This window comes from Lycium ferocissimum, chromosome 2 (genome assembly GCF_029784015.1).
Source record: "Lycium ferocissimum isolate CSIRO_LF1 chromosome 2, AGI_CSIRO_Lferr_CH_V1, whole genome shotgun sequence".
Classification (NCBI taxonomy): Eukaryota; Viridiplantae; Streptophyta; class Magnoliopsida; order Solanales; family Solanaceae; genus Lycium; species Lycium ferocissimum.
In genome coordinates, this window is record NC_081343.1 from 38,827,329 (window position 1) to 38,899,417 (window position 72,089).

At 35.5% G+C, this 72,089-nt stretch overlaps 4 protein-coding genes across 9 annotated transcripts in view; 1 reads left to right on the forward strand and 3 right to left on the reverse strand.

The window, feature by feature from the left end:
• The window catches only part of LOC132036608 (glycine-rich domain-containing protein 1-like), a 7,220-nt gene extending 3,248 nt beyond the window's left edge, over positions 1 to 3,972 (reverse strand). For 3 of the 6 annotated variants that reach the window (XM_059427010.1, XM_059427018.1, XM_059426981.1), the window contains exons 1-5: positions 3,807 to 3,972; positions 2,562 to 2,741; positions 1,738 to 1,855; positions 1,388 to 1,642; positions 495 to 950 (exon numbers count right to left, since the gene is read on the reverse strand). In XM_059427010.1, the coding sequence (XP_059282993.1) occupies positions 495 to 950; positions 1,388 to 1,642; positions 1,738 to 1,855; positions 2,562 to 2,719 (987 nt within the window). In that variant the 5' untranslated portion in view covers positions 2,720 to 2,741; positions 3,807 to 3,972. Of the gene's footprint in view, positions 1 to 494; positions 951 to 1,387; positions 1,643 to 1,737; positions 1,856 to 2,561; positions 2,742 to 3,497; positions 3,541 to 3,806 lie in introns of all 6 variants that reach the window. The other 3 variants (XM_059426994.1, XM_059426989.1, XM_059427005.1) reach the window with 3 other exon arrangements.
• A 28,158-nt stretch (positions 3,973 to 32,130) lies between these two features.
• LOC132047567 (cytochrome b561 and DOMON domain-containing protein At5g47530-like) lies at positions 32,131 to 33,294 on the forward strand. Its single transcript, XM_059438595.1, has one exon. The coding sequence runs from the start codon at positions 32,131 to 32,133 to the stop codon at positions 33,292 to 33,294; it is 1,164 nt and encodes a 387-aa protein (XP_059294578.1).
• An 863-nt stretch (positions 33,295 to 34,157) lies between these two features.
• Positions 34,158 to 37,581, reverse strand: LOC132036645 (uncharacterized protein C594.04c). The gene is made up of 3 exons (XM_059427028.1): positions 37,285 to 37,581; positions 36,104 to 36,367; positions 34,158 to 34,805 (listed from the first exon to the last, which is right to left on the reverse strand). The coding sequence occupies exons 1-3, from the start codon at positions 37,504 to 37,506 to the stop codon at positions 34,329 to 34,331; spliced, it is 963 nt and encodes a 320-aa protein (XP_059283011.1). The 5' UTR covers positions 37,507 to 37,581; the 3' UTR covers positions 34,158 to 34,328.
• A 6,164-nt stretch (positions 37,582 to 43,745) lies between these two features.
• LOC132036654 (serine hydroxymethyltransferase, mitochondrial-like) lies at positions 43,746 to 50,952 on the reverse strand. Its single transcript, XM_059427038.1, has 16 exons — positions 50,769 to 50,952; positions 50,221 to 50,271; positions 50,047 to 50,133; positions 49,366 to 49,487; positions 49,181 to 49,257; positions 48,936 to 49,060; positions 48,131 to 48,223; positions 46,977 to 47,069; positions 46,668 to 46,865; positions 46,438 to 46,542; positions 45,762 to 45,827; positions 45,540 to 45,617; positions 45,243 to 45,354; positions 45,053 to 45,163; positions 44,643 to 44,814; positions 43,746 to 43,911 (listed from the first exon to the last, which is right to left on the reverse strand). Exons 1-15 carry the CDS (start codon positions 50,856 to 50,858, stop codon positions 44,666 to 44,668), a joined length of 1,557 nt encoding a protein of 518 aa, XP_059283021.1. The 5' UTR covers positions 50,859 to 50,952; the 3' UTR covers positions 43,746 to 43,911; positions 44,643 to 44,665.
• Between the last annotated feature and the right edge of the window lie 21,137 nt (positions 50,953 to 72,089).

A 72,089-nucleotide genomic window follows, 5' to 3' on the forward strand; every position in this document is an offset into this window, starting at 1 on the left:
AATTTTTCATAGGTTGACTAATTTGAATATAAAACTACTTAATAAGAAACTTTGAAGCCTTGTCTTCATAAACAATTAAGACAAGTAGATTACGTTGAGTGAAGTGATCCAGAAATCTAGGTTACACATTAAAGTTCTTTATATCAGAGAGCAGCAATGTTCAAGATAGGCCCTGAAGGATACAGTTAAATACATTGACATCATAACCGGCATAGCAAGACCAGACAGATCATGATTGTCTTAAATGTCATTGTAGATTAAAGTTGTAATATAATTTTCTACACTGGATTTAAATTAATATATTAAATGATATGGCACCCCTATGACCTCTAGCATTGACATTCTCCGGATCTCTCATCCTTGCACTTATTACTTCAAATATAAAAATGAAAATGGACTTCATTATATGTTAGTATCCCAAATATATAAGTGGTATTGAATCTCAAATATGTAAACAATATTGAGAAGACAAAGTAAAAAGTTGCAGAAATTACTTCTACTGCTTCCATCTCAGGATAATGCAGTATCTTTTGGTGCTCATGGAAACTATCTGCCTTCTTGCTTACAGGGTTGGAGCGGTAATGAGAAGTGCTAATAGGAGATGGTGAACTGCCTCTATACATTGCACCTGCCCTCCAATATCTTGAACCATATGTTTCCTCCCACTGCTTTGTAGTTCGAGAAAAGCCAGTATCCAACTTTTTCCCTTTTGTTCGGTCTGAGTCGGTGTCATCATGTTCTAACACCTTACCCATAATGTCAACGAGGTCTTTGCAATAAGAAGCAGGATGTAACTGGTGAGTGTGCCAGATAAGGTCTATGTCATAAGTTGGAACAGTGAAACTCTTAATCGATCTTTCTTTGTTTCTCCGGATTATATGTAAGAAACCCTTGTATCGAGCCACAGAACCTTCAAGATACAGATCGTTGTTCATGTGTGGTCTAGACACCTGGAAGAAAGACATAACATTAGATCATAAATAACATATCCTACCTGCATAGATCTGTTTATCAAATTCCAGATCACAGGAAATCATGCTTGAAGCACTTGATATAAAGAAAAAGAACTTTCACATCACTGCTTAATGGAGTAGATAACAAAATGAACGCCAGTAGAATCACGAAGGGATAACATGTCAACAACAATTGGCAGGATAACAGCTGAAGTTTTTTCTCTGACACCCTATGCATATTATCCATATGGATGGGATGGCAGGCAAAAGGAATGCCCCCTACACCTTCCAGATCTGAATTTTCCTCACTAATCACTTTCAGAATGTGTGTTAAGCCACTTTGTTTATACTGTTCGGCATACAGCATTGATTCTCAAGCTTGGCATTCAAATAAACAAAACTGAAAACAGAAGTCTTAGCATCCTCTTTCTCACCTGGTAGAAGAAAGGGCTTTGCCGTTTAACAGCAGAGACTATATCATAATCACTCCACTTTTCAGCTTGTACAGGTTTTGCATGGACATCTTCTGAAAGAGCTCCTGCTGAGTCCAAATCATAAGGTTCGTTGGGATACAATTGCTTCCACAGCTCTTCAGTATCCTGTTTTGATGTCGCAATCACAGAAGATGCAACATCACGGTTGCCAAGAATTCTCCCATATAATTTCTCACAGTCAGTCTTGTATCTAACCTGGAATAGAAGGAAGAAGGGACATTTAAGTATCTAATTAAAAGCTTTTAGTCAAAGAAGTTTATAACAAATGCTTCACTAGTTTAAACACCTACAGGATTAAGCCTGTGACAATGCCAAATCCATTCACAATCCAGAGGAACAACCAAAGGTCCTTCAAAGAAGGGGGACTCAGAGTGTTTTGCCAACAGCGGTAGCCAACATGAGTAGTACCTGAAATTGGGATTTTAATTTGCATGTTCTCTGAATATAAAAAGGAAAAAAGTGAGCCACGTCAAGTTCCCTAGATAGCAAAAATAATCTCAAATCCATTTTGAAATTTACTTAACATGACAAATTGATAATAGGCAAATATAAGACAAGCAACCCCACAGAACAACTTCAAATGATGATAACTATCATTTACCATAATACTCCAAAGAAACTACACATTAACTTGCAATATTATCTCAAACCAGAAGAAAATATAGTTGATTTCTGAGATGGTCACTCCATTAATGGTTATTATCTCAGAAAGTCACATTTCTTTTTTATTCCAATTTCCTTCTACAAAGAAAGTTGACTTTCTCCCTCCGTCCCACTTTGTATGACACCATTTGACTAGGCACGAAATGTAAGAAAGAAAGGAAGACTTTTGAAATTTGTGGTCCAAAATGAGTCTTAGATATTTGTCTGGCGGTAAATCATCTCATAAAGTTAATTATTTCTAAATATAGAAATGTGACATTCTTATTGGGACAAACTAAAAAGGTCAGTGTGCCACATAAATTGGGACAGAGGGAGTATTTGTTGAGTGATCATCTGAGAAATCAACACCAAGAAAATAAATCGACTTACAAAGTAAACATTCCAAATAATCAGTAATAATAGTAAGGAAACAAATAACCGACACAACCACTCAGAAATTACGTATTATTACCTATGAATGGCCTTATCCAGACCACGACCTTCATACAGCCAACGGTTCCGATCAACTGTAGCAAGAAACTTGAGCTGCTCTTTAGCTGCAGCAACAAGGTCCACGTTAATCACAGTCTTCTGTGCTTCATTCCACTCTAACTGCTGCTCCATCTCCATTCTTTCTTCACTAATATCCGTTCTATTTCCAAATTAAATCATTAGACTTATCAAAACCAACAACATTAAGTATAGCAAATACAAATCACAGTTTTTGAGGGAATTCATCAAAGTATTCAAATTCTAACACATCAATTCAGAAACTAACAATTTATCTTACATCAGCATCGTGAGAAAACAGAGATATACAAATGAAATTACAGAAGTAGATATCTTTTTCCCTTTCGGTATGCTATCCAAGGATTTGTCAATGATCACTGAGCCAGTGCAGAAAAGAACAAAGTACTCCCTCCGTCCCAATTTAAGTGTCGTAATTTCCCTTTTGGTCTTTCCCAAAAAGTGTGTCTCTTTCTATATGTAGTAAGTTCTCTCATTCCAATATTCTATATGGCTAGTTTAAGACCACAATGGAAAAATGGTTGGAAGTTGTGCCAAGCTCTAAAATGGAAACAGTACGGACAATCTTAAACTCCGTGTCTGGTCAAACTAAGACACTTAATATGGAATGAAGGGAGTAAAAGTTAATGGAAAATCCGTTACTTCTCCTAGTGTTTATCTGTTCATTTTAAGGATACCTACAAACAATTCTCCGAGATAGAAAGATTACTAGTATATTACATTGATCTCTATTTTACACAGCACTAAAATTTGATTTCACATCTATTGAACATCCAACGTTCAGTAACAAACTAACGAAATTGAAAATAGGAGGCCAAATAACAGAACAAAAAAGAGAGATTAATTTGAACAAATAAGCAAATAAAAGGAAAAAGCTTACAATCTATAAATGTACGGTGAAGAGAACCTCTAGTAGCAAATAGTCAAATCAAACTAAGGACTCTAACTAAAAAAGACGAATTATATGTTCAAACAATGTACTAAATAGTCAATGGAATTCCTAAGGCAAAGGAATTTATGTGATTCAGTTTGAATTTTCAGAATCAAACTTGTTTATTTTGACCTGATTTCAGACATACAATCGTTAAGTTTCTTGAAAACTAATCAGACATACTTACAAACTACGTGAAAAAGTTATTAAAGAGTCTTTTTGACTCTCGAAAAATGAAAAAGTAAAGTGGAAATATACGATGATCGCCGGGGAACTTCACCGGAGATGGCGAGTTCTTAATTTATGCTGACAAGCTATTAAAGTTTCAACGTCCTTTGTGATGCGGATTTGGGAAATGCAAAATATTTCATGGAATAATTTGGTGGAATTGGTTTTGAAGTTTGACTATTTATAGTATACGAGGAGAGTACGATATCAGTTGATTGTTAAGACTGACGTGAAACAAGTACAATATATTCTGTTCGGACACAAATCCCCTTTACAAACCAAACAATACCGTATATCCACCACGAGCCAATACGCATGTATTACTCAAATCTTTTCAGTTGATATCTCTCTTTGATTTCTTTTTCGTTCCAACCATGATTTGTTAAGCATTGAACTGTCCATTACTTGTTTTCTTTACTCCATTTATGTGATATTTTTCATTTTTTTAGAATCAAACAAGAAAATCTTTGACCGCAACTTATTTATATGTCATTTGAACATTTTAATTTATTAATTATTGTGACTTGTAGTACTTTTTCTTCACTATTAATTTTTCTTTAGTTTCACACTCAGTATTCGGTACCTGCTTTGTGACTCAATTAATCCAATAATTACCTTTAATGCAAATGACAAAGCAAAAAAAAAAAACTGAATCATTAAACTAAAACCACTAAAAGAAAAGTCAGACCTAAGCCATAAAATAACTTTTTGAATTATTTGAGATTACCTTTACAGATAACTTTTTAAATTGTTTGATGTTAGCTCTTAAACTAACTTAACTAGATCTAAAATACATGTCAATTGCAAATTATTACTTATTATTATATTCCAGCCCAATGTGGGTAGGTAATCTGATTATCCAAAAGGAACTGCATCGAGCTTGCAGGATCATTTAATTAACCTTGAGAAACTCTATTAACTTGTAAATTTTAGTGGATAAGCTCGTTGGTGGACCATGTGATTGCTTTCTTGAAGTAGGAAGGACGAAAAGGCGAGTATTCATTTCAAAAAGAGAAAAGTAGTTTAACTATTAATAAGTATTCCAACTTTCCTACTCTATGCTGATTCAAGAAAATTGAACATGACCCACGTGAAAAGGATACATATCATTATCTATTATATAATAATTTGTTTTATTTCATATGCCTTCACCAAACACGCAAGCCAGGCCCACACCTAACATCATCCAAATAATGTATTATTAGTACTACACTCTCAGAGAGAGTACTACCAAGTTAGAAAGTATAAGAAAGAAGCACAAGGGCATTTTGTATGTGTGTATGTACTACAATAATATTCCAGCTTTCCTACTCTATGCTGATTCAGGATAAATTGAGCATGATCCACGCGAAAAGGGATGCATACAACTATTTATTGTTTGTTTTATTTCACATGCCTTCACCTAACACGCAAGCCATGGCCCACACTCAACATCATCCAAGTAATTAATGTATTCTTAGTACTGCAATCTCGGTGAGAGTACTCCCAAGTTAGTGAAAGTATAAGAAAGAAGCAAATTAAATACGAAAAGTAAAGCACAAGGGCTCATTTTGTACGTGTGTATGTACTACTATAATGTAGTACAACTACAACACTCACGTACTCAAGAGGACTTCAGTTGTGGGGAATATTAGGAGAGTAAAAGAGAATTAAGGCTTTGAGGCGTGAAAGATCACTATATTTCAAGAGTTATTGCCGGGAGTGTTTTTAAATGCGTTTTCGGAGCTAGTCTCAGGGCTGGGCGTACCAAAAACTCTCTCAAAGATAAATGAAAGGCGTAGATCCATAAGGCACACGCCCTAAAATTTGGAGCGTAAGTCTCGCGGGCAAAAATGTAAGCCCCTGGCGTAAAAGTCGTACGCCCTGAACGTGAATTTAATTTTTTATTATTTTAAAATTATTTTCGCCATAGATTATGATTTTTATTATTGATGTAATGATATTTATACCTTTTGTTTTCATGTTGTAGTGATTTTTTCTAAAATATATAAATAAATAAAGTAACTCTCATAGAAAACAACACTGTCATAAATAGTTTTTTTGGATGGTTATGTCTGAAACTGATAGGATAGAGATTTCATAGCAATAAATTCTTGACGAAACTTTATCCATTTTTTGTTATTGATCTTACACTTTTAACCCTTCTCCTTCTTTGAAATATTTAAATAAAAATCACTGCAAATATTAGTTGAAAATAGGAAGGACTAATAGATGTGGAGATTAATGATGAAGTGAGGGAAGATTCATTTTAAAGATTATCTAGCTATTATTATTTTTTGTATTGTTACCTTTCTGTAAAACAACCTCCCTACCTCCCAAGGTGGGGGTAAGGTCTGCGTACACTCTACCCTCCACAGACCCCACTTGTGAGATTACACTGGGTATGTTGTTGTTTTTGTTGTTGTTATTACCTTTCTCAAATAATAATTGTAATAATTTATTATTATTATTGGTGATTTATTTGCAGAATTTTCATGAAAATTTTACTTTTACTTATTTTTTAGTAATAAAATTATAAAATTGAAGATACATGAGACATATGCCCCGTAGATCCATGTGACTTACGCCCTGTGCCTCGAGACTTATGCCTCGCCCCATGCTAAAACGCCTCTCCTTCCCCCCCCCCCACCAAAAAAAGCTGATTGACAGTATATTCTTTAGGGGTTACAAGCATTTCTCTATCAGGATACAACAAAGCTTGAAACATACGTGCAAATTGAATATGCTATTTCTGGGATGTCTTCGTATTTATAGAGGTTGAAAAGGAGCTTAGTTGTCCCTTTTACAAACACTCACAACTTTTCTGTTTAATCTAAAATTTAAATACTAAATTCAAATTTCAAATAAACAAAAGCTGTTCAAAATTAAAATACGAAATAAGACTCCCACAAGTTGACAAACTATTCTAATAATCCCCCACTAGTTTGTAATATGTATCACAACCTAGCCATCAAATTGGTAGTTTCATCAACTAATCATCACCAAAATTGAGAGGTTGTAAATTCACTAACTGCCATATCAAATATACATCAAAGATATATTTTGCGGGAGTGGAAGAGATAATTCTATATCTTAAACGTCTTCAAATATTATGGCTATCAATCATTAGCCAAGCACCCCCACACTTTGAATATAGGCAAAAGACATAGATTGCACCCTAAACGATGCTTGAAAAGTTGAGTTAACACTTTAACTAATCGGGCGACCTATTATCCCCTTGACCATCTAAAAAGTGTATTTAATGCCTCCCTAAGAGCTGATGTGGTACAAAATATAAAAATAATTAAAAAAGAAGCGCGTTTTAATTAAAATTTATTCATTTTTACTTTTTTTTTAATTGCAAAATTCATATTATTGTAATCCCACTCCTACCGCCACCCCCACCTCTCCCTTTCTCCTTCATTTTCCCCCATGTCATGAGCTCATCCTGTCCACCACTGCCGGAGCTCCGACGAGCTCGTCTCCGACAACGACACCCACTTTCCCTCTTCCTTTCATCATCACATTTTATTTTTCGCGACTTTTCCTCTCTCTACAACTTCTCTCTACTGCAACTCCATTTCTCTTTCTCTTCTTTTGCTTTTGACGTTTCTATAGATTTCCCTCCACAAAAAATAATAGAGGAGCAGCTTCCAACTCCAATGGCGGAGCCATCTTGCTCGTCAAGGCTTATATGGATGAGACAACAAATCCAATTTTCAGTTTCGTTAATAAAGTCATTGGTGTTGAAGTTAATGCAAGATCTTTAATTGGTTGAGTAATGTAACTTCTTTGAATGAATGAATAGATGAATAATCCTGATCTTTCAATGCGTTTTCTTTGAAACTCCTGATCTTTCAATGCGTTTTCTTTGAATGGATGAATAATCCATTCATGATATCTCATGTTGTTAAACATCAATAACTAATGTATTGATTTTTATAATAACGTATTGTATGTAAATGCTACACATTAGCATTTCCCTATAAATTGAAGACTTTTGAGAACATATCGACACACCAAGAAAACACATTCCCCTCTCTTCTTCTCAAGTTAGTTCCTGGGCAATTATTTTGGGCAAACTCCAAACTTCCAGCCATGAATGCACGTGTTTGAAAGAGCTGTGGTACCACGGGGAGTGATCGACGTTAATGATTTGCACCGGAGTCGGGTCAAAATTGCTTTCAACACGCCTGGCTTGCCACGACACAGTGTTTGTGATAATTCAGTTACTATTTTTAATTCCAAATTCAATATCAATATTGTGGTATTTTTCCTAAAAAAAAATTTTACATACAATATTGAACAAATGGCTATTTTCTTGAGCAAAACTATTCTTGATCTGTCAAAGCTCGAGTCTTTGGACGGAAACAATTTTAAACGTTTGTTATAAAACTTCTGATTTTCTTTGAACAATTCGAAGTTGACAATGTTTTGTTTAATGAACCTCCTACTGTTGCCTCTAACATTGTTGTTGATGTTGCTAACACTACTACTGGTTCTAGCACTGCTATGGATGTTGATGATGCTACTAAAAAGAAGTTTGAAAAAGATAACAAAACTGTTAGAGGGCATTTTCCGAACCATATGACTAATCCTTTATTTAATTTATATGTTACCAATAAATCTGCCAAGGAAATATGGAACAGTTTGGAAAAGAAATATGGTGCTGATGATGCAGGGAAGAAAAAGTATGTTGTTGGGCAGTGGATTAAGTTTAGATGGTTGACAATAAGCCAATCATGGAACAGGTTCACGAGTATGAGAACTTGACTACTGATGTTCTCAAAGGCCAATGTTCTAACTGAAAAATTCCCACCATCTTGGAGTGATTATAGAAACCAATTGAAGCATAAGAAAAAGAATACAATTTAACTCTTCGTAAACCGATCCTACACGAGGACCGCGAGGCAAACCGTCTCAAAGATAAGATGGAAGCCCTTTCTTTTAATTCTTCTAAAGCTAACCTTGTGGAATCTTCTGGTACTATTGTGAAAGACAGGCTCAAAGGAAAACAGAAGAAAGTCTTGAAAAAGGAACACGTGAAGAAGAAGCATCACTTCAACAAGTCGGGGAGCCAAATCCAAAAATCAAAGGGACCTTGTTTTGTCTGTGGGAAACTTGGTCAGAGGGCTGCCTAGTGTCATCTAAGACAAGGGCAAAACTCGAAGCAGGGAGGACAAGGTGATGTCCAAGCTCATCTTGCGGAGAGTAATGAAGTGATTACTGTTGTAGTTGTCGAGGCGAATCTAGTGGCTAATAAAACTGACTGGGTGCTGACACAGGTGCTTCAAGACATTTTTGTGCCAAAAGGAGTTATTCTATGACTTTGAGGAGTCCACTGATGGTGAGTGTGTCTACATGGGTAACTCTACTACTGCTGGATTTATAGGTAAAGGAAAAACAATTCTTCTTAAGTTAACTTCTGGAAAACCATTAGCCTTAAACAATGTTCTGTATGTTCCCTCCCTCCGTGGAAACTTAATTTCTGGAGAACTTTCAACAAAGCAGGACTTAAACTTGTTTTTGAAGCTATTAAAATTCTTCTTAAGTTAACTTCTGGAAAACCATTAGCCTTGAACAATGTTCTGTATGTTCCCTCCCTCCGTGGAAACTTAATTTCTGGAGAACTTTCAACAAAGCAGACCTTAAACTTAATTGTTGTTAATTATGATCAATTGAAAGACATATTTGAAGTTGTACCTTGACAAGAGGCCTTATAATCGGTTTTGATAATTCTTATCGAGATACACAAACCGAATAATTCTTACATTGGTTTCACATGATTTTCGGTGGATCGATTTCTTTATGTATTATTTTACTTTATTTTCATATTACTTGTTATCCCCGAGGCACTCACTGAGTACGAAGTACTCAAGCATACCATTGTTATTTTTTATGGTATGTTAGGTAACGGTGAAAAGGTGTTCTTGATACTCCAGGCGTTTAGGAAGGACTTACTATTGCTGCTAATTTTGTGAGCCCACACATTCATTCATGGGACACCCTATTTATTTATTCATTCATTATATCAGTTTTTCGGGCTGCGTCCCGATGAGTCAGACTATTATTCCTTTATCTTAGAAGCTCCCTAGTATACATTTGTGGGTAGTTGTTGAGTTATTAATTAACTCTTGGGCACGTTGTTATGTTTGACTAAGTATTTGATTAATAAAGACTTCCGTTGATTTAATACTTATATTCATGATCTGTTTGCATTTATTTTATTAAACTGTTAGAGGCGAATGTTGAACCTGGTAGGTTCAAGTGTTATTATTGCATCATTTAGGTTCTTCCGATGTTGTTCATGACATCTGATGCCGGCTACGTCTAGGGTGGATTTTGGGGCGTGATAAGCTTGGTATCAAAGCCTAGGTTTAAATACGTCCTGGAATTATTATCGGTGTCTGTGGAGCTGTGTCTAGTGGAGTTTTCCTTATGCATCCTGATCACCTGGAGGACCGAGAAACTCCCAGGACATTTATAGGTGTTTCCTATTCTTCTTGATTCTAAATTGTGCTATAGAACTTCAAAACCTTTTAGGATCGTTCTAATTCGCTCGTTAATTCGTGCCTTGCAGAAATGGCTCTGACGCGATCCAAAAACAGTAACCCAGTACAACCCGTGAGAACTAACAGAAATCTTGGGGGCGCGAATGTTGGTAATGGAAATAATGCTGGAAATCAAGCACCACCCCCAGCACCGCCTGCTTCTGTTGTTCCTGTTGCAGGTGTGCCTGAGATTGGTACTATGCAAATTTCTATTCAAATGTTGATCGCATTAGTTGCGTCACAGTTAGCGCGGGAGGTGGGACCTCATGGGGCGGGCGTACTTAAGCAATTCCTCGACTTGAAGTCACTAGAGTTCTTTGGGTCACGAGGCGGGACGACCCCCCAACACTTTTTAGACGAGACCTTCAAGGCACGAGGGCAATGGATGCCTCGGATTCGAAGCCGCGAGGCTTGCTTCTTATCGCTAAAGGATGTTGCTCACGCATGGTTTGAGATGTGGGAGTTCGAGTAGGGGTGACGTCGCTTTAGCCTCCGACGTGGGTTGAATTCGAAGAGGCGTTCGCTGGAAAGGTTTTCGTCCGATAGAAGATATTTGCTATGGCTATGAAGTTTGAAAAGCTAGAACAGTGGTGTAACAGGTTCGTGAGTATAGTATGGAGTTTCAATTGTCTGTCAAAGTATGCTTTTATCTATGATTCGACCCGAAAAGCATAAGTTGACTTGTTTTCAGGAAAGGCTTGGTACTGTGTATCAAGTCCACGCAAAGGCCGCCGTGGCTATATCTCCTACTTGCACTTTGTCATTTTCGGGGTTGGGTTTGCTGAGCAACAAGAGTGTTGGAAAAATAAGGAGAGGGTGGATCGAGATCAGAACAAGAAGGCCCGATCGGCGAGTGGTTTAGTGGTAATAATTATAAGGAGGCGTAGTAAAGTGGTATTCTACACTCGCTCGCCCGACGCTTATTCCTACGCTAGTGTGCTCTCAGCGGCAAGGCGTCGTAAAAATAATAATAATAATAATAATAATAATAATAATAATAATAATAATAATAATAATAATATAATACTAGTAGTAGTAGTAAAGAAAGAATGATAAGGTAGTAGCCACGAATTCGTAACAAGTATAAAGGATAAAAGTTGCTAATTGGTGGAGGGACAACTCGACTTTAAGGGCCGACTCGTAGGAGGCTTCACGCCGTAGAAGAGTGTATCTTTACCATCCGTTCTGGCGATACTTACTCATTGATTGATCCGGGTTCAAATTTATCCTACGTGACTCTTTATTTTGCTCTTGATATGGGTATCAAACCCGAACCTTTGTTGGAACCTTTTTGTTGCCGATACACCTTCTCGGTGTTCCCGTTATTACTTTAGAGTGTATAGAAATTGTTTTGTTGTGATTAAGGGACGGAGACCGTGGTTGATTTGTATGAACTTGAGATGGTGGATTTTGATGTAATTATAGGGATGGACTGGTTGTCTGCGTGTTATGCTAATGTGGATTGTCATCATAAGTTAGTTCATTTCACCTTTACCGATGAGCCTGTTATCATGTGAGAGGGTGAAATCGCTACGCCAAGGGGTAGATTTATTTCTTATCTTAAGGCTCATAAGATGATTACTAAGGGGTGTATTTACCATTTGGTTGTTGTTAATGATACAAAAGCCATAGTACCCGAATTTGCATCTGTTCCCATAGTTAGTGATTATCGCAAAGTGTTTCCCGAAGATCTCCCTGGCATCCCTCCTGATAGGGTTATTGATTTTGGGATTGATGTTATTCCCGACACCCAACGTATTTCTTTTCCACCTTATTGTATGGCTCCAGTAGAACTAAGGGATTTAAAGGATCAGTTGAAGGACTTGTTGGATAAACGTTTCATCCGACCAAGTTCCTCACCTTAGGGTACTCCAGTCTTGTTTGTTAGAAAGAAAGATGGTTCCCGTAGGATGTGCGTTGATTACCGTCAGCTTAATAAGGTGACCATTAAGAATAAATATCCTTTGCCTAGGATAGATGATTTATTTGACCAACTGCAGGGTGCTAAGTTCTTTTCAAAGATTGACCTGAGGTCGGGGTATCACCAATTGAGATAAAGGAGAAGGATATCCCGAAAACTGCTTTCCGTACTCGTTATGGGCACTTTGAATTTCTAGTCATATCCTTTGGCTTGACTAATTCGCCTGCTGCATTCATGGATTTGTTGAACTGTGTGTTTAAGTCGTATCTAGACTGCTTCATTATTTTGTTTATTGATGACATTTTGAAATACTCTAAGAATCGTGAGGATCATGCAAATTATTTGAGGATAACTTTGACAACACTTGAGGAGAACGAGCTTTATGCAAAATTCTCTAAATGTGAATTCTAGCTTGAGTTTGTGTCTTTGTTGGGTCATGTGGTGACTAGTGACGGCATTAAGGTAGATCCTCAGAAAATTTCGGTTAAGATCGGCAGACCAACTGAAGCGCGACGGAAATTCGTAGTTTCTTGGGTTTGGCAAATTATTACAGAAAGTTTGTGGAAGGTTTTTCGTCCATAGCCTCACCATTGACTAAATTGACATAGAAGACTGCTAAGTTTCAGTGGTCCGGCTTGTGAAAAGAGTTTCCAAGAGCTTAAGACAAGGTTGACTTCGACTCCTATTTTGACTTTACTTCCGGGTCCGGGGTGGATACGTGGTGTATTATGATGTTTCTAGAATTGGTTTGGGTTGTGTATTGAGCGTAACGGTAAGGTGATTGCTTATGCTTTGCGTGGTTGAAGAAGCATGAGAAGAACTATCCGACTCATGACTTGGAGTGGGGTCGCCGTGGTATTTTCTTTGAAAATTTGGCGTCATTATCCGTATGGTGAGCATTGTGATGTTTTTATCGATCACAAGAGTCCGCAATATATCTTCAAGCAACGAGAGTTGAACCTCGAGCGGAGGAGGTGGTTGGAGTTGTTGAAAGATTACGACTTGAATATCTTGTATCATCTAGTAAAACGTGTGGTTGCCGATGCTTTGAGTAGAAAATCTATGGGCACGTTGGCGTATTTGCGTATACGACATGCCCGTAGGGAAGGAAATTCGAAGACTTGCTAGTCTTGGGGTCAGACTTGATGAAACCAAAGATGGAGAGTTAGTGGGAATCACCCCATCACGGTCTGACATTATGGAAAGGATTAAATCCAAGCAATATGATGATGAGCTTCTAGCAAAGCTAAGAGATGGAGTGGAAAGGGGTGAGTACACTTCATTTACTATTGGGACTGGCGATAGTGTTATACGGTTACAGGGATGCTTGTGTGTTCCTGATGTTGATGGCCTTCGACAAGAATTGATGATGGAAGCTCATAGTTCCAAGTATTCGGTGCATCCGGGATCCACCAAAATGTATAACGATTTGAAACAACACTACTGGTGGAAGAGCATGAAGGTTGATATTTCTAACTTTGTGGCTAAGTGTTTGAACTCGCCAACATGGGTGAAGGCTAAACATCAAAGGCTCCCGGAGGCCGGCTCGAATATTGAGATTCCGCAGTGGAAGTGGGAGGAGATCAACATGGATTTCGTTGTGGGTTTACCCCGCACTAAGACCAAGTTTGATTCGATTTGGGTGATAGTGGATAAACTCACAAAGTCTGCCCACTTTCTCCTTGTGAAGACGTCGTATGTCGCGGGGCAGTACACCAAGCTATATCTAAAGGAGATAGTTAGATTGCTTGGGATTCCGACATCCATCATATCGGACAGAGGTATGCAATTCACTGCTCGTTTTTGGACATCCTTTCAGGAAAGTTTAGGAACTAGAGTGAAATTGAGCACTGCCTTTCATCCTCAAACTGATGGGCAGGCGGAGAGAACTATTCAGACTTTGAAAGAAATGCTACGAGCTTATGCAATCGATTTTGGAGGAAGTTGGGATGAACACCTACCTCTGGTGGAATTCGCTTACAACAATAGCTATCAAGTGAGTATTCAAATGGCTCCTTATGAGGCTCTTTATGGGAGGCGTTGTCGATCTTCAATTGGTTGGTTTGAACCAACTAAAGTGGAGTTGTTGGGTCCGAATTCAGTTCATGAAGCAATTGATAAGGTTAATCTTATTGTGTAATGACTCAAGATAGCTCAGAGTCGACAGAAGTCCTATACCAATATGAGGCGGCGTGAGCGAGAGTTTTCTATCGGTGACATGGTGTTCTTGAAAGTGTCGCCGATGAAGGGAGTAATGCAGTTTGGTAAAAAGGGGAAACTTAGTCCCCATTTCATTGGCCCTTACGGGATTGTATGGAAAATTGAGACGGTGGCTTATGAATTGAAGTTACCATCTGATATGGCCGTGGTGCATCCTGTGTTTCACGTTTCGATGTTGAGACTGTACAAACCTGATCCTTCCCATGTGTTGAACCATGAAGAGAATGAAATTAATAAAGGGTTAACCTATGAAGAAAAACCGATTCAGATTCTAGATTGTCAAGTTAGAAGGTTGAGAACAAAGGATGTTGCATCGGTTAAATTTTTGTGGCGAAACCATAATACTGAGGAAGCTACTTGGGAAGCAAAGGAGGACATGAAGAAGAGATATCCTCACTTGTTCCCTATTGCAGGTATGAGCTAGCGTTTTAAATTACTCATGGATGAATCGTTATGTTTCTTCGAAGTAACTTGTGGTTTAGTGAATTCTTTTCTAGACTATTATTCTCATTCGAGGACGAATGAATCTTAAGGGGGGGGGGGGGGATAATGTAACATCTCATAAATCTATATAGAGTGTGAAAGCATTTTATGAGTCCTTTGGAACCCTATATGTTGGGTTACGTGCATGACTTTAGGCTAAAGACCCAAAAGGGGATGGTCAAAATGAAAATTCACTGCAATTTCACGAAAAGGAGGTTCGACTTGCCGTCCTTTGTAATTGGACCGTTCGATGCTCCGTCTTTGCACCGTAGAAAGTAAGGAAGAGAAAGTTGCTCACTGAAAATTTCATGACTTTGACGGAGCAGATCGATGCTCCGTCGATCTGTTCGACGCTCCGTCGTTTGTACCGTCGAATTGACCTAGCATAAAGACCATTCGACGAAGCCGATCGACGCTTTGTCGATCTGTTCGATGCTTCGTCGTTTGTATCGTCGATTGTGCCTGACAGGCTGAAATTATATAAATTGCAAAATCTTAGTTTTTCTTCCATTCCTTTCACTCTCAAAAAACCCTAAGGACGAAAATACCTCTCTAGGCTCCAACACTAAGGTAAAAATATCTTAATCATTGATTATCAATCCTAACATCAAACCCATGATTCTTAACATGATTCTTGCGACTAAAACCTAGGGTTTGCAACTTAATTCTTCCTAAAGTGATTCAAGCTAGGATTTGGGTGTTCTTCATTAGAAAAGTGAATTGTTAAACTTTGTTTAACATACTAAGGTATGTCTCTCTTTTAAAAACTTTATTGTGGATATATGTCTTCTTCTCAAAAGTTCTTTATTGAATAAAAAGGTGAACTTCTCATACAAAACCCTAATTCATGTTTTGATGGTGGTTGGTGTGCGTAAGGGGACAAGCCCACATTAAACCTTGATTGTATTATCCTCTATATACGTACATGAAATCATAATCGTTTTCTTCTATAAGAGATGATCAGTGATGATGGTTAATTGTTGGTATTGATGACTTTACAAAGAAACTAAGACAATGGAGTCCTCTTTAAAGAAGTGGAAACATTTTCAAGATTATCTATGAAATTATGGATCTTTGTAATGGCACATTGAGCTTTAATGTTAATTGATGGTGTGACTACTATGAGACAAATTGTGAATCGGCTTCTATGCTATGAATTTTGTTGTTGTGTTTGGCCTAGCTACTCGGGAGGAAGGGTAGCCACTATGGATCCTAGTGTGATAATGCCTAGCCATTTGGGAGAAAGAGTGGCCACTTCCGAGTTCGCTACCTGGGGTGTGATTATGCCTAGCTATTCGGGAGGAAGGACGCCCACCGTTGAATTTCATATTTCGGTGTGGTCCGTGACAAGGGAACCTCTACGGTCACCCCTTCGATGTGCTTGATTCTTGGGCCTGTATTGGCATATGTGATATTCTTATTTTCTCATGGAATTGTTATTGTTAATTATGATCAATTGAAAGACATATTTGAAGTTATACCTTAACAAGAGGCCTTATAATCGGTTTTGATAATTCTTATTGAGATACACAAACTGAATAACTGTTCTTACATTGGTTTCACATGATTTTCAGGACTGATTTCTTTATGTATTATTGTACTTTATTTTCATGTTACTTGTTGTCCCCGAGGCACTCACTGAGTACGAAGTACTGTGTATACCATTGTTTTTTTTATGGTATGTTAGGTAACGGTGAAGAGCAAGTTCTTGATACTCCAGGAGTTTAGAAAGGACTTGTTGTTGCTGCTAATTTGGTGAGCCCACACATTCATTCGTGGGAAACCCTAGTTATTTATTTATTAATTATATTAGTTTTCGGGCTGCGTCCCGATGAGTCAGACTATTATTCCTTTATCGTAGAAGCTCCCTAGTATACATTTGTGGGTAGTTGTTGAGTTATTGATTAACTCTCGGGCACGTTGTTACGTTTGACTAAGTATTTGATTAATAAAGACTTCCGCTAATTTAATTCTTATATTCATGATTTGTTTGCATTTATTTTATTAAACTGTTAGAGGCGAATGTTGAACCTGTCGGGTTCAAGTGTTATTATTGCATCATTTAGGTTCTTTCGATATTGTTCATGATGTCGGATGCCAGTCACGTCTAGGGTGGGTTTTGGGGCGTGACACTTATTCTCGTGTGACTAAAATTGCAACCATTAGAACTCTTATTGTCTTAGCCGCTACTCATAGTCTAGTGGTACACCAAATGGATGTTAAAACGGCTTTTCTAAATGGTGATTTAGAGGAAGAGATCTATATGACTCAACCTAAAGGTTTTGTGGTCCCAGGACAAAAAGATAATGCATGCACATTGAGAAAGTCCTTGTATGGCCTAAAACAGGCACCTAAACTGTGGTATGAAAAGTTTAATGGTACATTAGTTGATGATGATTTTGCTGTTAATGCTTCTGATATCTGTGTTCATTCTAAAATGATAGAATCAGATTGTGTGACTATATTTTTATATGTGGATGACATGTTAATCTTTGGCCCAAATGTGAATGTTGTTAATGAGACTAAGAACTTTTTATCTTCTAATTTGAAATGAAAGACTTTGGATAAGCAGATTTGATTTTAGGGATTAAAATCAAAAGAACTATTAATGGTTCTTCTTAATGTCAGTCTCATTATATTGAAAAAATATTGAAGAAGTTTGATAATTTTGATATAGTTCCAGTAAGAACCCCTTATGATCCTAAGATACACTTGAGAAAGAATAAAGAATCTAGTGTTTCTTAAATTGAATATGCTAAAAATAATTGGGAGTGTAATGTTTCTAATGAACTATACTAGGCCTGATATAGCTTATGCTGTTAGCATATTAAGTAGATATACTCATAACCCCAGTAGTGAACACTGGAATGCTCTTCATCGTTTGCTAAGGTATTTGAGAGGTACTATGGATTGGTGTCTGCATTTTAATAAATTTCCTGTCTTTTTAGAAGGTTTTTGTGATGCAAACTGGGTAATTGATAATGATGAAGTTAGCTCCACTAGTGGCTATGTGTTTACTTTGGGTGCAGGTGCTATTTCATGGAAGTCTTCCAAACAGACATGTATAGCAGCATATTCTACCATGGAATCTGAATTCATTGCTCTCGAGTTAGCAGGGCAAGAAGCTGAGTGGCTGAAAAATATTCTGGCAAATGTGTCGTTGTAAGAAAGACAAGCTTGACCAGTCTCTTTACATTGTGACTCACATACGGCAATTGGGATTGCCAAGAATAGTGTTTACAATGAAAAAAGAAGACAAACTCGCTTTAGACATGTCGCAATTAAACAGTTGTTGAAACATGGTGTTATGTCCTTGGACTTGGAATATGTAAGGTCCAAAAAGAAATTTGGCGGATCCTTTAACCAAGAGTTTACCAAGAAAAATGATCCTTGAAATGTCGAGGAGGATGGGACTAAAACCCATTGATTGAGTTAATATGGTGGATACCCGTTTGTGGTCAAACGAAGTCATATAGGCTGTCAATATACACCATATTTTCTATCCCTGTGGTGTGTGGTAGTGTTTTATAAGATTGAATTTATTTTGCTCTTAATGATTCCATAGCGTTAAGGTGGCCTATGTTGAGATAGACTTGATGAAATTACCTACGTGAGTGTGAAGGTGTGGTCGCCTTTTATGAAAGACTTGGGTCATCTTTCTAGAGCACTCATGAGACCCAAAATGTGTACATGACCATAAAAGCATTTTGTTAGTGTCTCGAAGGTTGCACAAAAATAAGGATATCGTATGTGTTATGGGGGTCTCAACTTATGTCCATTCAATTCAAGAGTACTTCACTTTATGGATATTAGTTGTTGCCTCATTTCACTATGTGTTAATTCAAATCGAAATATATTAACACTTAAGTACATGTTCCTTTCTTTTGCCTAGAAATCTTTTCCTATTTTTCGCCTTTGCATTAGTGGGGGATTGTTGAAGTTAATGCTAGGTCTTTAATTGGTTGAGTAGTGTAGCTTCTTTTAATGAATGAATTATATTTATTCATGACAAACTCCTGATCTTTCAATGCGTTTTCTTTGCATGGATGAATAATTCATTCATTATAACTCATGCTATTAAACATCAGTAACTGATGTATTGATTTTTGTAATAACGTATTGTCTGTAAATGCTACACATTAGCATTTTCCTATAATTGAAGACTTTTGAGAACATATCGACACACTAAAAAAACATATTCTCCTCTCTTCTTCTCAAGTTATTTTCTGGGCAATTATTTTGGGCAACCTCCGAACTTTCAGCCACGAATGCACGTCTTTGGAAGAGTTGTGGAACCTTGGGGAGTGACCGGCCTTAACGATTTGCACCAGAGTCAAGCCGAAATCGCTTTCAAAGCAGTGGCTTGCCACAATACAGTGTTTGTGATAATTCGGTTAATATTTTTAATTCCAAGTTCAATATCAATATTATGGTATTTTTTCCTAACAATTGGTTCACTCCCTGTTATTGGTCTCATAGTCAGAATTGTCAACGAGGAAGGTGGTGTTGGCAGTGATTTTATTGATTTTGCTGAGTTCAGGAGGTAGAATGGTAACAAATGCTCGGTTAATGATTCAAGAGCTTTACGAATTCCGAGATTCACGTGGAAAGATAGGTTTTAAAAATATAATTATTGTTGGTGGCGGTGACGAATATGGTGTTTCCGGAGACATGGTGTGGTTTAGTAATGAAGAAGATATAACTATTGGAGGATTTTAATGGTTAATTAGTGATTAATTAGTGTAAATTAATTAACATACAAAAAACAAATGAATAAGAAAAGAAAAAGAATAAAATTGAAATTTAGAAGATTTCTGTTGTGGCGATGATGTGGCGCACAACTGTGGAACACCTCCCTTGTGCAACTAGTTATGTGTGTATCATGGAAGCATTAAATATACTTTTTAGATGGTCAGATGCTAATAGGTCGCCCGATTAGTTGGAGTGTGAACTCGACATTTCAGGTATAGATCCAAGTCCTGGAATCATATTGAGAAAAGCTTGATCAAGTTAAAAATGAGAGTAACGAAGCTTTATTTGAATGTTGAATCATTTCCCAAATATACGTAATTGAATTCATTTAAGTTTGATTGTAATTTATACTTAAGATCCTATATAATTTTATTTGGTATGGCTATGAGATAGAGTCTAAACTGAAATAAGTTTTGAATACCAAGAGGCGTATAATTCTATGAAACGGAGTTTATCACTTCTACTAAGTACTAATCCTTCTGTGAGAGAATACAAAGTCGAGATGAATAATCTCAAGAAACTATTTTTGTCCAAGAATAAATTAAGAATTAAGGAAATAGGAAAATGGAAAATGCTTTGTCTATAGAAGTTGTGAAAAGCGATAATTTCGTAGACCAATATTTTATAGAATCATCCCAATCTTTTTTTTTAAACAATAAACAGCTTTATTGTATTAACGCATAAACGGTTTCAAAGAGTTAAAAGATGCAGTAGCATATGTTACAATCCAACTATGAAAAATAGAAACTCAATTAACCTTATGTAACAACGAAATAAAAAACTTGGCTAAATTGTGTGTTAGCATATTCCAAGATCTAGGAATATATACATGGACATCATCAAAGAAACTCATAAGCTTCCTGATATCTTCACAAGTAGTCCCTATCTCCATGAAACTACACTTCTTTTCCATATCATATCCACCATAGTTTTTGCATCAGGCAAGACTTTCACCTTTGACCATCCATTTTCCTTAGCATTTGCCAATGCTTCACTAATTTCTAGTGCTTCAGCAGCAGTGATGACCTTCCCAACAAATTGAATTGGGATACCAAAGGCTTGAAGCAAATGACCACAACTAATCATAGCCGGCACTCCAATGCTTGCCATCTTTTTCTCCTTTTGTAATCTAGCATCTGCAAACATAACAATTCCATCTTGTGCCACAATAATATTTTTATCATTAGTATAATCAGATACAAGCGTCGGAGAAAAAGTAGTAAGCAAATTGTTTTCACTTTAGTCCATTTAGAAAAAGCATCTATATATCTTTTTTTTGGCAATTCCAACTTTCCACAAGATTTCTTTTTTTGATAACTTCTATATTTTAACTTTTCACATGGCATGTCTAAGACCATAAAATTAAAGGACATTTTGGTACATTTCACAGATATTTAATTTAAGACCACAAGATTTAAAAGTTATTTTACTTTCTTAAACTTTGTACCAAGTCAAAACCAAATAATCATATTGAAACCGAGGGAGTATTATTATTATTATTATTATTATTATTATTATTATTATTATTATTATTATTATTATTATTATTATTATTATTATTATTATTATTATTATTATTATTATTATTATTATTATTATTATTATTATTATTATTATTATTATTATTATTATTATTATTATTATTATTATTATTATTGTATATATATATTATTATTATTATTATTATTATTATTATTATTATTATTATTATTATTATTATTATTATTATTATTATTATTATTATTATTATTATTATTATTATTATTATTATTATTATTATTATTATTATTATTATTATTATTATTATTATTATTATTATTATTATTATTATTATAAGGCACCATTACCCCCCGAACTACACCCGAATTTCACACACACACCTTACCTTTCCCTGGTCCTATTACCCCCCCTAAACTTATTTAAAACGGAATAATTACCCCCCTAAAAGCTGATGCCCACTCTCATATGGGAGAGTGACATACACTCTCCTTGCCACATGTGTATTTATTTGTTTTCTTCTCTTTTTTTTAATTTTTTCTGCTTACGTGTCAATTTTTTTTAAAATAAAAATAAAAAACTGAATTTTCATTAAAAAAAATGAGTTTTAAAACCCGTCTTTTTTTTTTTTTTTAATTTGAAAATTTGATTTTTTTTAAACCCATTTAAAAAAAAAAAAAACTAAAAAAATGGATTAAAAAACTGAATTTTCTTTTAAAAAAAGGATTTTTAAAACCCTTAAAAAAAAAAAAAAAAAAATTGAAAATTTGTTTTTTTTTAAAACCCGTTTTTGAAAAAGAAAAAAAAACTGAAAAATGATTTATTTTTTTTAAATATGGAAAAATGGATTTGTTAAAAATAAGGAAACTTGATTATTTTTTTAAAATGTCTTAAAAAATCTTGATTTTCATGATTTCATTTTCTTAGGACACTTTTATTTTTCAAATAAAATCCGGAAAAGTGCTTTTCTTGGCAAAATGTGAAAAAAACTGAATTTTTATAAAATTTTGAAAAAATTAATTATTTTCTTAACATGTGGAAAACCCTTTTTTTAAAACTAAATGTGGAAGACTAGATTTATTTTCAAATTTTAAGAAAATGCAGATTTTTAAGGAAAAAAAAATAAGTTTTCCCCTTTTTTATGTTTTCACTCTCTCAAAGAGAGTGAAACACACTCTCTTTGCCACATCGCGTTTAGGGGGTAATTATTCCGTTTTAAATAAGTTTAGGGGGGTAATAGGGCTGCGGAAAGGAAGGCACAGAAGAAATTTAAGATAAATCAGGGGGTAATGGTGCCTTATCCCTTATTATTATTATTATTATTATTATTATTATTATTATTATTATTATTATTATTATTATTATTATTATTATTATTATTATTATTATCATTATCATTATCATTATCATTATCATTATCATCATCATCATTATCATTATTATTATTATTATTATTATTATTATTATTATTATTACAAGTTAAATGCTGAATAGTTGATATACTTTTATGCTCTTTTAACATTAATTTATCTCTTACAATACTCAGAATGCAATTAACTTCATGAGTGTTCTAAGTCAAATAGGCATGGAATCGAACTAAAAAAAATTGTCTTAGAATTATGATTTTTAGGAGTCTTCTACGTCAAATTGACATGTAATTGATGTCAATTTATGCAATGTAGGGATGTGCGAATTCAATATATGTCAAAACGCCAACGATCTCCACAAGTATGTCGATTCCGTGACTTAATTGCCAACTCTTTTATTGTTTTCAAATTGATCGAGGTTGTACATTTGTCATTTTAGCTTTGACATACCCTGAGTTATTTTTTCCCTCTGTAATATGACAAAAATATTCCTAAATTGTTATGAAATAATCTCCTCACTATACTTAAAATTCAATTAACTTCATGAATGTTCTACATCAAATAGACATGAAATTGAACTAAAAATAAGTCATATTAGAACTCAAGATGTTTTAGGAGTCTTTTACGTCAAATTGACATGTAATTGACATCAATTTATACAACTTAGGGACATGCTAATTCTCAATATCTGTCAATCGCCAATGATCGCCACAAATATGTCGACTCCGTGTCTTGCTAGGTTTTGTATTATTTTCGAATGGGCCAAGGATGGACGTTTGTTATTTTATCTTTGACATACCTTAAAGTTATTTTTTTCCTCTATGATAAACGAAATATCCTTGAATTGGTGATCGACTTTTATGCGTTCTTACATTAAATTATTTGTTCACAACATTCAAAATTCAATTAACTTCATGCATGTTCAATGTCAAATAGACATGGAATTGGCCAAAGAAAAATCTTAGAATGCAAGATGCTTTAGGAGGTTTCTAGGTCAAATTGACGTACAATTGAAGTCATTATATGCAGCTTAGGGATCTGCGAATTCTATATATCTGTCAAATGCCAACGATCTTCACAGTCAGCTCTGTATCTTGCCTATTGTTTCGAATGGGTCGGGGCAGCACATTTGTTATTTTAATTTTACATACCTTGAGTTACTTTTTTCTGTATATGATACGGTAAAAATATCCCTAAATTGTTGATTAACTTTTACATCCTTTTAAAATTAAGTTATCTCTTCACAGTACTACAAATTAATTAACTACATGAGTTCTCTACGTCAAATAGACATAGAATTGAACATAAAAAGGTTGTTTTAAAAATTCAAGATACTTTACGAGTCTTCTACGTCAAATTAACATGTAATTGAAGTCAATTTATGCACCTTAGGAACATGCGAATTCCCCATATCTGTCAAATGCCAATGATCTCCACAAGTATGCCGAATCCATCGGGGCAGATCCAACCTTACTCCTTATGATTGTTACAACGCAATGAGCCCTTCCAAATAAAGTAAGTAGTTAACGTAGAGGAAGTTCCCTGATATATACCAACACTTCTGTGAAGGTTATTTGATTTTTTCCATGCCACTAATGTATCAATTACTATATTTTTATTGTTGACACCTAATTTTTGCTCTCCAATAATTTTCTTTAATTATTCAGACTTCTTGAATCACAAACGGAGTGAGATATAACTGATCAGAATGATTTTACAATAATTATTTCGGTGACATTTTCCCATTTCATTTGGCAAAATATCATCAAGTATATTATTGTATATCATATGTATATTTGTTAGAATTGCGAAACATATTTATCAAGATTTAAACTCAAGTTAGTGAGACCGATTATTTAAATTAATTGTTCGAACTAAAAATGGTTAATTGGTAAGTATTTTGCTTTGTTAAATCAAGAAATTTGATTAATTAAATGAATGATCAGTTATATCTCAAGTTTTATGTTAATTTGGCTTTAATTTCAATTATCTTTAAAATTAGTTAAAATTGAAAGGTTTAATTGAATTCTTCTGTTTAATTTTGATTACAATTGAAATGATTTTGGCCATGTTTTAATTTAATCTATGACCACATTTGCAAAAGTAACCATGGTTGTGTCAACCATTTAATTTCTATAGAATTTGGGCCAAAGACCCTCCAATTCTCGGCCGAGCCCAGTCCGTCAACGAGCGACCCGACCCACTTCCCTCTTTTTCTACCCAAAAACCAAACGAATCCATTGGTTCATCATATTTTTTTGTTTTAAAGAAATCAAACAAGTTCGGGGTTTTTGGGGTTCTATATAAAGAATTTCATGTCTACTGATTTACAACACCTACAAGTCTTTTCAGAGCAAAAATCTCAAAATTTTGAGTTTTAATAAGGGATCCGACTTGAATTGGAACCCTTGCTTAGTTTTCTTAATTTTTTGGGTTTAGTTTTAAAAGTTTTTTTTTATTTCTCTTTGTGTTCGTGTGGCTGAGTATGAGTGTGGAGGAGTTCAAAAGATCCCCAAGTTCATTCTCGATCAAGGCTGCCCCAAAGAAAGAAAATTTTATTTCCTTTCATTTTTCCATTCTTTATGTGCTAATTATGTGTTTTATGTGTGAGATGGTCTTTTCGTTTTAGTTAAGTTTAATTTGTGTATGGTTATGTAGCTTATTTGGTTCACTGGTAGATTAATTGTATGATCTACTAAAGAGTAATTAGTGTGGTGATCTTATGGGCGGTTAAGATAGACTTTATGTTTCTGTGTTCTCTAATGTGACTAGTAGTACAAATGCTAAGCTTAACACGGTAGCATTTTAGTAAGTGAAACTTACATAAATAGCTACCTTTTATTGGCTTCTAACTAGATATAACTATAAAATGCAAAATTACCAAGCATAGTTACTTTTCTTTAAAAACTCGTGTATTTCTGTTTTTTTGAAATACAGAGAAATACAGTGAACAGTAAACACGCTCCAGTGAAATCAGGAGCTATTTATGGAACAGATTTTTTGAAATACAGTGAAATACACGGAAATGCAAAATCGGGTTGAGTAAAAATAGGCTATATTTTTTAATGTATTCTTTTTTTTTTTTTTAAATGGTAAGTTAAATTAAATCAACCATATTTCACGCATTTCATAACAAATCTACTAATCTCTCTCAACTTTTATCACAATCAAAACTTTTTGAATTAAAAAACCACTAAAGATCTGAAAACTTCCAAATATAGAAAAATATACGCTGGAATACAATAAAATATAGTTGATTGTTTAAGAAATATAAAGTTATAGTATGCGTATATACAATGGAATACAATGAAATATATCAGAAACTATTTCATAAATTAGAAATACAAAATGCAGAAATACATTGAAATACAGCGAAATACAAAAATCGTGCTAATCATGGTGAAGAATAATAGGAGTAAAATACGGCTGTGAATTGAAAATGTGAGAGAAAAATATTTGAAAAAAAAAATTTGTGGGTAAGTGGGAGAGAGGTACCTTATTTTTAGGGAAATACACTGCAGTTACAAAAACAAGTTATAGATGGTAATTTGATAAATAATTAAGCTACTAAAAATAATTTAAAAAAAAAAAAAACTATTACTAATAAATAAGTCTTAGGAATAGTTATCAGCTCTAAATTTTACTTTTAGTAACTTAGTCATGATCCATGTGATTAGGTAGTAATCTCATTACTGTTTAGAATAGTGGGCCCGTTTAAATAATTATTGGATGTGTATTGTGTTTAATCAAATATGTGAGTACCTGTTTGGATTAGTTGGGGGTTGCTTCATAAGGTTAATTTCAAGAAAAATGTGTAGTTAAGCCCTGTGTTGAGCATCATTTCAATTTTTATGCACTATTTGAATTGAAAAGGTATCTGAATTCTATGTAGAAGGTACCTATATATACACTGGGTATATATAGGTGTACACTATTATACGTGTTCAAATATACAATGGTGTATATCACGTATATCTACGGAATATCAAAATATGTTGGACTGTCTTGTTGTGCTCTTGGGTCGGCTGGTATCTATTCCCTTCATTGTTTCTTGTTTAAATGATACATGGGCTGTGACTCGAGTTGTTGGGCCTGAGTTGTTTCTCCTTTCCATCTTGTTTTTAAACGATATATGGGCCCGTGAAAATCTAAGTTTGGTTATGCATATCCCTTGCTATTTTCTGTGTATATTTAGTGTATATATATGTATATAGAAATCTTCAAATCTGTTTACATAGACTTATGTTGAAATAAAGTTTGGTTAAAGTAGTTATTAAGTATATATACCCTCTAACCCTCATCTTCTTTATCCCTTCTTTCTTTGCATGAACGTCTTTGTGTGGGCCTAATTGGGCCCAACCTGTTTGTCAGCCGTTTCTGTTGGGCCAAGGGCCTAACCCTTCACTTCATCGAGTCCGAACTGCAACTTTGAAGGCCCAATCATAGGTGAAATGACAAAAAACATATCTCGCTGGTAGGCCTAGTAAACGCACCAACCCGTTTCATGTTATTATTGTTTATGTGTTCCTATTGTAAAATGCTTGTATTATTGGAGCCCGGTGGAACCTAGTACCAATATTATTAGGCAAACTATGCTAATATCGTTAGGACGAATAGAAAATCCAATTTTAAATAAAGGACCCTACTCGAAAGATAAGTGACATTATTTCTTCGAAACAAGTTATAAGAAAGATATGAAACCACTTCTCTTGCCGAAAATGGACTTCAGAGGATTTGAGAAAACTTTTATACAAAAGTAGACACCTTCTTCAAAATACCAGAAATGGATTTTACTTGGATTTTTTCCTGAAAAAGTTGAGCGCATTTGGAAACAAAACGGAGCGAAAATTTGCATTGGGCCGTGGCCCATCCAAAAAAGACGAGATTTTTATGTGTTATAGCTACTTTTAATACATAATTAGTGGTAATAACTATCTTTTATTTTAATTACTAATAATAAGTAAATACTTTTCTAATTTAACGATTATAGCTACACAGTAACTTTCAATTACCATTTCACAAATACACTTAAAAATTAGCACCCCTAATCCCATATCCCCTTTTAATGGTAACAATATTAATCACTTAATATACATTACCATTCTCTCTCCTTTTTCATAAATTCTTACCTTTTTAAAAAGGAAAGAATCTGTGAATGCCCAGTGAAATAGTCGTCTTCCTTCTACAAAAATTTCACTTCCGTTCTCACCAATCAACAAGTTTTTTAGGGTTTTGAAAAAGTTTTTTAGGGTTTTGAGAAGACGAAAAATATATGTATTTGTGTATGTTCGATGATATAACTCCCAATTGTTGTGGTTGGTGAAGTATTTTTGTAAGTTTTTCCTATATATTTGTGTATTTTGTTCAAATTAATTTCATTAGTTCATCTAGTTTCAAATACACGGGTGACGCAAATACATGATAAGTTTTCTATATATTTATGTATTTTGTTCAAATTAATCCTATCAAATACATGGGTGATGCAAATTGTTACTCACACAAATACATGAGATTTAATATAGAATACATGGGGTTTGATTGGAAACTTCAAATACATTAGTTATGCTATCAAATACATGGGTAAATAAAAAACGAAATCAATATTGAAAACTTCAAATACATTACCACTAAATACATAGGTGATGCAAATTATTACTTACACAAATACATGATATTTAATATAAAATACATGGAGTTTGATTGGAAACTTCAAATACATTAGTTATGCTATCAAATACATGGGTAAATAAAAAACAAAATCAATATTGAAAACTTCAAATACATTGGCTGTTGAATGTCTTCAAATTTTGAATTTTTGATTTTTTACGTTTGAATGTTGAAGATTGTATGAAGGAATAGAAAACGGTTATAGAAAAGAAATCTAAAATCTAATTTTGTGGAAGAGTATGGTAAAAAAATACCAATTAATAACTAATTAAATGATCCCACCGTTATGGCCTAAAATCAAGGGATATGTTTTCTTTTTTTTACTGTGTTTTTATGAATTTACATGCATCAAATACATCTGAAAAAATACCTTAATTTGGGAAAACATAGCTACAAATGATAATATTTAAAAGGATAGTTATAAATGATAGGAAACCACCATAAGGTAGTCATTTGAGTAATTTGGTCTTTGGGCTTATGCCCAACAAAGTCTTTATTTTAGAAAAAGGTTGACTTGCAAAAAGACAAAAGGTTTTCATTTTAAAGAAAAAATAAGGAGTTCATTTTTTAGGAGAATTTTGGGAAAGAACGCATTGCTTTTTAATTTGTGAAATCATGGCTCTTTTACTAAACAAGACTACATCAACTCATTTTCTTTGAACTGATTCGAAGAAAAGGGTAAATAAATTTACACTACTTTGGACTAGGCCTATTCATTGGTCGGATCGGATTGGGTTTAGCATATTTCGGATTATAATTTCGATTTTTGGATTTTGCAAAATGTAATCCCGATCCAAATACGTTCGGATTGGATTGGATTTATTGAATTCGGTTTCGGATAAATCGATTTGGATAATTCAGATTTTCGGTTCGGCCTATAAATTGAATTGTTTCTTACTCTTCTTACCAAAATGAACAACCAAATAAAATATTTATACCAAATTGCCTTAGTATATAGTTTCTCGTTGCTATAACAATCATATATATAAATAAAGTATTCATATAAGCAACTTAGTAATTTTTTTAATTATATGGGTTGATATGTAATGAGTAAAGTGTATTTGACTTATTAGATTGGGCATATAGGTAATGCACTAATATCTGTCGGGTATGCTAAATATACGGTATGAGAAATTCGCTTTTCGGATATCCTAAAATTCGAAGTTCCAAATCCGAAATTCAAATCCGATCCATTATTCAAAAAAATTAAAAATTAAATCTGAAATCCACACTACAAAAATATATTTGGCAACAAAATTATTTTTGTTGCCATAGATTGATTATTGTTGCAAAAAGTACTTTTTTGTAACAATTTTTTTTTTGTTGCATAGACTTTTCCCGCGGCTGTTATTGCAACAACGTGTAACAACTTTTTTTTTTTTTTTTTGTTGGCCAAAAGTACTTTTTGCAACAATAATCAATACTATGGCGACAAAATTAAATTCTTTGGCAACAAAAAAGTTCTTTGCCAATAATAAAACTAAGTTGTTGCCAAATATTAAATTTTTTGTTGTCATTTCTATACTTTCTTGTAGTGCCAATCCAGAATTTGAAAATTTCAAAATATAAGTCTAAAATGTTCGGATTTCGGGTTTATCCAAACTATGAAAACCCCTACTTTGGACCGATTATAGTGAAACTCTACTTAAAGGAAACTTTGAGTGTGTTGGTTCAGGAAAGTAACGTAAACTATTTTAAAAACTCCCCTTTTGAATAAAATTCAAACTTCTTATAATGAAATTCCAAAACGGTTCAAGTTATAAATTTCTCGTTCAAAATATGCCATGAGTTGACAAGTAAAAGGGAATGTCTTCACTAAATTTTTCCTTTACTTTATACATATCCCCTGAACACACTTTTTTTAGCAAATATATATCTTGTAAGCCACAAATTTTAAAATTCATAGGTCAACCGCAATTTGCAGATTCTTAATACTGAGGTGCCTAACACCTTTTTCGAGGAATCAGCTGAACCCTCACCTGAACTCTGGTACTAAAAGGTTTTTCTTAAATAAACCTTAAAATCGGTTTTCTAATTCCCTTAAATTAATTAGGTGACGACTCTAAAAAATCCAACATAGAGGCCAAGTTATGAAGTAGCTTTTATGCACCGCGTAAAAGTCAACCGCAAAATTTATATCTACTTTTCAACAAAATTTAGTTGCTTGTAAACAAAATACAGTAATTCATGAAATGTATGATATTCATGAACCAATAGTATCGAAGGGAAGGCTCCGAATGAATCTCGGTTCATCCTCCTTAACTTATTATCTTAATACGTTTGCTAGTGTCAACGTGGATTAACTATTTAACTGTACTATTTTATTGGCATTAAGTATTCAATTTTAAGAAACATGACGTCTATTTGTAACTAATTAAGTAGTAATAGGTCTATTGAAATATATTTAGTGAAAGGAAAATAAAATCCCAAGTAAAAAGTAATTGTGCTATTAATTTTATATAATTATGAGGATAAACATTTTTGTTGTAAATTTTTATTCACACCTTTAAACATATTTTGAAACATCTATATCTTTCATTACACCTTTTAAATAGATAATGACTATTTATTACTTTAAAAATTAAGATGTACTACCTCCGTCCCATTTTAATTGTCGTTTTAACTCCAAAAATTGGTCTCAAAATAATTGTCACTTTAGGAATTCAAGACTAAAGTTGGTTACTGTTTCAAACTATATCGTTAATACAGTCAAACTTCTCTATAACAGCACTATTGGGTCCGAAATTTTTCAGCTGTTATAGAGAATAGCTGTTATACACCTATAAAAACATTGAAATTTAAATAATACTTCGCTGTTGTAGGCAAAATAGATGCATAAAATCTAATTTTCATTTATTTAATTGCCAAATTCTAAACTTAATCACACTTTGTATAACGAAGGAAAACCATTTAATGATGAAAAAATATATATATTCATATGATATTTTTTGTCATAAATACTGTATTAAATGATCAAATATTTGGTCAAAAGCTCTACTTTTATTATTGGTAATCATATATATTCTATTTTTTTTTATAAAGATGGTTAATTATTATATTACCAAAAAAAGAAGATAGCTGTTATATGGGGGGTAATTTTACAAAGAGCGTACTGTTATAAATTTGGATGTTGCTGTTATAGGTGAAATGCTATTATAGAAAAGTAAAATATAACATAAAAAATCGATTCCGAAAAAACTTGGCTGTTATAGAGAGGTGCCGCCGTTATAGAGAGGTCTGACTTTATTAAAGAAGAATGCACGATATCTAAGAGGAAACGATCAAAACACTTTTGTTAGTAAAGGACTATCTCTTGCATTTATTATTTTCTTAACGAGCGTGAAATGAGGTGAAGCAAGAATAAAAAATGGGCTGTGGGAATACCAATTAGGTATTAGTAATAATTTTGTTGCATTTTAAATAATTTTTTATTACATATGAATTTCTCATTTTATACATTTTAGTTCGCTTATTTATTGTTTAGTTTCAAATTATCTTTTTTTTTTCTTTTTTAAGTTAGATGAAGGTCATATTGGGTAAGATTTTCATTATATAAGGAGTTTAAATATTTTTTTTTAATCTTCATTATTATATTTGTGTTGGATTGCCAAGAACGTAAGTTGATTCATAGTATAATTTACCATAAATTTTTGTGTTTCCTTTATAAAAAAGTCATGCCCTAAAAGCAAAATGGAAACTTTTTACACGGTAAATACTTTGTATTAGTGAAGTTTTCCGATTCCCACTCATAATAGGATTATAGGACTTGCCAAATATATCTTCCTAGTCCGAATAGAATTGAGGCTACTTCAAAATTTTAGTCTAATCCATCCCTAAAAGGGATTATAATTCACGTAATATATATACACCATCCCTGATCATTAAAAATAACTCTTGTGCTAGCTACAGTACCCATCATGGCATACTCTAAGAATACGTTAGCCTTTTGCTTCCTTGTCTCCTTATTCTCCTTCTCATACGCTCAAACCGCCTGCTCGAATTTCCAGTTTTGTGGAAAATTCTACGATTCATGTAGTGATCTTCATGCACTGAATTCCTTTATTCACTGGAATTACGATCCGTCTTCTAGTACTGTCGATATCGCGTTTAGGAAGTCCGAAAACGAGCACGGAAGATGGCTTGCTTGGGCTATAAACCCAACATCTACCGGAATGATCGGCTCGCAAGCTTTTGTCGCGTTGCAGCGTTCTAATGGTGCTCTTGAAGCATACACATCACCTATCGACACCTACGGAACCACGCTTACCAAAGGTGACTTAAGTTTTAGGGTTCACGATGTTTCAGCTCAGAACATCAATGGACAAGTCATCATCTTTGCCAAGTTTGAGCTACCCATCAATGCAACCAATATTGTGAATCATGTTTGGCAAGAAGGTCCACTACAAGATGATGATACACCAGGAGTTCATGGCTTGTCAGGCGATAACTTGAAGTCTTTCGGGACTTTAGATTTCCATTCCGGGAAAACTGTGGCTGTAACTCATATAAAACCAAATTCAAGGTCTAAAGTAAAGATTGCTCACGGGATTATCAATGGGGTTAGTTGGGGAATGATGATGCCACTAGGTGTTGTTCTTGCTAGATTGAGATATCTACCATTGGCAGAATTACCAGCTTTGTGGTTCAATCTACATATTTATTGTCAAACTATAGCTTTTTTCCTTGGTATTACTGGTGGAGGTTTGGGATTTTTTCTTGGGAGACAATCTTCCGGCATACGAGTGAAACACACTTCTCATAGATATATTGGCGGTGCACTCTTAGGCCTTGCAACATTACAAGTCTTAGCTCATTGTTTACGGCCAAAAAAGGATCACAAATATAGGGTATATTGGAATATCTACCATTGGTGCATTGGTTATGCTACTATTATACTGGGAATCGTAAATTGTTTCAAGGGTTTTCAGATGATGGAGGTGGGGATTTGGAAGAATGCTTACATTGCTTTTCTTGCTTCCTTGGGATTTTTGGCTGCTGCTCTTGAAGTTCTCAGATGGTACTTGAATGCTAAAAAAGGAACTACATCAGAAGCTTCTGCAAATGGTATAGAACAGGCGTAGAGTTGTAATTAGTTATTTGGGAAGCTGACTAAGAAGTCTTTCTTCCTACTCTTCTCTATAATCCTAAATCCTAGTAATTTCTACTTTCGCAGTAGCCCAAATTTCATGTAAGGGAGTACATTAGATGTACTAGTTATTGATTTATGAATGCTATTAAAAGTGCGGCTACATAAGCAGTTTTCTTTTTATTATTTTATAGATATTTCCACATACTGGTTCTTACATTGAAGTTTATACTGCATTGTGACTTTTGCTTTTCTTTTGATAAATTCCATAGCCACTTCACAAAAAGGGTTTTCTGGTTGAAATCCACCCTCTTGCGGTAAAAAATCAAGAATTCCTTTTTTTTTTTTTGGGTATGTGTTAGTAAGGATGAAGGTTATAAAGGGTAGCCATGGAAATTATATTCAAAAAATTCTTTTTATATTGTCTGCTTCTCTTTCCATTAATAGCTCTCTTGCAATTGAAGTATCAGAACAAGATTTAAGCACACGCTGTATTTCAGGATGAAGTTCCATGTGTTGTTAAGAAGACTGATATTAGAAGTAAGAGCAGTAAAACAGGTCATATTTATGCTTAAGACAACTTCATTATGTTATCTGCTAACTACTACAACCAGCTTGGGAAGTTATAGCATTTGTTTGCCTATGACTTGGCATCAGTAACGGATTGTGAGCTCAAATCTTAATGGTCTTGAGCTCCTCTCTCTTATTAGCAAGATCTCAAGAGATTCAAGGTTTCAGATTGTGCAAGTCTAACAAATTATCGTCAAGATTTCCTTGGCTTTAAGTCATCCCAAGCCATGTTTACGGCGTCATTCCTCAAAAACTCTTTCAAGTTCCAGGACTTTAATTGCGGAACTTGGCACATTATTCTCTTATCACTATTGTAACCAGAGATGTACAGAAAAAGTCATTTATTTTGTATGTTAGGTGTACTACCAGTTGCAGATTTAATTAAAAAGCACATCAAGTAGATTACGTATTCAATAGTCCTCATCGTGGACACTTAATAAAGGAAGACACCGAATAGACTCAAGTTTCCTTATCTTTTCCTTTTGGAGATGACTTGAACCATGGTATCCAAACAGATGTTGTCCTCTGGTAAAGCTTGTATGCTTCAGCTCTGTAGGCTTGCTTAAGCATCTTATTCTCAACAAGCACAGTGACATGTGCAAGGCACATGCTATTAATGAGTGCACCGACAAAAGTCCAAGCCTGACCCAGGTTCCAGGCAAAAAGGACGAGTCCCCACCACCATAACTGCTCCCCAAAATAGTTTGGATGTCGTGAATACCTCCAGAGGCCTTCGTCAAGATTGGGAACCATTGGCTCGCCAAGCTCTTTTAGTTTCTGATTTCTGCTCACAAAACTGTAGAGCTGTGTATCTGCATAATAGGCAATTATAATGGCAGACAAGCAGATGAATACGGCAATGAAATCCCAGATATTCAATGGCTTGTCTTCAGAGTGGACAACATACATAGGCAGGCATATTCCCATCAGAAAAACCTGCAAAATCATGTCATAAAACAAAAATAGATAACACCATAAAGGATGATAAAGGAGTCACGAGCATTTCTCTGTTCCCCCAGCTGACCGTCAGTTTATCACATTTCAAGATATTACAGCAACCGGACTTGATTTACAAAATCAATTCAAACAAGAATATGATCTTTACCAGTTCCATGCTTTTGAGCAAAATGTTTTGTTTATATGGTTGCGCAAGCAGAAGATACTAATTAAAGTGTGTGGTACTTATGAAATAGTTGATCATTTTGCATCTGAAAACTGCCTTATAAAAACATGAATGGGCTGAATAATTCATAGGACCTTGTGTTTGAAATCACTAGAGATGGTATCATCTGAACAGCAGAAACTTTGAAGGAAAACTCAGAATGGATTTCTTGTTTATGGCTAGATTGAGCAGCAGGACTTCCAGCACACTCGAAGACAACGCGACAAATCTATGTAAGCAATTAGGTAAGCTATATCTAGCTGAAGGAAAATTCTATAGCAGGCAATGTTAGTGGGCTTTAAAATCACACAATAAATCCTTTCTCTAGTTAGTAATGTGGATTTTGCCCCCTAGAATTCTTATGAATGGGACTCTTCTTATTTTACACCATAACAATTCTTTGGTTATCAAAAAAAAAAATGGGACTCTTCTCATTGCACAACAATTACCAAGAAAAGAAGCCTGACATTAAGTGAAGTTGCATAAATAATCATCCATATTTTCTAATACCTTCTAAACAGAGTTCTCAATTTGAATAAATAATTCACTGATAAATAAGTGCTTCAGTTTGTCAATAATTGATGACTGCCTTGCTGATTTCTCGTCTATAGGCTTACACAGTTTCTAGCCATTAGTCATGGCCATTATGCATTATTATGATCTCAATATAATACCAATGAATGATTATGAGTAAAAAAAGCAATAAAAAATCCAATATAGAAGATTATTTCTAAAAGCACAGGATATGACTGATTAATTGATGTTTAAAAATTTAATGTAGGTTCATTAGAACCATATAAAGCAAAACCCCAAACTCCCATTAAGAGAAAAAACAGACCCCCCTGCTGTGTTTACCAACTACACATTGTCTAACCAAATCCAATTCTCTATCGATACGTTCCTTAAAAAAGTCCGATTCGGGCAGATTCTTCCCCCAACTAATATTTTTTATTGTTTTCAACTGATTTTTTTTTTTTCATTATTCAATATTTATATTGACAACATTGTAATGCTACAATCAGTCCATAAATTGTTAAAACTTCCATAAAAGACTAGCAGATAAAAGACTGACCTGTTGAGAGACATAAACAACAAAGAAAGAGATCCACCACCAGTGCTTGGGGTACTGGTGGCTAATATCTGTAAATCTCCAATCTTGCCTGTGTCCCCACTGCCAATTCTCACGCCGGAAGTAGTTATGAGTAAGTCTAATGCTCCAAATCCAAGTTAAAAGTATAACCACCTTGGACCTCCATACATTATACTTTGCCAATGGATGATTTGCATAGAAATGCACTAGCATTACTGGAATCACAGTCCAGTACAAATCTATCATCTGAAAAATCAAATTCCAACAATAACTCTATTCATCAAATCAATCAAAAATCACAACTTTACATAATATATTACTCCCTCCTTTTCACTTCAGTTGTCCAAAGCTGACTTTGATGGTCATCTTGGCCCATTTTTTATACTAATCTTTGACTTTAATCTTCATCGCGAAAAATAACAGTCGGCTCTAGTTAAAATAGAATACAAGCACTACTCTCTCCGTCCCAAAATACTTGTCACATTTATTTTTTCGAAAATCAAACTATATAAACTTTGACCAACAGTTTAAGATGATTGATATGAGAAAAATTGTAACTTACAGTACGTTTTATATAACTTTTCAGTATCTAAATTTTAATTTCAAAATAACAACCTATTCTAATCTAATTTAGCTCTCAAGATTAGTCAAATTGACTCTCGAGAAGCGAAACATAACAGGTATTTTGGGACAGAGGGAGTATAACATGACTAAGTTTTTTCTCCAAAATGATACTAAAATATATCGGTAGTAACTTCATAAATATAACTGCAGGGATCCAAGTAAATTTGAAATACAAATATATCATCTAATTACCACACTTGAACAAAAACTCAATTCAACTCTAATAAAAGATTCATTTGAGGAAAATTATAAAATTACCCAATTAATTTGGACATAGAATCTTTAATTTCTTTTTGAAATAAAATTTACATATTTAGAAACTGCATAAAAAGTAGTAATGGCTAACAATTCAAAATATTTAGAAAGTAATTAAAGAAAATATGTCTTTAGTGTCCAAATAGTAACTAAGACAAACAAATAAAGTCGGAGGGAGTAGTAAATTCGAAATACGAATCTATCATCTAATCTAATTACCAGAATTCAAGAAAAAATCAATTGAAATCTGATTAAGATTCATTTGAAGGAAATTATGTTATTACCCAGTGACTGGATTGGAGAAGACCAATGAGCCAAAAGAGGAGATTGACATTGAGGAAAAACAAGAGATTAGCAAATAGAAAGGGGTGTTGGTAGCACCAATTGTAGAGTGGATGATGATGTTCATCATGGTATTGGCTAAGGAAAGATAGGTAGAAGAGTAGTGAGGGAAGTGGAGCAACAAATGCAATCAACGCATTCTTCAAATTGCCATGAGTAGCCATATATGCCCAGTCAGTAGAATTGACTCACTGACTTGTGGAGGGCATTTTATATTGTCAAATGGAAGTGAGTGTGGTGAAATAAAAAAATTGCGCAGATTGCCCTTCTTTTGGGGTGGTCTTTAAATATTGCCTCTCGAATTTGTGGTGTTTAAGTTTTGCCCTTCGCTTGAAAAATGGTCTTATACCCGAGGTTCTGGGTTTGAACCTTCACTTAAGCATAAATTAAAAAAAAATCGCAAGGCAAGGCTTGGGTCCCGTGTATGCCGGACTCGGCATACACTTGTTAAAGAATAACTAAAGTTATGCCGGATCCAGCATACTAATGCCTTGTGGGCAAACTTTTAGTTAAGCCTCAATTAAAAGTCTGCCCATAAGATAGAACTTTTCCTTAAAATATAGTTTAGTTATGGCTTATGGGGCAGATTTTTAGTTAAGGCATAACTAAAAGTATGCCCCATAAGGCATAATTTTTCCTTAAGACATAGACTTTGCCTTATAAGGTAAACTTTTAGTTATGCCTTAATGAAAAGTTCCGCCTTATGGGGCATACTTTTAATTATGCTTGATTTATTGCACTTTTAGTTAAGACATAACTAAAAGTATGCCCCTAAGATTTTAACTTTTCCTTAAGGCATAAACTTTGCCTTTATAAGGTGAACTTATAGTTATCATACGGTCCGCATAACTTTAGTTATTCCTTAAGAAGTGTATGTCAGGTCTGGCATACACGCGACCCAAGCCTTGCTTTGCGATTTTTTTTTAATTTATGCCTGAGCTGGGGTTTGAACCCAGAACCTCATGGTTTCTACGCGAAGCTCAGAATTACAACGTGAAGGACAAAAACTAAAGACCAACATTTTGAGGGGTAAAAACTAAAGACCATCCCAAAGGAAGGGCAGGAATTGCCCTGGTGAAATTGTTCACAAAGTCCAAGCTGTTTCGGGCGCAGAAGCATCCGAATGAAAGTTGATAAGTGAATGAGACTTACCGGTGCTTACGCCAAATGAATGAATACATATATTTGTATGAATATACAAACACATCACTTAACTATGGTTAATTAATATATATATTACTATTATATATAAGTGAGGATGTGAGGTTTTTGTCGTCCTCACATCCTCATAGCATCGAATAAGGGTGTTACACGTGGCTGCTTACATTTCCTTGCATTTTTTCATTTTTGTCCTAATTCATTCTGATACTTCCACATGGGCTTTTATATATAATTGGTGTCCTCTGTAACTTTAAAAAATTAGACGCAAATAGTTGCTTAACGCGACATAGTCCAAACATAAACTACGTGGACGGCCAAACCATTATCCGCCATCTCTTTGTTTTAATCGGTTTCATTTCATGGTCTTTTCTTCTTTGTTTATGTTTTTATAAAAATAATATTAGTAAAACTTTAACAGCTTTAAGGGATGTTTTTTTTTTTTTCAACATATGAAGCAAAGTTCTACAATAAACAGCTTAATAAAAAAGGCCTAAAGCTTCTTCCAAGAAGGAAATTGCACGTGATATTTGGAGGTTAAAATTGAGGGATAAACTATAAGTCGATAGGGTTAAAAATCGGTCTAAATTGTAAATTGAATCAAATCGATTAAATAAATAGATAGTTGTTTGGGTTTTGATTTGATTTTAAATTTTAAAAATCGATATTATTCGGTGTAGTTTCGTTTTATTAAAAACAAATCGAAGAAAAAACAAGTCAACCCGATAAAACAATATACACAATCTTTATAATTATATATACAATAAATATATTAACTTTTATAAACAATTTTATACTTTGTTTACTTTGTCATTTAAATTTTCTTTATCTCTATTAGACTGATGAACTTTACATCTTAAGCCCACTTTTTAAAAGAAATTCATAAGTCCAAACTCATTTATTCAAAGAAATAACTATGAGATTTACCTTATAAAATAAGTTGTATTTCTTATAAACTCTATTCACTTGAGTAAAATTTAAAGATCTTACGACAAGGAAAATATTTATACATAATAGTGCTCACCATACTGGTTTTTATAATTGGTTGTGTTGTGTAACTTTTTTAAAAAATCTCTTCTTGCCGCTTATTAGATTAATCATTTGATCCATAATATATGATGGTTTTAGTTTTTATATTTAGTCTGAAATAAATATTCTTTTATACAATCAAGCAAGATTCTTTTTTCAAGATTTACCCTTATTTATATAATTTTTACATAATCAAGAAATCATATTAGATTGATAGTATTTAATTATAGATAATTTAGAGAAAAAACTTTTTACTTTTCGGGGTGAGTAATTTATTTAAGGGTATGCCCAAGTTAAAAACACCATATAATTTAAATCAGATTAAGACATTAAGTACCTTTTACATTATTAATTTTTCCTTAGACCGGTAAAATTTAGGTAACTTTGGAACCCAATTTTATTTTCAATTGAAGCATTTATTAAGTCTTATTTTACATTTAAACATGCATCTCATGTCATATTTTTCTCTCTATTTATTTTAAACCTCTAAAATTTTGCTTCTTTAGTGAAATCACATGTGCTTACAAATCCGAGAAGTAAAATTAGTGAATGGTCTTGTATATTGTTGAAAATGAAGGTACCATTATTAGTCAATATGCGATTATTCTTGGGGTTCATCAAATTATTTTGGTTATTTCTTGAATTTCGTCTAAAAATAAAGTGAACATCCCCATTTAACTAGCATAAAGCCTCGACACACAAAATAAATGAGTGAAAATTAATAAATACCCAAAGAAATCTATTTCTATCTATAATTAAAAATCTCAATCTCACAAAATTATAAAAATACAAAAATATTTTTCAGTTTATAATCTTGCCAAATTGTAATAAACATACTTTATCATGTTTATAGATTATTGAATCATTTGCATGCCTTTGATATTTGCTAATTTTCCTACCAAACTTGCTTTCTCATAAATAACTTTTTCTTTAAAAATTATTCAATTATATGACGAAAAAACTTTAATAATTATAAAAACTTATCAATAAGATTGGATTAACTGTAATTACATTAAATTAATTATTTCACAGACAAATGTGGTATAAATTATATTTATTGATAAAAAGTTATATATTATTATTATATCTTGAGTTTGAGCCCGGGCTTAGCACAGGCCTCCGACAACTAGTATATATGTATATATATATATATATATATATATATATATATAACATATAAAATTACATTTGCGTAGTCATATTTTTAAATTACACCCCGCATAGCTATTTTTTCACGATATATAACATTATACAACTTTATACAGTTGGAGTAGATAATGTATCAACCTTGTATAAAAGTGTATAATAATGTATAAGAGGTGTTTATACACATTTTTATATTGTTATACAAGATTATACAAATTTATACAAGAGGTGCAAAACACTTTTACACTAGTATACAATATTATACAAACTTATACAAGAGGTGTTTATACATAAAGGGGTTTATACATAATATATAGAGGTGTTTATACACACTTCTACGCCGTATAAAAGTGTAGCGTTACAATTGTGAAACAAAATTTAAATACTTAAAAAACAAAAAGAATAAAAAATTGCATAAGGAAGAATAAACCATCAGCAGTTGTTGTTGCTGCTGATTGTGTTGCCGGAGAAAGCGGCTAACTCGGGTAATTTTTGAAACATGGGCTAAATTGGGTAATTAACTTCTCTAAATCTTCATAGAGTGTAAAAATCCATATATATATATATATATATATATATATATATATATATATATATATATATATATATATTCATTCCATTAAATTACTTAACTACAAAGTAAGTTATATGAGTTTGGTATAAACACCCGATTGTGAATAAGCTTTTACCTTGTGGCAACGAATAAACTGAATTAATTTTCTATGTAAAAATGCTAAGTTTTCAACTTGTAATTTTTAGAGTAAATTACATTTAACTCCTTTAACTTTGCGAAATAATAGCCCCTTCATTTTTCAAATGAGCTAATAGACCTACTTGATCATCAATTAACGGCCAAAATTGAGTTGAATCGTTGCATGTAATTTCAAAAAATAAAAATAACCTTCAATTATGATCAACAATAAATTACTTATCTAAAAAATGAAATGAATAACTAAAAGTACCTAATATATTATATAAAAATGAGCAATTTTATTTAATTTACCTTAAAAAAAGATAGAGGTAAAGAAATAATACGACATGAATATCTTTTGGATGAAATAAGAAATCATTTAAATTAACAGCTTCAGGTGATTTCAAAATTTTGAAATATATTATCATTCAAAATGTTATATTTTATTTTAAAACCAATTACAATGAAATATTATTAAAACACCTATTACGCCCTTAGTATGTAAAATTGACATAAAAATAAATTAAATGCTTTACAGAAAATTGATTAGTTGAAGTACAATTTCAATACTAGCAATAATACAAGTAACAAGATGGATCAAGAAAAAATTGAAGCTCAACAAAAAAAATAAAATAATAAAAATTATTCCATAAAGCAAAACGAGACTTTGAAAATCAAAAGAAGAGCTAAAGGAGCAAAAATAGAAGCATGAAAATATAAAATTCTATACAGTGTAATACAGTTGCTTAAATTTTTTAATTATTGAAAAAATACATATTATAATCCATGTTAGTTGATGGTTGTTTTTGACATTTTAAATATATATGCAACGATCCAATTATCTATTGCTGTTGATTTAAAATTAAGAGGAATTTATTATCCCTTTCAAAAGATAAAGGAGGTATTATTTCTCAAAATCAAAAAAGTTAAGGTGGTTAAGTGAGATTTACTCTTTCTATACCGTTAGGATGAGATAAAATGCATTGATGTGTAAAACTTCTTATAAATAAATGAAGTCTGTATATAGCTATTTTATTCGTATTATTTTATATAACACTTTTCTGTTTAATTTGTCTAACAAAGAGTGATACCTTTTTATATTTAAAAATAAATTTATTTTAAATTTTTTATTTTACGTTTAATAATTATTTATAACTATACAAATATTTATGACTTGTTTTTATTATAAATTTAAAACTCTATTTGGTGCGCAATCAAACACATCCCTAAGATGACAAAGGAAGTGTTACATTTTAGTGGGGATGTAGAATGGACCATTACACAGGATGGAATGGAAGAAGGGCTACATTTTAGCATGGATGTAGAATGGAGAAACCACAACAACAACATACCCAATATAATCCCACAAGTAGGGTTTAGAGAGGGTAGAGTGTACGCAGATCTTACCCGTACCTTGGGAGGTAGAGAGGTTGTTTTCGATAGACACTCGGCTCAGGATAAAGCAAAAACAAAGTAGGCCAAAAAGGAAAAAGGGGCAACAACTACAACAAAACAATACGCTAAGCAAATAACAAAAGACAATAGATAGTAACAGAAATCAAAGGACAAGAAACTACATGAGAAATACTAAGACCACCAGTAAGGAAAGAAAAGTGAGACAATGCTCTACTACCTACTAACCTGTTACCCTAATATGCGTCCTCCACAACCTCCTATCTAAGGCCATGTCCTCGATAAGCTATAACTATGTCATGTCCTGTCTAATCACTTCTCCCCATACTTCTTCGGTCTACCTACCTAATCTGAAGCCATCCATAGCCAACCTCTCACACCTCTGCACTGGGGTATCCGTATATCTCCTCTCACATGCCCGAACCATCTAAGCCTCACTTCACGCATCTTGTCTTCCATCAACGCCACTCCCACCTTGTTCCCGATATCTTCATTTTAAATCCTATCTCTTCTAGTATGCCCACACATCCATCGCAACATCCTCATTTCCGCAACTTTCATTTTCTGAACGTGAGAGTTCTTGACTGGCCAACACATCGCTCATACTAGTGCAAGTATTATTTTTCTATTGTTTCACTCATTCAATATGGAAGGTTTGATTGAGGGGATTCAAAAATTTGAATGTATGTACATTTATAAATTGAAACCTTGCCAGACAGCACGCAAGTATATCAAAGACAATTAAGCTTCGTTCATAACAGGGTGAGTTGTGAATATTGGAAAACTGCAGCATGTTTTAGTTGCAAAGTCGTTCTATACAGGCTTGTAGGTTTTCAAATTGACCAGAGATTTCCAGTTAAGGATTATAGTCCACGAGGTTGCTTTCATTGGCAGTATGGCTACAAATTTTTTTCAATAGAGTGAACAAAGAAATGCTCAGAGATAACATTAAGTAGAATAACAAGATTGAAGTACTAAGATAACAGGAGTTTATTGCTTTCAAGGACTTCAGTTGTTTACAATCCTTCATATACAAAGTGGCAAAGTTGGGAACCAATACTGCTGGATTTTACATATAATTGTAAGATGAAAATCCTATCCCATTCACCTTGAGGAAGTTGTATATTGGTCCCTGTTCAAACGAGCATCCAAAAACAAATCAGAAAAGAACACAGAGACGTGAGGAACAAGAAAAGAACCACAATTGGTAAGTATAAAGAATGACTAGAAGCAACAAATATTCATACTAACTTTGCAAATTTGTACAGATAGAAGGTATCATAAAATAAATAAAAGATGAATCATATTGACTTCAAAATAGCAGTTGAACTTCCACAAACCCGCAGTTGTTTCAAATATCTACTTGGATTCTGTCCTAGGTGTCTTAATGAAAAATCTAGATTGATGTGCTTTATCCCTCCATAGAATAGCAAGTATCTTCCACCTGAATGTCAAGAAACTTAATGAATCTTGTATATAAATATACAGTACCTTTTCTCTTCCAGAAGAAAGGAAGTGTATTTAACATTCCATGATGAGAAAACCAATATACAGATGGGTGTTTCCAGTAGAAACAATATTGTGCAAGTGTTCTTCTATTTTTTGATATTTATATGCACCGAGTCACTGACAGTTAAAATTAGTTTTGAACCATTTCTCGAGTGAATACCAGCAATAATTTCCTTATAAAAACATGTCACTATGTGGATTCCAACATCCCAATCTCAAAGAAAAGAAATGGTCCTGATGATTTCATGTTACAAGAACTAAAGCACCACGTCATTTTACAATTCAAATTGCACTTCTATTCATCACACTTCAAGATGCAGTTATTGACTTACAAAATTCTATTGAACAATGTACCTTGTGTATGTATACGCACTCTCTCAGTTTTTGTACTTCATGGTGTCCTTCTCAAACCCAATTGTAGGGAACTGCTTTGCATACTCCTCCACGTTGTGGCGGAGTTTTGCAATCTCAGACTGGATGGAAGCACTAGACTGTAGTGTTGTCACAAAGTCTTTCAACTTTGTTCCTGGAACAACAATGGTAAGAAATATAGTGAAGGGAGGATTTTTTTGGTTAAGCAACTGAGGTGACAACATCTAAAGAGAATCATCCAATCAAGAACTAGAAAAAATGTAGTGCACATTACTCAAATTAAAAGAAACGGCTAGTACTTTGAGATTCATAAGCATAAAGAGTCAGATGGAAGTCTATGGACTAATATTGTGCCATTACAGGTATTCAGAAATATTTGGAAGCTTACTGACCTGAGGTTTCAGCCTTAATTTTCAATGCTATCTTCACAGCAGCATCAAAGAATTCAGCAACTTTCACAAAATCTTCCTCAATAAATCCCCTGGAAGTGAGTGCAGGAGTTCCTACATACCAATTTTCGTCAAGTTTGTATGGAAGAATAACGAAATGGTAAAGAAAATCTCACAGGGAAATATTATGTACCCATTCTGATTCCACCAGGGACCATTGCAGATACGTCTCCTGGAACAGTGTTCTTATTGGCTGCAATATGTACCGCTTCCAAAACCTTTTCAACCCTAGAACCATCAATGCCCTGTAGAATCACAAGGTCAATATTGTGGCATTTTCTATCTTTCAGAAAAATGCACTCATTCACTAATACCTAATCTAGACAAGGGAGGTTGGTGTAACAAGTGTCCTTGCATAGTTTGTTAGGCAACCAAACTCATGGATGAAATTGTCTCCCTAGTCCTCAAAGTTTGAAAGCTTTTAAATTACCTTGTTTTTCAGGTTCACCAAAACCAAGTGATTCTCTGTTCCACCAGAAACAAGTTCATAACCGTTCTCCGCCAAAGCCTGCAGGATGGGAAATTTGCCGCAGAAATGAAGGAATCTAATATTGCAGAGATTTGATTAAACCATGTACCAATTAGGTGGCTGAAATTAAACTACTGGATTAATGAAGTTGTGCTTCAAATGAAAATCACATATGCATCTCACCTGTGCAAATTTCGAGCTGTTGGTGAGGCATTGCTCTTGGTAAGCTTTGTATTCTGGAGTCATTGCCTGCAATTCCGTTCCTCGTGAGCACTTATTACTCAAGAAAAGATAATAGTAGCAGAAGCATATAGAGTATGAGAATAATCAATATCAATGGTCATATTTAACTGAAGAAAAATTCAAAGAGAGGTGGACAGCTTCATGAAGTAATTGAAGTTGGAAAAGGAAAAGAACATGTAATCATTTCCATGCATTTGGAGGTCATTCTTCCAGAGTTTCTTTTGAATACGTTAAAGCATAAATCACACTCTTTCATATTTTTGAACCTTTAGTTTCAGTGTGCAGTTTTCAAGACCTAATAGCTGCTTCACAAGTTCTCAAATTTCAAAGAATATATTCAGATTTCCCAGATATGTTAGTGACAACAGAAGCTGATCGAAAAACAGTTATGCAAATATTGGTAATTGAATTTTCCATCTTTCTCAAAACCATTTGCTGAAAAAGCTCCAGACTCAAAACCATTCAGTTCTTAATACCCAAGAGGCTTATTTTAGCAACCATCAGCTAGGGGACATGAACTAGTATCTGCACGAAGCGAGTTAAACCATAATATATTAAGCCAGTTGCACTGCGATTATAAATATTATCAATAAATGTTGTTTAAAAGATACAAAACCTGTTTCAAAGCGACTGCCAAGCCAGTAATTGTATGATTGTGGGGACCACCTTGAAGTCCAGGAAAGACTGCCTGGTTAATTTTGTCTTCATAGTCGTACATCACCTTCATAAAGAACGCAAGAAAATATTTAATTAAATCAGATACTGGGGGATATGTCCTAGATTAGCTAACAATGAAGAAGAGAGCTTGAAATAATGGGTGATATATCTCTTGATATCAGAGCTAACCTCCTTGCCTTGCTTGTTAACCTCCTTCACACCCTTCCTGAAGAAAATCATGGCACCCCGGGGTCCACGAAGGGACTTGTGGGTTGTGGTAGTCACAACATCTGCATAATCAAATGGTGATGGGATGACTCCAGCTGCAACTAACCCACTAATATGAGCCATATCTGCCAACATGACAGCTTTCTGTTTGTCACAAACCTGTAAGATACACAGGAGGTCGGCACGAGTTCAATTTTATTCCATCAAAAATCACTTAACTTGATCTACATAACTAAAGCAACTACTGTGTAATAGTCTGGTGAAGTTTACCTTTCGGATGCGTGCATAGTCATAAAGACGTGCATAAGCACTAGCACCAGCGACAATCAACTTTGGCCTAAAGAGTGTGGCACTTTTCTCAAGCTGCAAAGGAAAATCACAATTAAAGGAAAGGTTCCGAAGGAGAGGCATCAGTTATTGCAAATTCAATGTCACAAATTATGAAGAGAAATATATGGTTTGTAAATCATGAATAATACTACTTATTACAGACTAAACATTTCTGTCTCTCCTGCATACGTCCTAATATAACTGGATGAATAATCACTTGTAATATGCAAAAGGAAAGGCCAAAGAATCTGAAAAATGAAATCCACCAAAAATCATTCAGGACATTAAATTGTAATGGACTCTGTAAAGCAGGCCAATTTCAAAACAAACTACAATAGACATTTCAAATATGCAAAGTGTAAGAAGCTCAATTTCATTTTCAATTTTCAATTTTCAGAAAGATATAGTGAATTATTGTTCCCCCTTCGTGAAAAAAGAAAAGAAACAAGAACCTCTATATTAGCCCATTACTTAAAAGACATTTTGTTGTTCTTTTCCTTCCACTGACGCGGCATTCCCACTATTTTCTTTTCAAATATGTTCCAATATTGTATCTGAAATCTTACATCTTTCTTATATGAAAGTTCCTTTTTTTTTTTTTTTTTTTTTTTTTTTTTGTAATAATTTTGAGAACTTCTGCGAAAAAATAAAGAATGTTTAGTGCAAATTCCACTTAATCCTTAAGTAAGGTAAATACAAACATAAAGAGTTCAAAGGAAGGGATATTTATTTGTTACTTATTCAGATAATTATAACCAAATCTAACATAATTTCTCATATTGTTGACAGGATAAATATAGTGTGGATCGTTCATGCTTGAAGGCTCAATAACTAATAATTTACTGTGCCTTAGCTTTCTCTTTTTCCTATTTCTCTTTGTGCATTTTCAACAATTTTAGGGGAAGTGTGGACCAAAAAGATGTACCTCTAGCAGTTGCCTTTTGTCATTTTTACTTTGTTTTATTTTCTGTATCAAGCATCAACCCTTATCATAGAATTAATAAACTGATTTTTCCTATGCCAATTGTAGATATAAGACTGCAGTATTCAAGAAGACAGGCTAGAAATGAAAAGAAGCATAATAAGAAAATTACCTGGTCATAGTCAATATAGCCAGTGCTCTCATTCAGTCTGTATGGCATAGTTTCAAAAAATATAGAGACGGCAGATATCTTCTTTGTATCGGTCTGTGATATTTAAACACAACATAAGACAAGCCATACATAACATAATTAAAATGAATCTATCGAATAGCTACACTTAACAGTAGAGATTGTTACGCTGACTCCAACTCCAGACACATACAACATTTAATTGGTACATGGACAACAACACGTGTCATTTCATATTGCCTATTTCATATTTCCTTTCTCAAACCACTACTTGAAGTTGTAGATTTCAGAACAAATGTGCACCAAAAGTAAGTCAACGTTCACAGGAGTTAGAGCCAACTAATGAATAATAGAAATTCCTAAAATGCTATGTCTTCAGAACTTTCATACAATATTTGCATGATCTGAAAGCAGAATTTTATGTCTTTTAAGTGATGCAGTGTCAATTAAATTCAGAATCACAAAAGAAAGCAGACTAGAAAATATATAGCATTTTCATACTAGCAAAATCTTAGTTTAAGTTTTATATCAGTAAAAGCTTATGGTGCATGGCCTAGAACCTAGTGAAGCTCTTAACCCACAAGAAAGCTAAAGCAGACGACAGGGTAAACAGAAAATTAATATAACCAAATGTGCTTAAAGGAATCCCAGAAAACCATTACTCATTAAGGAATGAGTAAGTATTCGCACCACAACAACCGTGTAAATTTCCTATATGCTTGGACTTTTGACGCTGTGATATTGGTCCATGGAAGCCAGATAATAAAACAATAGAACATAGAAGCACCTGATATCCATGAGAAAGATGTCCACCGTGAGGAAGATCAAGGGCCATGATTCTTTCATGAGGTTTTAATAATGCAGTGTAAACATGAAAATTAGCAGGTGATCCTGACAGAGGCTGCACATTCACTGCATCAGAAAGGTTAATTGGAGGTAAGTACAGTTTTTCTAGCAGTAGCTTAAGTGTTTTGGCCTGCAAAATTCTGAAATATAAGTTTCAACTATGCAGAAGTTGAATACTCAAATTACCTCCCCATTTTGCAGGATCCAATCGAAATGCCTCTAAAGCACGTTTTTGGCATAAGGTTTCTGCCATGTCAATAAACCTGGACAGCCACTCATTCTTTCAGAATAAAAGTAGAAATTACGGCGGCTGATATATAGTGTCAGAATACTTGGGAAAAACAAAACAAATTTAGAGCATTTCTGCGTACTCGTTTCCTCCATAGTATCTAGCCCCTGGATATCCTTCACTGTACTTGTTTGTCATAACAGATCCAACAGCTTGCATGACAGACACAGAAGTGAAATTTTCTGAAGGAATGAGTTCAAGTCCCTATAAATAGAATTTTTCAACTCTTGTAAGCTACTTATTAAATATCAGCTTCCAAACCAAACAGAAACTTCGAATTTTACATCAAAAAAAAAGTACCAACAGAAATAGAGAACTACAGCAGATAAGATGACTAAAGGAACAAACTTTTTTTTATCTTTAGAAACTCCAAAGGTGTCATATATTTCTAAGGTAAGGGTCAACGGAAAAATTCAAAAATTAAGCTTTCCAAGCTACTAAGCTAAAAGAAATTTCAAACAGACTAGTTTATCAGTACTCAATTAAAACCCAAAGAAGCACACAAACTACTTTATTACTACTATTATTCAGTTAGAAACCAAAACAACATATACATGGACTCAAATATTTATTGTTCAAATTTCCAGCTTGCTACTAATTGAAATAAGTTCATTTCTAAACTTCAAATTGGATTATAACTCGATCTAAAGAAACCTTCTTTCTCTCTGTAGATTGGATTACAAACATATAGATGGACTCAACCTATGAATGACTAAGTATAAATGCAAGAAGAAAAAGAAATATATTGAAGAAAAGATAGAACCTTCCACTGGCGCGCTTTTTCATGCTCGATAATGTCAGCAATTTCTGGATCAACTTCCTCTAGAGGGGCATTCAGTTGCTTTGGCCACTGGAATTCCAGGTCTCCAAGTTAGAAAATACAAGCAGAAATCAAATAGCAATACATCTCCAGTTTCATAAATATTCAAAAGCTTACCGTGACACCATTTTTTTCCTTCTCGTAAACAGCTTCATTAGGCAACGAGGACTGCAAAATGAAGTTAAATAAACTTAACCCTCCAATAAATTAACAGCAAAATCAGAGATGGATGCAACCTATGCACTATGAGTTCAACTGAACTTCGCTAGCGTTTGGACATAGATTTGGTTGAAACTTAAAAAAAAAAAAAAAAGCTTTTAAAGATGAGATGAAAACTGATTTTTAGAAGTTGAAATTGTGTTTAGACATGCATTTTACTTTGAAGTTAAAATTTTGTGAGTAGAAAACTTCAAAAACTGGTCACTTTTTATAACCAAACAATGTTTTCAATATCTTTTTGAAAAAAACTTATGGCTAAACGTGAGCTTAGTATTTTTGACAAACATAGACATAGATACGTGAAACCCCATTAAATTTTTAGTAAAATGTTATATTCTAAACGCATAATTTCGAATGTATCATAAGTTCAGTCTTGAGAACCTTAAAATTTAAATCCTGAATCGGCCTGTAACTAAAAAATTGAACAAAAAAAGAAAAGGACGAACCATGTAATAGAGAGAGCCGCCATTATGGAGACGCTTAATGGGTTTGTCAACAGAAGAGGAAAGTCTACGAAGAGCCGTTGCCATGGCCATTCTCAGCCTTCTCCTTCTGCTTTAGGCAGCCAATGAATGAGTCACTTTTGAGTTTTGTAATGTGTGATCAAATTTGGATGGTCAAGGAAATATCGTTAAATTTATGGTGGCTATGGCTCCAGATACACACGTTACATATCCATTCTATCCCACAAGAAATTTCACCAATTACTAAAGGCTATAATTTCATTATACACAACACTATTTGTTTCTTGAGATTCAACTAATGTGAAGTTTGACCAAAAATTTAAAATGCATGTTTTCACCTTATTAACATGGAAGAATTGCAATTTATACTCCCTCCGTCACAAATTGTCACTTTTCATTTTTCGAGAGTCAAATGAGTTATTATTTGACTGCAATTTTTTTGTCGGTTTTTTAAATATTTCAAATTATTAATTATGATGACTTGTAGTTTTTTTTTTTACGTAATTTTCAAATATGTAAATTTTATTTCAAAAAATTTAAAAATTTAATGTTCAAACACACGGTCAAAATCAAGAAATTTGATTCTCGAAAAGTAAAAAATGTCAAATAAATTGGGACAGAGGGAGTAGTACTTTTTGTATAGCTTATCCAAATTTTAATTATAAAATATTAAATTAATCTAATTCAATTTAAGTTCAAAATACTTTAAACAATCTAACTCTCGAAAACTAAAAGTATCACACAAATAATTGAAACCGAAGATTTTATTTACCTGACCCGTTCACCCTACCCAGGCACGGGGCGTCAAATGAAAAGCGAGGGAAACTAACTGCTTCAACAGACCGTGGGGACAAATCTTCTTTATGTTTGTATAAACTCATGTCAAGCTACAAATTTCGATATTTAACTAATATATTTTTCGTCATATTCAACTTATATACCAACATTAATTTCTGCATCATGGTTTTACTTTAATTGGTTATAATAGGTTATTTATTTTATTTTTTATATTACCAATTTAAATTTACTATAGTTATTGATGTGTTATTACAAGTCACTTTAAAACTTTACATTATCAATATACATAAATCAAACTTTAAATGTCGCGACTCACTTTACAAAAGATTTTCCATTTCAATTTACATCCTTCTGTTGTGATGCTTAGCATTTCTTGAATCCTTTTCGTTGACATAAGCATATGTGTTTTGATGATTGACAAAGTAAATGAACAAAGATAGTAAACAAGTCATAGAGACGAATCAAGTGAAACAAGTTTATGGGTCTGCAGATATGCTCTATGTGTGAATAAGACAAAGACTGTTGTAGGACAAAAATGAATGAAACAGGTTTATGGACATGTTCCATCTCAGACAGTGAGAAAGATTTTAGAGGTGGACGAACCATTGCGTGGACCACGTCCAAGAACATGTTCCAGCTCACAGTCATACTGCGAGTAAGATTTGTGTTTATGGTAAAGACTTGGCGGACAAGTTTGTAGGATTTGTTGCCATATTTATCAAGATACTTCAGACTTCTACAAGGACACTGAAGCTATGTTGAAAAGCAAGAATCTCAAGTCAACTCAAACCCTAAATCTAATTATGGGCCTACCTAGTAGAGATTGAGTTCAGCCGACTTGAGGCAAACCTAGAGCTAAAAATATTCAATTCTTACTATGAAGAAAGTTTGCACATTCATAAAGAAAGAAATCAGAATATTGAGCGAATACAGTCAATGTAATATTAAGTGTCCTGATTCTAGAAGTGCCACCTCATACTTCGAAGAAGATTGAAAACGCTATTCTACAGAGTTTATGTTTTACATTTCTTGAGTCTAGATTTGTGTACTAGGTTGTTTATCCAGTTGTACCTTTATCCGCTTTCATAGAAGCATAAATTATAGGTATTAAACAGTTAGTCAAATTCAACTATAAGTTGGGATAACTTTGAAGGGTGCTTACTAGTTCCTAGGTTACAGAGTTTGTAACTTGAATTTGCACAAGCTCACAATTGTAGTGGGGTTTGGGGAAAATCCTGCAGAGGTGTAAGTTGTAGTTTTTTCACCCTTATGAGTCGGGTGGTTTCCACGTGAAATTGTTGTGTCCTTACTTTACTGTTCTTTAATATTCTGCAAACGTTAGCTGTTTTGTCTGAAAGGTGAAAATTTGGTATTACTTAGGATAGAAAGTAGGTCGTGCAACCCAACAAGTGGTATCAGAGCAGGTTTTGTTTAAAAGGCTAATACCTTAAGAGAAGATCATGACAAGCAGGTTACCGAAAATTGGACAAAGCAAAGGGAAATCAATCTACAAGCCACCGGTCAGCACTGTTATCTATGGAAAAATTGAATGCAGACCTACCTAATGGATGTGGACTATAACCTATGCATAATCACATCAAGAGGATCACTCATCCCCATGAAAACTATGCTTGTTGGATCGTGAGAAAACCCAAAACTAAAAAGGAATTTGTGGGTGAGAAATTTAAAATGATGGAATTAAATGCCAAGGCAGTCAGTATTCTTCATTATAGTCTAGGAAAGGACGAGTACAATAAAGCCTGAGGTTGCTCCAGTGCCAAAGAAATTTGGGACCTTCTAGCACAAACTCATGAGGGTATGTCTCAAGAAAAATAACTCAGATTGAGTATGCTCATGAGGAGATATGAGCTGTTTGTAATGAATGAAAAGGAGTCAATCAGAGACATGATTAACAGATTTATCAACATCACCAGCAATCTTGTCGTACTGGGCAAGGCTTTTCCCACTGAAGACTTAGTCATGAAAATTCTGAAAAGTCTTCCTTCCTCACGGAATGCACGAGTCATAGGTATTAAAGATGTGTGAGATAACCATAATGCAGATAGATAAGTTGTTTGTCAGTCTACTGACACTAAAAACTAAGGAAGAATCTTCAGATTAAAAAGTCGTAAAATCTGATTTTGAAACAAATAAAGAGGAACTGGGGTTGTGTACATGCACAAAGGACAAAAATTACAAGATGGTGAAGATTGAGATAGAAAATCTTGCACACAATGATCAGCACAAGCACAAAGGGTGTCAAGTTTATGGAAAATCAAATTCCATGGTTAAGAATCGCCCGCCATCGGGACTTGGATGGAAAAAGGCTATGATAACTGCATGGAATTCAAGTTTCAAGGATGATTCCGGGAAAGAAACTGACCACTCTGCTCGTATGACCATCAAAGACTCAGATCCTGACGTCAAGGAAGATACTAGGGAAGTTATCCTTGATATTAAAAAACTAGAAGGAATCCCTAAGAAGATAGTAAATTCCAGTAATGAATATCGAGACGTGAGTAATGAGAGAGTTGAGTTGCTTAGTACCACTGTCAGCTTAAATAATGGGCCAATGAATACCAAGATCAGCAAAAATAATACTGAGAAGGAAAAATTCTTTTTGAAGGAACAGGTAGCTCAACTTGGTTCACTCATCTTGGACTTTCAGGCTGAAGCTCTAAAGCTGACTTAAAATGTCGAATTTAGTCTGAAAAGTACAAAGCCTGAACCTGCGGAATAAGAATTGAGGACCACATTTGGAGAATCTGATCACGGAAAGGTCAAGCACCTAGGAAGCACTAGTTACAAGGTAAGGAGAATAAAATTTGCAGACCAAAGGAAGGATGGAACATGTAAAGAAAAGGGACCAAGCTAGGTTGGGCTCCAAACACTAAGCTCTGATTGCCTTGCAGGAAAGGGTGACAGAAATCAAGTAAATACATGAATTGAACATGCTTGCTGAAACAGGACATATCAGGAATAAATCACTAATTCTGATCACTGTTAACTTTAGAAAGAAAGGGGGATTGCATATCGCTAGGGGGAATACGTGTTAAAAATTAAAAAAAGCCTAGAAAGGACTGTCTAAGAAGGAGTCAACTTGGAAATGGCTAAGGATTGCACATATATCCTTTAATGTCTAGAATGGTTGTTTCAAATTAAGTTACTGCATTAGTTAAACAATATCTTACTCTGTCATGCACTATTGGTTGTATATCCTGTACCATGATTGATCATTATCTCGTAACGTCTAATAGATATTTGATGGCACAAGATTAGCTTGATCATGAGTCGGTGAATGGTTCATCAGGTGACAGGTATGTAAATCTATCCATATGTTTAAATATACATTTAGGTCAGTAAGACACCCTGAAATACTTGTCACCCTTTCAGTTCAAATACCAAATCTCTACCCCGAGGGCTGTTTTAAAAGAAAAGGAAGTATGAGCGTGTAAATGTCTTTAACTATTAAAAGAGCCCTTTGTAATGATGAGTAAGTTTTGAAAATATACAACCGTCATGTCAAACACTTCTCAAGATTTATACATAGACTAAAACTCTTTGAAACAAGCAATTCAACCATATCCACACATCAGAATCTCTCTCTCCCTCCTTTACTTAACTCAAAAACAGTTCATTCCTCTCCTCATCTTCCCTTGTTTTATCAAAATTGCTTAAGACCCTCTCTTGCAAAATTTACCAGATCATATCTCTAGACTCAAAAAATGGACCAACATGCATCGACATCTACCACTCACAAACAAGGTCAGACCTCTGATCAAATTAGTCCAGACCCTTCATCAACTCAATCAATTCCATACACTAAAAATCCTCTCACTATAATCATACCAAAAATCAATCTCTCCATTGAGACCTTCTCTTCCTTAAATCCAATTGAAACCTTAACACTATTTGAACTGCTACCAACAGGTGGGCTGAAATAGATTGTGAGAATATACCACCAAGCCTAAGAAATTATGAAACGAATCAACTTCATGAGTATGTCAATAATGAAAACCCTAAAATACATAAGTTGTCCATAGCAAGTATTGAGAAACAAATAGAGGAAGGTATGGAATCAACTAGGACAAAGTGTAAGGGGGAACAAATAGAAATTTCTGAAGAGGAATCAGGTTCACTGGGAGAAGTTGAGAAAGTAGAAGGTGAAAAAGAGGGAAATAATAGAGGAGGGAAGTCGAAGGTCAGTATAAAAGAAAAGGATGTCGGTATAACTATTGAAGTAGAGATATTTGAGGTTTGTGGGAATCTAGGGAATGAAGAAAGAGAGGAAATGTCACGCCCATAACCCACCCTAGGCGTAACAGGCATCCGATGCTATGAACAACACTGGAAGCACCTTATAAAATCAATAAACATCTAATCTCATTCGATCATCTTTCACCAATATCAATGCGATTGAATCATAGCATAAATTACCTTAGATGTTTTGGGGAATCCTTATTGTTGTTTTCTTTGAAAAAGTTCTCCAAAACGAAGTGGGGAAGGGTTTTGACGAGTTCGGAGCTTATATAGTTCGTAACAAGAAAAACGGAGCCTCGCGCCACCCCTGTGTAGCAAGGCCAGCGCTAGGTGCCTCGCTTGAGCCACCCTTGCATCACAAGTGTGGCACACAAGGCCAAAAGTTTTTCTAAAACACGAAAACTGGAGCCATGCTTGCGACGCAAGGGTGCCGCGACTGCCTATAGTGTTCAGTATAACAGGCATAACTCCTAGCACAGAGCTCCGTTTGAGCTCCACCATATATGGTTGGAAAGGTTTTTCAATTATCTACGACTTTTGTTTTGTATTTTCTTTTATTACTAACGCAACTACCCAAAAATTGGTCATAAGTGAGGACTACCTCAGACTTAGATGAATTTAAGAACTCTTAAGAACTCCACTATTTGGTTTGACTTCAAAACGACTATCTTCCACCTGAATTCATCCCGAAAGGATTCATGTAGCTAAAATGTCATCTTAATACCAATTTTACACATTCACACCAAATTTGAATTTTCGGAGTGTTACATTATCCCCCTCGCAGGATCATTCGTCCCCGAATGAAAGTCAGGGCCTAAGATTTTTCACTAAACCTCAAAATTCTTAGAATTTCTAGAGTTCTTTTGTATTACAATCTATATCATCATCAAATTATGTTAATATTCTAACAATAACCACTTGGTCCTCATAGGGACCCTTACAACTAACACTAACAAGCCGAAACATGAAATAAAGAATTCACACCTTTAGTCTACACTTTCGCTAGAATTCGATGACTAAAAGGTTCGACACATACCTGGAATAGGGAAAAAGTGAGGGTATATCTTCTTCATGTCATCCTCCACTTCCCAAGTCGCTTTTTCAGTATTATAATTTCGCCACAGGACTTTAACCGAAGCTACATCTTTTGTTCACAACCTTCTAACTTGTCTATCTAAGATTTGCACAGGTTCTTCTTCATAAGAAAACCCTTCATTGATTTCAATATCTTCATGAGTCAAGACATGGGAGGGATCCGGTTTATCAACCTCAACATCGAAATGTGAAACGCAGGATGCATCATAGCCATCTCATATGGTAACCTCAACTCGTAAGCCACCTTCCTAACTCCTCTCTCAATCCGTAAGGGCTAATAAAACGAGGGATAAATTTACCCTTCTGTTACACCTTGCATTTTGAGTCTTTGGATATTCCGAGACAATGGCGGAACGTTTAGGGCAAGATTATTTTTCGGTTTCGTCGTAATGCGTAAGTCGTTGGAAAATATTATTAGTGTGGAAATATTGCTAAAGACTAAGGACAAAAAGCGGAAATTTGCAAAATGGCATTATGGAAATATTTGAAAAGGTTAGGGGCAAAATGGTCATTTCACGGGGTTTCAAGAAAATTCCAAAAGAGGCCATATTGGCCATGTGAAGAAAATGCATGGGAAAAGGATGACTAAATAATAAGTCATCTTTTAAGGAAATAATAGCAAGAAAATTCTAGAGAAATAAAAGGAAAAAGAAGGAAAATTCTAGAGAGGGTACGTGTCCCTCACATGCTTGCCATATATATATATATATATATATATAAGTAGTCATCTTTTAATTAAGAGAATGGAAAGAAAGAAAGAAAGCAAGAGAAAAGAAAAGAAGGAGGGAGAGGAACGGCATGGGTATCGTCGAAACCAAAGCCCCTCCATTTTGATCATGAAAAATCGGTTTCTTTATGTTTTCTTACTAAGTTGAAGGTCCTCGTTAACGTGGGATAATTGTTGAAGCAAGAAAAACAATCCTCCTTGCAAGATGGGTCCTAGCCGAGAATGAACAAAGTGAAGGAACAAGGTATGATTCAAGTTTATTTTTCACATGTATGGATGGTTTATGTAGTGTTATGAAGTATGAAAATGAATGAAATTCATGAAGGCGTGGTGTGTGAAGTGTAGCCGTGGGAGGTAGGTGTGGCCGTGTGATATGTGTGTGTCGAGTGAGTGATTAATAGATTGAATTTAGCATGTTTGTGTGTTGTTGTGATGTGTAGAAGATGAATGAATTCATGAGAATATAGATGTTGATGTTGGGCCGTGTAGGGGCTGGTTGGTATGCAAGAAATGAATCAATGTTATGATATAATTCGATTGTCGTGTTGGGAGTTCTACAATGTGAAATGAAGGTTTAATGACGTATATTGGCGTTGCAATTGTTGTGGGCTGTTTGAAAGTCAATATGATTTTAATATGTTTTCTTATAATTGTAAGGATCATGATGTAATGCATGAGATTGTGGATGTAGTTCATGAATTTGGAAGGTAGAAATGTGTTGTTGTTGTCCTTGTTGAACTTGTAGGATTTCGGGTAGTGTTGGGTGATGAATGGGCTGATTTGAACATCCTATGGGCTGTCCTAGGTGTTCTCAAATTGTGTTTGAATAGCCTCGGAACAATATTTGAATGTATGGTTATTGGTGTTAGTTTGAATGCACGAAGTTTATTTGAATGAACGGAATATTGTCGACCTATGTAGAAAGGGATTGTTAATGTTAGAATGCGTTATGAATTGGTTATGGACGTCGTCATTATGTTTCCGTTGGTTGGTTGTTGATATGGGCCGAGCCATAATTCTCGGACGGTGCGTTTATGCGAGGGAGATCGCCCAAATTTTTGTAGACAAGTGAAGAATGGAAGATTTGAAAGCAAAAAGGTCTACTATGGACAATTGGTAAACATGACCATTTGCAAATTTTGGGGCTTAAACGGGATTCGAGATTGAACGAGCATAAGACGTCCGAAAGGTATGTAAGGCTTTTCCCCTTCCTTCTTTGGCATGTCCTAGGCGTAATAGGCTTGAACATGTGCCTCGGGGATCACTCTACTTCTAGAAATCCGAGGTTGAATTTAGTTACTATTCATTCAAGAAATTGAATTAAATGGCTTATGCTTCTTTGTAAATAAACGTTCAAATGCTCATAATTTTTGAAAACGAAAGAGAAATGACTTGAAATCTTCGAGGATAATTTAATGAGACATAATGACCACATTTTTAGGTTCGTTACCTGATTTGATCCGAGGTGGGCCCACAACACCCGAGACCTATGTGTATTACTTTATTTGTTTTATTTCCGTACGATTCTCAAAAGGAACTTTTGACTAATGTTCTGAGTTTGTTATAAGTATTCTTTAACTCGTATATGAGCATTCCGGGGTTTGACTATCTGGATATAAACGCTCCGATACGAATGATTTGATATGAATATTTTGGTATAAGCGCTCTGATGTAAATATTCTGAAATAGAAAGTCCGATATAAGTATGCAAACATAAGAGTGATATATAAGCTTTGGGTATAAGCAAGTTGATATGAATATTCTCTGTAAGTCTTAATGTTCTCCATACACGACCCCGGATCGCTTGGAAAGTCCGAAGAGGTTTCTGTACGTTAACTGCTTATAACTCTCCGATGCTAACTCCTACATAACCCGAGACTTGTTCCGAACCTTCGCATGTTAATAAGCGTATGTATCCATCGAGTCCGATTTCATATGCATATGTTTCTCGCACTACTCGCTCGCGCGCGACTCAATGTATCTTTCACCGAGTCCGGTGCCAGGCATGTTATGATCTCGTGTGTACGCCACGATACGATTCTCGATTCACCGAGTCCCGGCCAGACATGTTCTCGTGCGCACTTCTCCGCACTATTCATCGAGTCCCCGTACTGCGGCCGGGACACGTTATCCGTATGTGAATACGATGTGATATTACGGGGATGGTGGCCGTGAGGGATAACATGATTATTATTCACCGAGACCCGCAGTAGGTAGCGGACACATTATGTATATATGATTCGAGATGCATGATTTTGTCTACCGAGTCCCTTAATAAAGGGCCGTGGACACGTTATTGGCACATATGACATCCGATTCTCGTTATATATGATCCTATTCACCGAGTCCCTCATCGTGCAGGCCGGACACGTCATACACATATGTGATTTATGATTTTGACATCATTCGTATTCGTATTCGATATATGTCGGTATCCGTACGATCTGCCGCCTTCCGTATTCCGTCCGGAACATGATTTCGTCGAACATTCTCGTATGCTCGTACTTTGTCCGACGTATGACGATACGGGTTCACTCGTGTTTTTTTCGTACCTCTTCGAACACGCGATCCGCGATTTGTGAAATAAGCATTTTCGGTACTCGGTTTCGGACTTATTTACTTTCCGTACCCCTTTGGCATACGAAGCGGTGGTATGAGGGAATGTACGAAAGTAAGCGTCTCCTATTCGAAGTAGGGTATTTATCTCGCTAGTTCTCCATTTCGATTATAGTTCGGTTACTTTGTGATGTATGCCTTACATACTCGCACACATTCCCACCGACCCCCCGTTCTTCTGGCCGCGTTTCATGCCGCGCAGTACCCGTCGTACGAGTTGAAGATATTCAAAGATGATTGGTGAGCTCCAATTCCTTCGGAGCACTACCGAGTCCGAGTATGTACGTTACGTCTTCGGGATGGCATTAGAGACTTTGCGAGGGCGACGTTGTGGGTATGATGTGTCGATGCTCTGCCGCCGCTCCATCAGCCGACATGTCGATGTGTGTTATGTAAAGGATTTGTGTAATTACGATTTTGTCAAGTTTGTAAGCTTATTACGTATTTTATAATTTTTCGCATTGAGTTTTGAAAGAAAAAAAATTTATGTGTGCGCGACAGAGTCCGCCGGGTTCGCTCGGCTCCGGTACGGGGTCGGGTGCCCATCACGTCCCTCGAAATCGGGGGCGTGACAGAGTGGTATCGAGAGCGAGGTCTGCCCCTAAGGGCCGGTCTCGAGAGTCGTGTCCGGTAGGGTCCGTTTATAGTGTGAAGCGCCACATTTATAAACAGAGAGACTACGGGGCATTTAGGGATTGTTGACCTTCTTTCTCGTCATAAGATCGTGCGATAGAGCCCGCCATTGTCGTGGGGAACCGCATCCCATATGTAAGCCTTACATACGGCTAAGGAAGGAGACGAATGAGGATATGGAAAGTTACGAAGGTGAGTTTTGACATATTTGTTCGTTATCGAAATCTAAGCCCCGCGACGGCACATGATTTGGCATGACATGATATTATGCGACGTAACATGGTCCGATATGAGGTGGTATGATCCGTGAGATGTTGGGAATTGCGTAGGCAAGGTGTTCGAATAGTAAGGACGGAAAAAGGGTAAAACAGTAAGTTTGCAGAAAAAGACGTGTTACGAACATGTTCCGGAGTATGTAAGACTTTCACCTGCCCCGAGTCATGCAATAAAGGTCGTACGAGAAAATTTACACGATTATATCGGCCCTAAGGCACCGGAATCTACCAAAGTTTCAAAGTTAAGCGTGCTACCGAGAGCAATCTCATGATGGGGCGACACCGGGAAGTATGAAGAAATTTCATGAATTTGAGTATAAGAGACAAACGACAATCCAGGTGGCCTAAAGGCAATTAAATATGTACGGAATGATTGGAAACCACAACGGGTCATATAGAATGCCACGGCGAGGTCGAAAGAGGACAGAAGTATGTTACAGCTTCCGGAATCCGGAGCAGACTTGAATAGTGTTGGGAAGTATTTTGTGGGTTAGGCAATGATAATTACGTGGATGTGTACGAATGTATACGTACTTATATGTGATTGTATCGGTGAGTGTGTGATTCCCAGCCACCGGTGCTACGGTGTGGGAAAACCAGTGATCGAATAAGAGCGCTGAAACTCAAGTGATAACAAAAGTAAAGAGGGTAAGATTTTGAAAGAAAGTAGGTAACAAGAATAAAGTGTGTTAAGGAATAAGAATCTGCATGAAATTTGGAAGCTAGGATCTGAGAGAGGATGGAAAGTATAAGGGTATGAATGAGTACGAAGGCATAGGTACGCCCTGGGGTGGGGGAAGCGGGTGAGAGAAGTAACGGTAAGTTAGGAGCAACCGATGTTGTAATATGTTTGGTAAGGACGTTTAAGCTACAACAGTGGCCCCCCCCCCAAGGTGATTATGGAAGCCTGTAAGATTAGTTGAACATTCGAGGACGAATGTTCTAAAAGGGGGGAAGAATGTTACACCTTGCATTTTGAGTCTTTGGATATTCCGAGACAATGGCGGAACGTTTAGGGCAAGATTATTTTTCGGTTTCGTCGTAATGCGTAAGTCGTTGGAAAATATTATTAGTGTGGAAATATTGCTAAAGACTAAGGACAAAAAGGAAAATTTGCAAAATGGCATTATGGAAATATTTGAAAAGGTTAGGGCAAAAATGGTCATTTCACGGGTTTCAAGAAAATTCCAAAAGAGGCCATATTGGCCATGTGAAGAAAATGCATGGGAAAAGGATGACTAAATAATAAGTCATCTTTTAAGGAAATAATAGCAAGAAAATTCTAGAGAAATAAAAGGAAAAAGAAGGAAAATTCTAGAGAGGGGCATGTGCCCCTCACATGCTTACCATATATATATATATATAAGTAGTCATCTTTTAATTAAGAGAATGGAAAGAAAGAAAGAAAGCAAGAGAAAAGAAAAAGAAGGAGGAGAGGAACGGCCAAGGGGCTGGCCGAAACCAGCCCCTCCATTTTGATCATGAAAAATCGGTTTCTTTATGTTTTCTTACTAAGTTGAAGGTCCTCGTTAACGTGGGATAATTGTTGAAGCAAGAAAAACAATCCTCCTTGCAAGATGGGTCCTAGCCGAGAATGAACAAAGTGAAGGAACAAGGTATGATTCAAGTTTATTTTTCACATGTTATGGATGGTTTATGAGTGTTATGAAGTATGAAAATGAATGAAATTCAAGAAGGTGTGGTGTGTGAAGTGTAGCCGTGGGAGTGTAGGTGTGGCCGTGTGATATGTGTGTGTTGAGTGAGTGATTAATAGATTGAATTTAGCATGTTTGTGTGTTGTTGTGATGTGTAGAAGATGAATGAATTCACGAGAATATAGATGTCGATGTTGGGCCGTGTAGGCTGGTTGGTATGCAAGAAATGAATCAATGTTATGATATAATTCGATTGTCGTGTTGGGAGTTCTACAATGTGAAATGAAGGTTTAATGACGATATTGCGTTGCAATTGTTGTGGGCTCGTTTGAAAGTCAATATGATTTTAATATGTTTTCTTATAATTGTAAGGATCATGATGTAATGCATGAGATTGTGGATGTAGTTCATGAATTTGGAAGGTAGAAATGTGTTGTTGTTGTCCTTGTTGAACTTGTAGGATTTCGGGTAGTGTTGGGTGATGAACGGGCTGATTTGAACATCCTATGGGCTGTCCTAGGTGTTCTCAAATTGTGTTTGAATAGCCTCGGAACAATATTTGAATGTATGGTTATTGGTGTTAGTTTGAATGCACGAAGTTTATTTGAATGAACGGAATATTGTCGACCTATGTAGAAAGGGGATTGTTAATGTTAGAATGCGTTATGAATCACATGGACGTCGTCATTATGTTTGCTGGTTGGTTGTTGTTGATATGGGCCGAGCCATAATTCTCGGGACGGTGCATTTACAGAGGAGATGCTGCCCAAATTTTTGTAGACAAGTGAAGAATGGAAGATTTGAAAGCAAAAAGGTCTACTATGGACAATTGGTAAACATGACCATTTGCAAATTTTGGGCGAAACGGGATTCGAGATTGAACGAGCATAAGACGTCCGAAAGGTATGTAAGGCTTTTCCCCTTCCTTCTTTGGCATGTCCTAGGCGTAATAGGCTTGAACATGTGCCTCGGGGATCACTCTACTTCTAGAAATCCGAGGTTGAATTTAGTTACTATTCATTCAGTAAAATTGAATTAAATGGCTTATGCTTCTTTGTAAATAAACGTTCAAATGCTCATAATTTTTGAAAACGAAAGAGAAATGACTTGAAATCTTCGAGGATAATTTAATGAGACATAATGACCACATTTTTAGGTTCGTTACCGATTTGATCCGAGGTGGGCCCACAACACCCGAGACCTATGTGTATTACTTTATTTGTTTTATTTCCGTACGATTCTCAAAAGGAACTTTTGACTAATGTTCTGAGTTTGTTATAAGTATTCGGTAACTCAGATATGAGCATTCTGGTTTGACTATCTGGATATAAACGCTCCGATACGAATGATTTGATATGAATATTTTGGTATAAGCGCTCTGATGTAAATATTCTGAAATAGAAAGTCCGATATAAGTATGCAAACATAAGAGTGATATATAAGCTTTGGGTATAAGCAAGTTGATATGAATATTCTCTTCGTAAGTCTTAATGTTCTCCATACACGACCCCGATCGCTTGGAAAGTCCGAAGAGGTTTCGTACGTTAATCGCTTATAACTCTCCGATGCTAACTCCGGCAGTAACCCGAGACTTGTTCCAACCTTCGTATGTTAATAAGCGTACGTATCCATCGAGTCCGATTTCATATGCATATGTTTCGCACTACTCGCTCGCGCGCGACTCAATGTATCTTTCACCGAGTCCCGGCCGTGGCATGTTATGATCTCGTGTGTACGCCACGATACGATTCTCGATTCACCGAGTCCCGGCCAGACATGTTCTCGTGCGCACTTCTCTGCACTATTCACCGAGTCCCTCGTACTTGCGGGCCGGGACACGTTATCTGTATGTGAATACGATGTGATATTATGGGGATGGTGGCCAGGATGACACATGATTATTATTCACCGAGACCCGCAGTAGAGGGCCGGGACACGTTATGTATATATGATTCTGAGATGCATGATTTTGTCTACCGAGTCCCTTAATAAAGGGCCGGGACACGTTATTGGCACATATGACATCTGATTCTGTTATATATGATCCTATTCACCGAGTCCCTCATCGTAGGGCCGGGACACGTCATACACATATGTGATTTATGATTTTGACATGCATTCTGTATTCTGTCTGATATATGTCGCATCCGTACGTATCCGTCGCCCTCTCGTATTCCGTCGGAACATGATTTCGTCTGAACATTCTGTATGCTCTGTACTTTGTCTGACGTATGACGATACGGGTTCACTCTGTGTTTTCTGTACCTCTTCGGACATGCGATCCGCGATTTGTGAAATAAGCATTTCTGGTACTCGGTTTGACTTATTTACTTTCTCGTGACCCCCTTTTGGTATACGAGAGGTATGAGCCGAGTCCGAAAGTAAGCGTCTCCTATTCGAAGTAGGGTATTTATCCGTTAGTCTCGTCTGTTTGGGCTTATAGTTCGGTTACTTTGTGATGTATGCCTTACATACTCGCACACATTCTGCATCGACCCCTCGTTTTCTGTGGGTCGCGTTTCATGCCGCGCAGTACCCACATGTGAGTTGAAGATATTCCAAAGATGATTGGAGCTCCAATTCTTTTCGGAGCACCACCGAGTCCGAGTATGTACGTTACGTCTTCCGGATGGCATTAGAGACTTTTGCAGGTTGTTGTGGGTATGATGTGTCAGTCTGTCAGCGGCTCCATCAGCCGACATGTCGATGTGTGTTATGTAAAGGATTTTGTGTAATTACAGATTTTGTCAAGTTTGTAAGCTTCATTACGTATTTTATAATTTTTCAGTATTGAGTTTTGAAAGAAAAAAAAAATTTATGTGTGTGCGATAGGAGTCTGTGGGTTCGCTCGGCTCCGGGTATGGGGTCGGGTGCCCATCACGTCCCTCGGAAATTGGGGCGTGACACCTTCCTACCAAACCACATTACTCCCTTCATCGGTGATATTGTCAAGAATACCTTTCTCCTATAGTAAACTTAAGCTCGCAACGCCTCATATCCATCTACGATTTCTGTCGACTTTGAGCTATCTTGAGTCATTGCACAATCAGGTTCACCTTCTCGATTGCTTCGTAAACTGAATCAGGACCCAACAACTCTACTTCGTTGGGTTCAAACCACCCAATTAGAGATATACAATGCCTCCCATGTAATGTTTCATACAGAGCCATCTGAATACTCGCTTGGTAACTATTATTGTAAGCAAACTTTGCAAGAGGTAGATGTTCATCTGAATACTCGCTTGGTAACTTTACAAGAATATCTTCTAGAGTTTGTATAGTTCTCTTTGCCTGCCCGTCCGTCTGAGGATGAAAGGCAGTGCTCAAGTTCACTCGAGTTCCCAAACCTTCTTGGAATGATTTCCAGAAATGAGCAGTGAATTGAGTACCTCTGGCAGATATGATAAATATTGGAATCCCATATAATAGAATGTTCTCCTTCAAATATAACTTGGCGTAATGTGCCGCAGTATCCGTTGTCTTCACATGAAGGGAATGAGCAGACTTAGTGAGTCTATCCATGATCACCCAAATAGAATCGAATTTTGTCGTTATGCTGCGTAAACCTACGACAAAGTCCACATTAATCATCTCCCACTTTCATTGGGGAATCTCAATGTTCTGAGCCAAACCACCAGGCCTTTGGTGTTTGGCCTTCACCTGCTGACAGTAACACTTCACCACAAAGTTAGATATATCTACCTTCATTCTCTTCCACTAATAGTTTTGTTTCAAATCCTTATACATCTTGGTGGATCCCAGATGCACAGAATATTTAGAACTATGCGCCTCCACCATCCGCTCTTGTCGAAGACCATCAACATCAGGGACACATAAATGTCCTTGAAACTTTAGTACATCGTCATCGGTACCCATGGTGAATGCGGTGTACTCACCTCTTTTCACTCCATCTCCCAGTTTCACCAAAAGCCCATCTTCATAATGTTTGGACTTAATTCTCTTTACAATATTAGATCGCGTTTGCGTAATTCCTACTAGCTCCCCATTTTCAGTTTCATCGAGTCGAACTCCAAGGCTAGCAAGTCTTCAAATTTCCTTTCCCATCGGCATATCTTGAGCACGTAAATATGCTAACATGCCCATAGACTTTCTGCTCAAAGCGTCAACAACAACATTCGCCTTACGTATAAGATGTTCAAGTAGTAATCCTTCAACAACTCTAACCATCTTCTCTATCTAAGATTCAACTCTCGCTGCTTGAAGATATATTGCAAGCTCTTGTGATCAGTGAAAACATCACAGTGCTTACCATACAAGTAGTGATGCCAAATCTTTAGAGCAAAGACTACAGCAGCCAATTCCAAATCATGAGTTGGATAATTCTTCTTATGCTTCTTCAACTGTCGTGAAGCATAGGTGATTACCTTACTATTTTGCATCAACACATAACCCAAACCAATTCTGGAAGCATCATAGTAAACTACATAGCCATCAAACCCTGAAGGTAGAGTCAAAACAGGACTTGAAGTCAATCTCGCCTTAAGATATTGAAAGCTCTTTTCACAGGCTTCAGACCATTGGAACTTAGCAGTCTTTTGAGTCAATTTCATCAATGGTGAAGCTATCGATGAGAAATGTTCCATGAACTTCCGATAGTAACTTGCCAAACCCAAGAAGCTATGAATATCCGTTGCACTCGTGGGTCTCGGCTAGTCCTTAACTGCCAAAATTTTCTGCGGATCTACCTTAATACCTTTGCTAGACACTACATGGACCAAGAAAGCTATAGAGTTAAGCCAGAACACACACTTAGAAAATTTTGCATAAAGCTTGTTCTCCTCAAGCATTGTTAAGGTTATTATCAAGTGACCTGCATGATCCTCACAACTCTTCGAATACACCAAAATATCATCAATGAAGACAATGATGAAACGATCAAGAAAAATTTTGAACACACGATTCATTAAGTCCATAAATGCAGCATAGGCATTCATCATACCAAATGACATCACCAGAAATTCTAAGTGTCCGTAATGAGTACAAAAAGTTATTTTTGGAGTATCTTACTCCTTTATCTTCAGTTGATGTGTTAAGACCCAACCGGAGGGTCATAACGAGCACCCGGAGCTAACCTACCGAGCATCTCTTAATATACTTCTCATAATCGCATCTAGGTGATCCACATGGCTAACTCATAATTACCACAAACTGAAGGGACACAATTTCCATTGAACATATGCACATCTATATAAACATTATCAACTATGCCCTTATATACAAGCCGCCAAGGCTGCCAATAATGATATATAAAAATGTGAACCGATAGGGTTATGGAGCATCTAACTATATACATATGTCTACGAGCCTTTACAAGGAGTTCGTGACATCATAAAGAAGGGACAGGAGCCCGCCATGCCTAAGTATATACATAAAAGAATAGTACCAACTAATGTAACGACCCGTTTCGTCGTTACTGTGAAATCTGAAGGAAGACAACAACTATGGCCCTTAACAGTGTCTCCACTTATTCACATCCTGGAAACTGTTTGAGCCAAACTAAGATCGTTGTGCGCATCGCGTAAGCAATAGAAGCGTGGGCAAAGAGATAGAGCTTGACCACCACAGTAGTCGCTTACTGCTGTAGCGGTATACTAACTGCCGTAGCGATAAACGCCTATGATTGTGCAGCCGCCATAGCGGCGAATTAGCTGCCCTAGCAATACCGCTGTAGTGGTACACTTACCACCGGGGCGGTTTTGCAAAGTGAATTTCCCTATTTAAGGGATTATTTCGGGAATTGTCCCATTTTTCATAACCCTAAGTTCCAGCCGCCCAGCTCGGTGGGAAAGCTCAAAAATGAGATTTTTAGTCCAAAAAAAAAGTCCTCTTAACACCCTCCAACCCTCCTTCCACCTAAGAAATTACTCCTGAACATGTTCACCCTGAGAATCATCAAGTGGGTTTCAAGTAATCTAGAATTGAAAGAGTGATGAAGTAGCAATATTTTTCCCCTAACTTCTCTCTAAGCCATCTCCCATGATTCTTCCACCTAAATAAGCTAATAACTTAGATCTCTACCTTCCTCTTCCGTCAAAAATAGATTCTTGTATAGATCTTGAAAATGGGTTCTTCCCAAATATAAGCTTAAAAATGCGAAAACCTCTTAACGTTGATAGAGAAGAAAGCTAGAGGTGGGTTAAGACCCCCAAACCTCCCTATTAATCCAAAGCTCTTATGAAGGATTCAAGTGGAAGGCTTTAATCTTGGGTAACATGGTTGTCTCCAAACTATATCACGTGGATTTTGATGTAGCGATCGATTTGAAGGAATCAATGGATGTTCGTGGCACCCGCTCAGCCATGAGGTAGGTTACGACTTTCCTTTCGGTAGACTTCGGTTAGTTTTCCGTATTGTTGTGTAGAAGAAACGGAGAATGCATGTATAGGAAATCGGAAATCTGGGATGGAACTTTAGGATGGTATTGTTGTGTGTGACTTTTTTTGTTCCCAAGCCAGGTTAACGTAGACTCCTTAGGTATTGATGTGGCTTTGTTGATTATCGGTGAATTTATGTGACTTGGGAGTAGTGGACGGAATCTAATTATGCCTATCGGTGAAATTATTTATAGTGAATCTAAACGCTTGATGGGAATATAAAATGTATCATGGTAGTGAATGATGTCCTAATTAAATGGTGACGAATGACTCGAGTGCAGGGTGAGATTCTTATCCTAAACAATTATGTTGATTTAGGGAAACGGTAATACCGTATGCCAATGATTGACTTGATGTGGGTTGGGACTAGCTACGCCGTTATGTGTGCTTGATTGTTAAAATGCGTTGGCTTGACGCCATGTGTAGTTGGTAGATATCAAGTTCTGTTGTCATCCTAATTAAATAGAATTGACATAGCGTTATTGGTGTTGTGCTCAATCTATGTTGGCGTACCTACCGTTGGTACTTGAGTTATAGATATATGTTGGCATACCCACTGTTGGTACTTGACTTGATATATGTTGGCATACCCACTGTTGGTATTGTGATGTGATGCGTTGTTAGCATACCCCGTTGAGGTACTTGTGATGTTGAACTTGATTGTTGATGATTGACCTATGCATTGCACGTATTTCTCATATTTGTCATGCATGGCCGATACCCGGTGATGATTCGGTATCGTTGATTGAGCGAAACTGATATTTGATAAACTCTTTTACTTGAGTGGTTATAAAAAGGCCGATGTCCGAAGATCCATTCCGGAATCGTTGATTTTATGAAACAGATATTTGATGAACTCTTTTACTTGAGTGATTGTGAGAAGGCCGATGTCCGAGGTTTAATTCCAGAATCGTTGATTTATGAAACTGATATTTGACAGACTCTTTTGAATGATTATGAGGAGGCCGATGTCTGATGGTTATATTCGGGCATCGTTGTTGCATGGCCGATTTCGATGTTATTCCGAAATTGTTGTTAGTGCATGGACTCCGCGGGCCCTCCAGCGGGGTACGGGTGAGCAATTATCCAAAGTCCCGTCTGTCTGTTGGGCAAGGATTCGGGACGGGTGTCACTTAGACTTCGCGAGTCATGCTGTGTTGTGCTACCGAGACGTCGATATTTCGGTCCGGAGTACATGTGTACACCTCATTTGAATGGCATGGCATCGCATTCATACCATTATTGCACCGCAATGCATTATGACTTGATTAAGTTGTTGTGATGATTGGATAGTGATAATTCTGTTGTGATGATTGGATAGTGATGATTCTTTTGTGGTGATTGGATTGGATTAGATCGGATATACTCAGACTATCCGATTTGGGTTTAGATGCTGTACATAGGAAATGACGAATATTTGGACTCTATGATTATGAACTATATTGTACACTTGTGCTATGTTAATTTAAACTAATACTGGTAGTAAATTATTTAAGCGAGGTAGGATAAAAAGGTGTCGTAACAATGAGCTCGCTCCTAAAACACACACGAGCAACTTGGGAATTGCAAAGATGTTAAGAACCTGTATAGGTGTTAGCCAACTTATAATTCATTGAAGAGTAGTTATGACTTAAGTTATATTGATGTTGCGATCTACTGTTTTGGGATATGTGATCTGATTTAGTGATTATCATCATTATTCGTAAATTCCTTACTAATATGTATTACGAACCATTGTCGGCCTATGATACTTACTCAGTATGCGTGTTTTGTACTGATATTGCACTTGCTACACCCTTTTTGGGGTGTAGATTGTTTCAGGTATTTGTTGATGTGAAGAGGAACTCACAGTGCCCATCTAGAAGGCCTCCTCCCACTTCATTCGGGACGGAGGATGCACCATAGAATGTAATGGTAATCTGAGTCAATAGCCGCTCTTGTATTAGTCTAGACAAGGTCGTGGGAAGTCGTATCGAGTCTGTAAATTGGTGTTGTTGTAGCATATAAACTTGTGTTTATTGAATATTTATAAATGGAATTCCGCTATATTTCTTAATTATCAAATGCTTTTAAATGGAATGTCGTGTGATTGGAACGTTTTAAAAATGAGAGGGTTCGCCTACCAAGGTGGGATTGTAGGTGCCCGCACGAGCCCGAATTTGGGTTGTGACAACTAACTGCAGCTCCGGATCAAATGGAGCACCTCTATGCAATCGATGATGAAGCAGCCTAAGGGTCTGGTTCGTCCCCTTATCTACCTGCGGGCATAAACGCAGCGTCCACAAACAAAGGGGATGTCAGTACAGATAATGTACTGAGTAAGTAAGGCATGAATAACAGCATAATGAAAATATGAAGATAACATGAGATAAAGAGATCAATTTATACCTCTTAAGGTGACTATCATGCGTACTTAACTTTTCTCTAAAGAAAACATTCCATACATACATATACAATTATATCGTACCCGGCCATAACAAGGCTCGGTGTCACCCGTACCCAACTGCAGTGGTATACACATTAGGTGCCGTACCCGTCCAACTATAGTGCGGCTCGGTGTAAGAAACATACATACATATATATGTATAACATAATTGAGAATCCGAAGGAAGCATTTCAACTCTATCGAAGTGACATAAAGTCGGTGAACCTCCGATTACCATTATGGAATCATCATTATCACTATATCTTTACTTAGAGGATCAACTATCACAAGATGAGATCAACGACGATGAACAAGATCAATAATACCATATGAGCATCAAGAACTATAAGCTTCTAGTATATATAAGTTCACAACAAAGGAATCATGCCTTAAGAAAGAAAGGTTTAGCCTTAACATACCTTTTT

Bases quoted from the DNA above. Each gene is read 5' to 3' on its own strand.
- LOC132047567 (XM_059438595.1), top strand. From the start codon at position 32,131: ATGGCATACTCTAAGAATACGTTAGCCTTTTGCTTCCTTGTCTCCTTA.
- LOC132036645 (XM_059427028.1), bottom strand. From the start codon at position 37,506: ATGGCTACTCATGGCAATTTGAAGAATGCGTTGATTGCATTTGTTGCT. The intron at 36,368-37,284 runs GTAATAACATAA...TTGATTTTTCAG, and splicing joins TTCTCCAATCCAGTCACTGG to ATGATAGATTTGTACTGGAC. The intron at 34,806-36,103 runs GTCAGTCTTTTA...ATGATTTTGCAG, and splicing joins TTGTTTATGTCTCTCAACAG to GTTTTTCTGATGGGAATATG.
- LOC132036654 (XM_059427038.1), bottom strand. From the start codon at position 50,858: ATGGCCATGGCAACGGCTCTTCGTAGACTTTCCTCTTCTGTTGACAAA. The intron at 49,488-50,046 runs GTTCTATCTTTT...TTCTATTTATAG, and splicing joins AAAAAGCGCGCCAGTGGAAG to GGACTTGAACTCATTCCTTC. The intron at 46,866-46,976 runs GTAAACTTCACC...TGTATCTTACAG, and splicing joins ACTATGCACGCATCCGAAAG to GTTTGTGACAAACAGAAAGC.